Source organism: Mercenaria mercenaria, unplaced genomic scaffold (assembly GCF_021730395.1).
Source record: "Mercenaria mercenaria strain notata unplaced genomic scaffold, MADL_Memer_1 contig_2886, whole genome shotgun sequence".
In the NCBI taxonomy this organism is placed as follows: Eukaryota; Metazoa; Mollusca; class Bivalvia; order Venerida; family Veneridae; genus Mercenaria; species Mercenaria mercenaria.
In genome coordinates, this window is record NW_026460974.1 from 1 (window position 1) to 70,345 (window position 70,345).

The 70,345-nt window shown below is 33.8% G+C and overlaps 2 protein-coding genes across 2 annotated transcripts; both read right to left on the reverse strand.

Annotated features, from left to right (window-relative positions):
• Positions 1-4,208: 4,208 nt before the first annotated feature.
• LOC123542584 (mucin-like protein) lies at positions 4,209-29,723 on the reverse strand (the record flags this gene model as incomplete). Its single annotated transcript, XM_053533586.1, is given in 16 exon segments — positions 4,209-4,303; positions 4,611-4,681; positions 5,212-5,327; positions 5,512-5,643; positions 6,668-6,799; positions 8,766-8,972; positions 9,353-9,529; positions 18,397-18,570; positions 19,493-19,795; positions 20,340-20,520; positions 21,708-21,932; positions 22,507-22,588; positions 23,269-23,362; positions 24,496-24,686; positions 25,238-25,436; positions 29,475-29,723. Coding segments are annotated over 16 exon segments (2,446 nt in total), but the record flags the coding sequence as incomplete, so codon positions are not given.
• A 14,693-nt stretch (positions 29,724-44,416) lies between these two features.
• Positions 44,417-70,155, reverse strand: LOC128552541 (mucin-like protein; the record flags this gene model as incomplete). Its single annotated transcript, XM_053533585.1, is given in 13 exon segments — positions 44,417-45,032; positions 45,295-45,677; positions 46,537-46,757; positions 52,984-53,145; positions 58,189-58,283; positions 58,632-58,702; positions 59,233-59,348; positions 59,537-59,668; positions 60,824-60,946; positions 61,812-62,012; positions 63,379-63,555; positions 67,877-68,044; positions 70,142-70,155. Coding segments are annotated over 13 exon segments (2,056 nt in total), but the record flags the coding sequence as incomplete, so codon positions are not given.
• Between the last annotated feature and the right edge of the window lie 190 nt (positions 70,156-70,345).

Consider the following 70,345-nt stretch of genomic DNA (forward strand, 5'->3'; position numbering starts at 1 on the left):
TATAATATAAATTATTTTTATGTTTTATTTTGAATATCAGATATTCTTGCTTATCACGGTCACATAACGGGTTATGCGTTAGTGTTTTAAATTATTCCTGCTGCACTTTTAATGTACGAAAAAACTAGGCCCTACCTGAACAATATTTCGTATTTAAGTTTTGAAACATTCACCAATACAATGTATGCAGTTTGAAGTAGCATTAACGGATCGCCGGAAGTTTCCCATGGATTTAGTACTTGCAGTTTTGGCTGCTTTTAAGTTTTAATACCAGTAACAACTTCTTTTTTTTTATTACTGTTGCAACAACAAACATTACATTACAGAATCCATGTTACTACTGTATTCCCAATTTTGAGAGCGAATCATTGTAGCTACGTTTATTTTGGAAATAATATCTAGATAAGCATATTTTAACATAAAAATATATAAAAAATACGCAGATTATAAGGCTTACACCTGCGAAAGAATCCGAGTGAATTATCCACGCAGCGTATAACTGACTAGACTAATAATAATCGTCACCTCAAACGCAACAAAGTCGTATCTTATTATAAATTTTATAATAAGATACGACTTTGTTGCGTTGAGGTAACGTAGTATTGTTTGGATAATTAAAACATAATTCTGCTGTTTGTTATTTCGATCAATTGCAATATGTTTTTTCTTATGTAAAAACGTAGATGGAAGAATGGGGAAGTACTAGTTCACGTCTCATTTAAGGCACTAAATATTGTAGGTGGACACGTCACAGTGCAACGTGTAATTGTGCTAAAACGCTTAAAAAGCGTAGGAGTGCGTAGAATCAGTTCGTTCTATCCTGCGTATCTAGTGATCCATACACTGTGCGTAAATTAGCTTTTATGTGTAACAAGCCTTTCGTATATGAAATAGATTAAGAGTATATATAGCAGCACTCTTAACTCGCACCTGTTAAATGTAATTTCATATTAGAATCAAAACTTGATGTATTGCTTCACCAACAAATGTCAGTATGCCAGATCCCTTAATTAAAAAATGGGGCACATATTTAGTGCTCTGTTACTATACAGCATTAAAAACTTTTTTTTTTCAGAAACGTTGGTTCTTTTTAAAAAATGTTACAGTTTCAAACTGTTGGGGACATCAACCATTTCTGTCAATTCAGCATACAACGCCAACATCATATTTTTGGAACTGAATTGAATAATTATTTGTGTCTAATACCTTTTTTACAGAAAAAGACTTCTAACATAAATATGTTTAGATTGTAGTTACAGTAATTTTATGTATGATATTACATTTTTTTATAGTACGTAACTTATATTTGTCGGGAACAATGTTGTTTTTTTACCATAGTATCGCGTGGGGCGGAAACTAATGTGTCAAGGTTCCAATTTCAGTTGTTTCAGTTCCCGTGTGGTTTTCTTTTGCCGGCATTAAAAGATAGTCTCGGACTGGAGATCACATGGAGTTAATTTTGGACTAGTGATTGATTAATAACTTGAACGGGGTTAATGCACGGTGTTTGTCTTTCGTCCTGGGGTTGTAGGTTCAAGCTCTTCTAGGGTCGCCGACAACACCTTAATCTTATTTTTTCCAGGAAGTGAACAAAAAGTGTGACTCTTCATCACAGTTTAGGTAAAATAAATAGATATAAATGATATATGAATCTACTAAGCTAATGCTATTTTGTTAGAGATACGCCAGGAGATAACGATATAGCTTTCTATATTGAAAACCTGTTCTTGGAAGGGAAAACATTATGTCTTCAGTCAAAACTAGACAATGATTATCCTAAACATTTGAAAATAGCAAGTCAAAAACAGGAGAGCGTTTCCCACAAATACCAAAGTCCACCCTTGTCGGAAAAACCCGACCTTAACCAGGATGGCCACCACCCGGGGCGTGTCGGGTGTCCACCTTCTCTACAACGCCCACCCGGTGGCACCCCAGTTTCTTCTATTGTTGCGGGACTAGACCCCGACACCGAAACTCGCCATTTTACGTTCTGCCCAGATTTGACGCGCGCCCACGAACAAAATAGACCTTAACTGAGGTGGCCGCTATGCCGGGTTCGCATGCACGGACCCCTCTACAACGCCCACCCGGAGGCACACCATTTTCTTCTACGGGTACGGCTAGGCAATCAACTGCTGGGGGCCAAATGGCGTTTTCGAGCGTTCCCGGCCAAACACCAAAGTCCACCCTTGCTCGGAAACCAGCTATTAACCAGGATGGCCACCACCCGGACGTGTCGGGCGTCCACCCTCTCTACAACGCCCAACCGGTGGCACCCCGATCTCTTCTACTGTTGCGGGACTGGGCCCCGACACCGAAACTCGCCATTTTACGTTCTGCACAGATTTTGACGCGCGCCCACAAAAACAACAGACCTTAACTGAGGTGGCCGCTATGCCGGGTCCGCATGCACGGATCCACTCTGCAACGCCCACCCGGTGGCACACCAGTTTCTTTAACGGGTACGGCCAGGCAATCAACTCCTAGGGGCAAAATGGCGTTTTCGGGCGTTCCCGGCCAAACACCAAAGTCCACCCTTGCTCGGAAACCAGACCTTAACCAGGATGGCCACCACCCTGGCGTATCGAGCGTCCACCCTCTCTACAACGCCCACCCGGCGGCACCCCAGTTTCTTCTATTGTTGCGGGACTGGACCTTGACACAGAAACTCGCCATTTTACGTTCTGCCAAGACTTTGAAGCACCCCACTCATTTGGTTTCTTGTCATACATTATGTTTATCATTTTTACCTCTCCTTTGTTCAATTATATTGATAAATTACTACTTAAATATAAATGCATGTAAAATGCATATACGCCTTACATATAAAGTTAGTGACACATGCGAAACTAATATCAAAATCTTTTCAGTTTCCACTTTACTATCTGGAATTTCCTACTTTTGTTTTAGTGAAAGATAATTATAAGGGAAGGCAATTCCGAGGAATTTTTTATGATTAATTTCCCTTTTATGGACAATAACTTACAACCGGTAATACAGGTAGCTGTAAACCGCTGCAACTGCCAACGGTTGTAGCAGTTAACTGCTGTAACTGCCAGCAGTTCTGGCAGTTAACTGCTGTAACTGCCAGCAGTTGTAGCAGTTAACTGCTGTAACTGACAGCAGTTCTAACAGTTAACTGCTGTAACTGCTAGCAGTTGTAGCAGTTATCTGCTGTAACTGCTAGCTGCTAGCAGTTCTAGCAGTTAACTACTGCAACTGTTGCAACTGCTAACTGCTCACTTCACAACGATCAAGTTGGAGCCATTCTTTTTTCAATGACTTTTACAATATAATGTGCCAGGGAAGACAATGCTATGGGGCTCTAGTAAGAACTTTTCATGTACATAATCATAAAATTGTACGAATTCATTGTGGTCTTCACTTGTGCGTGTTAGAATTTATATCTTCCAAATAAAGAAAGTACACAATTTTACTGTGACAGAATAAGGGGGTATCACAACGTTTTAGATTTATATTTGTTTGCTCAAAGGTACTAACTTTGAATCATACTTTGAAAGCCCTCCGTTCTTGAACTCGGTGTCGTTCAGTTTTGCTATATTAGAATTCCGTTTAATACCCCAGTCACACATACGGCGTGGAAAGCTACGTCTAGCCACGGATAAAAATGTAGTAATCCGTATCTATCCGTATTGATACGTACCTAAAAGTAGTAGTCCGTATCAATTCGTACCAATCCGTAGGGCTCAGGTACGGATCGATACGGGTGACTACGTTTCTATCCGTAGCTAGACGTAGCTATTTGCGCCGTATGTGTGACTGTGGTATTAGCCAGAGCTTGGGGTGTGAGCGGTGTTGCACATTCCATTACCTATCAAAACGAGCCTGCTATTATATTGCTTTGTTACGTTCTACGCTTCGAAAGGATCTTCCACATATTCTGTTAACATTTCTATGTTTCATTAGAATCGCACGACTTCCTTTTAGTTTATGTATGAGACATGCATGTTGTGATTATATGGATGTACGTTAAAACCTTACGTGGGAATGTCTGTGGCCATATTTTTTTGAAATCGTTTGAATATTACGGACACTCGAGTTACTTCTTACGGATGAACGAACCAACGAACACAGTAACGTACTATCTAATCAAAGGACAGTATATACAAATTACATTCACGCTTCGAGAGCAAAAGACTCAGAGATGTACAATACTGATCATATTGAGAATTCCTGTTGAACCTTACCTATATCTTTAATGTCAATTCCATTTTTCCAGTGAACAACGTAATCTGCACGAACATCATACCGACCAGCCTGAGGTCTTGTTTGATTTCCCTGGCTGAAAGGAGAGATGTGTTATGACTCCAAATGGAGGATGAATGGTGGTATAGATTTCAGTTCTAACTTTTGAACACATTAATCGAGACTCAAACAACATATTGATTCACCAAATGAAACTCTCATCATTTAGTTAAAGATAAACGAATATGTTTTGAAGGTTTGTCATGTATCAACAGATGTACATCTATTTGTTATTTCTTTCAATTATTGCTATATATTGTCATTTTATGAATTGTTTTATAAAACGCAGTTCATTTCTTGACTTTTATTTCGTCTGAGTTTTTATATTGAACGCAGATACTCACTGAATTAACAAAGTCAATCGGAAAACTTCCACACCCAAAAACCCCTTCGTGTTATTAAATCCTGCTGCAATCTTTAAAAAAAAAGATATCTATATCAATTACAAACAATATACACATACACAGGTGGTCTATATTCATAACATAAGTGAAAATGCATTGAAAATGTTCAAAGCAGAAATGAAAGTCATGGTCGCAAGAGCTACGTTGTTACTGGTGGCCTTTAATACAGCTTTGAATATAGGAATATAAAAGATAAAACAAAATATCTGGACCGAGCCTGTACTAATCTCACCCGTGGTGCTCCATATTCTTCAAAATTTGATACATTAGACACATGTTATCAGACATAATACACTGATACAAAAGACTGATTGACAAACTGAACCACTACTACGTTAACTAGTGACAGCCTTAATATAATTTACGATATAAGTTTTCTAATATTTGGACAATAAACAGTCTAGCTGCTGAAAGTACACACGCCTACTTTGTCATAGTATCACAGTGTAGTTGATTCGAAAAACAGGAGCATACATGAAAACACTTATTTCTGTCTTTCCCAGTTTAATTGGTTATCAAAAATATGATCTTGAAATGTTACCTTGTCTTGGATGTCTTTTCTGTTTTGATAAGTATCAATAGTCTTGTTTATTCCAAAAACATGTTCAGCGTTTACCGAGATAGTAAAAGACATATGTCCAACATATGTGTAACCCCCTACAATTATGACAAAAGACGCATGGATGCAACAAAGGATAAGGTAAAGTAAAACACAAATAAGATGTAGATAAAAGGGCACCTTGTCATTATAAAATAGTTGCCGACAACTTTAATGTGCCTTAAATGTGTGCCGCATACTTTGTGTAACGATCGAAATGACTCAAGTTTGTATGTGGTTTACCTTTTTGTTCGCATGCACCATTTTTCTTGCTATATCCTGGCTTACAAATGCAACTAAAATTTCCTTCGGTATTCAGGCACACCTCATTCTCTCCTGTGCATTTTGATTGAGGTATCTTGCATTCGTCTATATCTTTATACGAGTGAGAAAGAAACAACAATAAATTAAAATGTATTCGTTTTGTGTGAATAATTTATGAAGAAATACTGTTTAAATGATTTTTTAGACAAAACTGGTACTTTTGTTCAATAAAGACCATTTCAAGAGACCGTTGAAAAATGTATTTTGAATATTTTGAACGGACAACCCATCTACATATTAATACTGAATAGTATTTTTTTTTAATTCAGATAACACAGTTATGAAAAGAAATAAACAACACGTTTAAGTATCTATCATATTAAGTAGGAATTACTATTTAAAGATGTAATTTATTGAAACATATATTAGTTTCATGGTTTTAATTTCATTTAAATCTACCTGCCCACACATGATTTTTTAAAGATGTTCATTTGCATAAAGTTTGTCATATAATTATATGGCATTAAAACAAAACAAAGTGATTTTAATAAACGTACTAAAAGTGATACAAAGCAAGGGGCTGATTTTCTCCATTGTTTTAAAAGGGTTAGATTGTCTCCTCTGTACAAAATGTAGTTGTAGTTTATCGGGAAACTTGCATATATCATATATTAATACGTTTCATACAATGATCATTTTAACGGCAATTCGGTTTTTATTTTAGAGAGAAAAGAAACAAAATCGTCTTAAAGGCGTGAACGAGGCTCGAAAAAGGTAAACTTAAGCTGAAAGAGGACAAACCTAGCACAAACCTAACAAAGCCTGTCAATAGCCTTATTACTTACAATGATGAAAAACTCGATTATTGCTAAACTTCTATGTTATTGTCTTTAAAATGTATGAAAGTGAGTTTAAAAAATATTAATCTATAATATCAAATACATTTTGAGCTAGGCGCGTCACGACCTTCGGACGGAAGTTTGTTCCACACCAATCGTGGGGGGCGGGGGTGGGGGGAGGGGGAGGGCACAAAAAAGCGTTATGTCGTTATTTCGTACCAAACTGTAAATTGTGTAGGTGTCTAAATACTCAAATTTTGTAAAGACGTTGTATAAAATTACAGAAGCAAACTTACCAATACATGTATGATTATCAGCATTTAATCTGTATCCACTTCTACAGCCACAGTTAAACGATCCAACAGAATTATTACACAGTTGCTGACATTTATCTAGACCATTGTAATCTGGAGCACACTCGTCAATATCTGAAAGAGAAAACAAAAAGATATAGCCATGACATATTCCTAGATAATTCGTAATTGTTTGAACATTCAAATGGTGATATCCAGCTCTTTCATTAAAACTAGTGTCTTTTATATGCTTCACGATGTTATAAGGAGAAAATCATGAAGATTTAACTCATCCCAATTCAATCCACGACAAACGTCAAAGCGACAAGGACGAGGAACTGTAATAATCTGTTTTACTGGGGTGCTGGGGAGGTTTTGAGGGCGGCGATTACAAGATAAAGTTTTCATCCAAAGTAATAAAAATGGATTATCACACGAACTACTGATTTTATTTCTAAGTGTAAGAACTAGCAGCTTGGAATTTAGATAATTTCATTATTACCAAAATTACAAATAGAAATTTGACCAAGTAATCAATTTAAGCATTAAATTAAAATGTCAAGACTGAACGAATGAATAACCAAAGAATAGTTAATAGTAAGTTAGAAAGGCAACTTGTACTAAATTTATGAAAGCATATGCTTTGTATAACCTGAAAATATAGGATTAAAAGACCATACGATATTAGTTATACTGCTTGTTGGTGACAGGATACGGGATATACGCTGTCGAGGAAATCCATTTCAAAAATCACCGGATTTCACGATGTCAGAAATATCTTGAAACTTAGGCTTTCATCCCGTTTCCTGTTAAGGTTTAGGAGTATATCACCACAACACAGAGACATTTTATAAACGAACAATATCATTATCAATATTTTACCTGTCCATTACATGTTCTGCCGTACTGTCCCGTACCTAAAATATTCTGAAAAAGTTGTCCCCTTTTGAAACTGAATGCCGTGTAGAGTAATATACACGCTATCATTACAAAAACTACAAAAAAAAAACAAGTGTCAGTATAGTGATATAAAGATTAACATTGAATTCCGGAAAAGGACTGCCTAAAGGGACCCAACTTCCGGACAGTCAAACACCTTTAAAAACTTACCATTTTCAAAGAACTGTTACATATGTTTGTTTTGATGGATTTGCAATAGCGTGCGAGTGCTGAAATTTCACATAACTACGTGGAACACAGTTTTCAGCAATTGTTTACTTTTATTTCTTTACAAATGCCATTCATTTTCAAAGGGAGACAACTATTTCAGAATATTTTAGGTACGGGACAGTATAAACATATAATGATGAGGTAAAGTTGTTCGTTTATCAATAACTGCTGTGTTTTTGTGATATACTCCTAAACCTTAAATCATTTATCTTTGGCACAGGTAAAGTGATCCTACAACACACTGCTGAGTAACAGATATGTCAATTCATTTGTTTTACGATGATTTACCTTAAAACAAGATTTCAACATCTGTGTTTCCCATAGAACTTACTGTGCAGAGTTATTCTGCTTTAATGACGAACTTTTGTCAAACTTCACGAGCCTAAACAAACTAGAACAAACGACGACAAAAAAACCACTAAATTTACTTTCCACAACGATATCTATCGCTGGAGGTAATTATTAATCAGACTTGATTCAAGTACGCCAGCGATGCGGCAGCCATTTTGTTATAATCAAAATTCATATCTGAAATGTACTTGCAGGAGATTGAATATATCCTTTTTCTACGTGACGTTTACTGACCAACAGAAATGCAAGAAATGTGTAGGAGGCAAGATAAAATAGAATATTGTACACGTGCGCTCTGGTATGTTTCTTCTGCAATTCTGTTGTCGAAAGTGGTTGATCAGAAACAGAGTTAAAACGAAAAGGTTTTGGTAAAGAAATCGCAGTACCGGGCTAGCACTTTCAATCTGATATAGGTTTCAATTCATGTTCATGATAAATATATAATATATTGAATAACAATCTTACACCCTGATTTGTAACTTTTGTATTCCTTTCCTCTTTCACCTTCGAGCTTGTAAATGATTATAAGCATGAGTATGTATTCGGGCACACAGAAACTAACTTATTCAGATGTACCTACCTTCACAAGTTTGTTGTTTTGGAGTCATTACTTGATCTCTTCCATTCGGACATGGAGCACATGGCCAGCTATCTGATAATCGGTTCGCCGTCGAATTGCACAAATCATTTTGGTAGCACGTAATATTTGGACATGTATCTTTTATTTTCTCGCAGTACAATCCTGTGGCATATTCTGGACAATTACACGATGCTTTTCTTACATTATCTGAAAACCAAATTCAAGTTATTCAGAACCTATATAATATGGTATTATACATTTATCTTGAATTATTGACCATATTGGTAACCTAGTGTTACAATGGCCTCTTTGAATGCGGTAGGCATTGGTTCAATCCTCGGTCACGTCATACCACAGAATGAAACATAATAGCAGTAGCACACTTGCTTGACGTATTAAAAGGGAAGCTGACTTCCCTTCTCTTATACCCCCGAAGCGATGGCTTCCATCAGAAATAAGCTCTCTGCAGTGATCAATATAAGTTGCAAAACTTGTGTCACAGTCGACTTAAAATAAATATTAACTTTATTTTTTTAACGTTGTAAACATAAATTACTACAGACTTCTGAGCAGAAAAAACACATTACCGGTGGAATTTGAATTAGACGTAAAAGAGGAGCACTGTTCCGGTTCCTCACATCCACAGTAATTGACAGTTATTCCAATTTGTGATGTGGCATTCAAACTGTCTATAACGGCGAATGAGATATATGTGTCTATATACCTTAAGCCAGTGCCAACTGTCCATGTAAATATACCATTCTCTGTAATTGAAAGGTAACTATGACGAAGCACATGTACGTGTACTAAAACCCCTTTAACCCGAATAAAATGATAAAAAATAGACAACCAATCAAAACAGACAGTATTTTAGGCTTAGATTTGATTGAGAAAGCCTTCTAATCCTTGGTAGAGCATAACTCAGTATATGCAAATGTCAAAACATAATAAAATTTATGAACATCCGCAAATGTTTCCATACAGGGGTTTGTGGAATCATCAATGATACACTAATGCGAAATTCCACAAAAAGCAGCGTATGATTCATGATAAAGATAATTGACGTGAAAAAAAATGACAGAACTAAACATACTAGAATGTATAAGGTTACGGATCTTGCAGATATCATAAACTGTAAAATGACAAAATTTTAAAGCAGGCACCATATATAAAGGGTCGCCAAACAATACTAAAATTCATGTAAACGAAAGTATTGAAACCCCTCAAGCCGAACTGTTCGGCTAAAAAGTTAAGGAGCAGAAACAACACAACATATTATAGCCCTGACTGAATGTAGTTGGAAACGGCTTCAACACGAAACAAGACTTTGCTGTGAGAATGTGGAATTAAGGTCGATCCACACCTTAGAACCAGAATGTAGAAGTTCAACGGAAAAGTATGAAATTTGGCTTAAATATAGATCAAACTCTATATTTTCAGAATGTATGAATCTTTTTCGATTTTACGTTTGTGCGTTTAGGTTAAAAGCGCCAATTAGTGGCGCCCGAATTTTTACGTCAATTGCTCGTTTTTCTGTCATAATTTCAACAATATTTTGGCAATTTCATTATGTTTTTCGTTTGTGCATTTAATTGTCTGTTCCAATGTATTTGGCAAAATTTAAATATCTTTAGTGCATTATATGTCATTTTTCTGAAAACAAATTGGCTGACGCCGAAATCATTATAAAATTTGTACGTGCAAATTTATGCATTTTGTCCTATAACTTTTTTTCCGTGCGGTCAAAGTGTTTCATTTTGGGAAAGCGTCTGTGGCAATGTTCGCCCTTTAAAATTATCAAATAAAAAAGGCATGTGCTTTCGTTGGATGTTTTGCTAAAATACGTTGAAAGTCGTAGTTAAATGTCGAAAAGAGCGACGTTTTTAAGGACATTATATCACGTCGTTACAGGACAGGCCGTTACAAGACACGACATTACAAGGTATTTAACAAGTCAAGACTATAACAATAAACGGGGTAACTACGGCTTTGTATATGTTTTTCAACTGCACACCAATCTATTTTTATCGCAAATACAGACTTTTCAAACTGATATTATTTTTGATACGCCGACATAGGGCTTTGATGTATTGCGTCATTTATTAACGCGAGTAAATTTCTTCTTTTTTTGTTGTTTTTATTCACGGCGTTTGCTTTAGGGCTATTTCTTTCCTGTTGAAAAGTTAAACCCCTGTTTTCCTAAATTTCGTTATGAATAAGACATTTTTGAAAAATTTGTTATGACTGAAGCAATAAAGTTTTATGTTCAATTTATTATCATGCAAGCACCTATTTAGAACATGGAACATAATCACCGTGATACATCATTGGAAGTTTTCGACAATTTATAACAACTTTTAACAAAAATTATGTTTTCAGGGAAGATTATCTAAAACAATAAAAAAAGTGAAAACTTCACACGTCGCCTAACACGACAAAAACGAAAATGTTGCAGTTATGTCTATGTTTCTCATCAAGGACATAGCTACAATTTACAGTATACAGTGCTCTATTTAATGTATTTCAACTTTCACATATTAATACACAAGAAAATACATGTAACTGGATATTGTTATTTAGATTATTTCAGCACGCGTCACAGTATGTAAGAGATCAGGTAAAAAAGTAAGCGTACATTATATATTTCAGTGGACCAGATTGAGTTAAAAGATGTCAAAGAAATATATAAAATTATGTTTTCTATTTTGGCGTAAAGCTTAACAGCACGTGAACTTTCTGTTGATTTAATCAGCACGAGAACTGTCTTTTAATTTTATCCGCCTTTCAGAACTTTTTAACAAGAAAATAAATAGATATATATATGTGAATTATTTTGTAAAAAACAACATGTCTCAGCCGCAACTTTGCTGTTACCATACTTTCTCTGTTTTTGTGACGACGATCTGTCTGCACGCATGGATGTACAATTTGACAGTGTTAGAACAATTGCACAACTGTTCAGATATAAATGAAAGACATTACCAAGCAGCAAAATCCATATGACATTGAAGTCTGACCTTGATTCCAATGGGTTAAACGTTTGACTTTACGAAACTGAAACGAAGTATTCATCTTCTGGGCGATGGTAAATTGATACTATAAAATCACTTAAGGTAACAAAAAAAAAAACGCCCTGCCAACCCAATAGCGTAATGATAGGAATGGGATGCACATAAAAAAATTGTGTCTTATGGAAAATCTGTTACTCATTTTTACCCTTGCGGGCAAGAATGCTCATTTCAAATGTAATACCTGAAAAAATGTGCGCATGAGTTTCGGATCAGAAATGTGTCACATGAAATTCCGTGACGCTGTTCTACCCATACTGGCGATCATTCACTATATTTCTTATTTATTTATTTATCTATCTATCTATCTATCTATTTGGGTTTTACGGCGCACCAACATAGTATAGGTTATATGGCCTAAACAGGACTACAAATTTCTGTACGAAATTTGGAACGGCGCGTGGATGTACATCAGAAATGTGTTACATGAAGAATGCGTCAAGCATTTGCTCATTAAGTTTCAGATCGTTACTTAAAGAAATCTACATGTCCATTGTTTATGTAGTTCACCACACACTCCTTTGCCATGAGGGGCCGTAAAACAGCAAAGCTTCGCAAGATTTGAGCATAGTCAAATGACTCCGAAATAAACGTCCCACAACTTCGTTGGGTTGAGGGAGGAGAAGCGGTGCGTTCAAATACTAAGCAAAGTTCATTTAGACAATGTGAAGAGCTTCGGCACTTTTTTTCAAAATATAAGCGTTCTTTTAGGTATAATGATCAAAGTTAATTACCGTATACCTGAAAAACTATTTTTAGCGGTCCCATTTTCTCTTCTTTGCCAAGCTCTGTTTTTCGATAATACTGCTTTGGGATGAGATGGTGTACTGTAAAAATGCATTTTTATCCGATATTTCTGCAATATTTTTAATATACTGCGCTTAGGTGAAACGTTTAAAAATAGCTAAAAGCTGTTATAAATACAGTAATGGATATATCTTGAATACTATCTTAATTGTATAGCAACTCATTCCCGAGCTGGAGTCACACACAGGAACGCATGTGCGTGCGCACGCATATGTAGCCACACTACTTACTACAGCACGCACGAACGCATTCGCTATTTTATGCAATCATTTTCACACATGCATACGAGCAGAGTTCTCAGAACCTTGCTAAGCATTTCTGACGGGCCTAGTATTTTATGTCAACATCAAGTAGAAAGACAGCAATTGATTTATAATTCTTTCTGAAATAAAGTTGAATACCCTTAACAAAAGTGTTGATATTTTTTTAAGGTCAGTTACTACTTTAAGAGATGAACATTCCCTCTCCGTGTCGATTTGATTGAAAACTGTATGTCTAAGATCATCCGTCCCCCACTGCTGATCCCTAAGATCCATGTGAAGAAGTTGATAGTTACTTGCGGAGAACAGGTTAGTACTGGTACAGAATCCAGGAATATTGTTTAGGTTAACTGCCCGCAGGTACATAACTAAAATACTGTTGAAAATCATGTACTAAACAAATCGAGAATTAAACATTTTTCCTATAGGATATATAACAGTGTTGGCGAGCATGTATGCATTACAACGTGAGACATACAGTTTAAACAAACAATTTCATCAAGTAAAAATAGTGGTTTGTATAATTTCATAGGAGCGTCTCAATCAACTGTCGTTATTCGGAAACTTCGCTTTTCGGCATTTATCTATGATTTACAAAGTTTTTTAGCAAAAAATCCAACGAGAACACATGCCTTTTTTATTAGTTTATTCTAAAGAGCAGACGCAGCAGCAGACTATTTCAAAAAATGAAACACTTTGACAGCACGGAAAAAAGTTATAGGACAAAATGCGTAAATTTGCACGTACAAATTTTATAACGATTTCGGCGTCAGCCAATTTGCTTTCAGAAAACTGACGGTCTTATAATGCAATAAATACATTTAGATTTCATTAAATACATTGGAACAGACAATTAAATACGCAATCGAAAAATAAATGAAATCGCCAAAATACTATTGAAATTATGACAGAAAAACGAGCAGTTGACGTGAAAAATCGGGCGCCACTAAGTGGCGCTTTTAACGTAAACACAAAAACGTAAACTCGAAAAAGAAACATACATTCTGAAAATATAGAGTTTGATCTATATCTGAGCATCGCATCATTCTTTAATTTTATATCATTTTATGTATACAAATATGCATATAACCACTGGTAACAGACGAGAAGGAAAATATAAAATATGGTTGTTTTACATGTTATACTCTATCCTATGTTTAGTATAAACCATGGCTATAAATCAGATAAATACTAACCTCAATTATCAACACATTTTTATGTTTATACGAAGACATGGACAAATGCGATATATACGTAATGAAAAATTAATCGATTATTTATCTAGAAACAGAAAAAGGTAACTTTATTTCTAAACTTTCTCTTTGCAGAGAAATTCTTCTAATTTGTGCATGTCTTTAAACGGCAGAATGGTCCCTACAAAACCTTTCCTAACCTTTTGTCACCTCAATTTGTGAGTAACGCGGTCGTATGCACATTGAAATAAATAACAATTTAAAGTGAACGATATATTTTCGGTTATCATTGTTAAAGAAAAAAACAAAGGTCAATGCTAGGCTTTTGTTTAGTCTACTCAATATAGAAAATTAATATTGCACATTCATATCGCATTAACACATTTTAGCGCACACGTGTAGTTGTAACGACTCTTAACTCACCTCTTCATATCAGCCAGTCAGAATATCTGTTGTCATCCTAACCAAGTGTTAGCAAGGGTACTTTGTGCCAGAAAAACAGCTAATCTTGACAAAAACATAACATACGGGGAATTTCTTTGCCGTAAGCAAATCTGGGAAAAAGTGACTAGTGCTCGATTCAACATATATCTGAAATAGTGTTATTGGAAAGGACTTGTTTTCCTCCATTTTGACAATGGTATGTACAAATACAGGTAAAGAGGGACAGGATATGACATAATCACAATACCATTTATTTCTCGTCTGATGAAAACATGCCAATAAATGCATACATATAGGTTGGGACAACGTTATAGAGCTAAGCAGATAAATATATCCTTATTGTTCATTATTCATTCATCACTCACTTCCACAGTTAACTAAAGGACTTCGGACACTTTCTATATGAATTTGCCTACTCCAAGAATGAAAACTAAACCACTAAGATATAAGTATTTAATTACATATACCATCAAAATACATATTTGAGATTATTTCTTAAGGTATTAGATAGAAATAGAGAACCTCCTTTCTGAAGAGTATTCAATTCCTACCATTAACCTACTTTTACTGCAATTCTTAGGGGGCGTAGGTTCAAGTCCTACTGGGACCAATTTGTTTTTCTTATTTTTCTTTTTTTTTCTAGTAAGTTTTTACTTTTTTCAAGACTTACTGATTTTTTGTACAAAAATGGAAAAAGATTAATCTTATAAGCGATTTCCTGGTGTTCAAAGTGGCTTTACTACTTAAACATAAGGGGTAGAGTTACACATCTTTAAAAATATTGAGTAACATGCGGTGAAAGTTCTCTATTTAGCTTTCACTCTTAGATTTTATATTGTGGAAGAAATTTAGGTAGGTTTTACGTCTGCCCTAAGGTTATTTTTAAATGCAGTAAGCAAAATTCAAAACAGAAACACAGCATTCGACCTTATTTTTTCAATGTTGAAGTATGAATTCTGTCGTATTAAATCCGTGTACTTGAGGCACCATATAAAAAAAATACTGACACTTTTATTTTGTGTTTTGTTATTGTTTACCAATAGTTTGATGTTTCTTTTATTAAAATTAATGGTAAAATGAGTTATCTGCAAACGTTTTGGATAGTGGCCATCACTTTGAAATTTGTCTCTACTAGAGCCTGAGGAGATACCATAAGTTATACAAAATTTATAAAAAACGGCACGGTGAAAGTTGTTTAAAAATTGCAAAATAGTGCACCAATAGTGGTGGACGGATAGCTCAGTGGTTTGCACACTTGCCTTCCAATCCTGAGGTCGGGGGTTCGATCCCCGGCAGCTACTCGGGAATTTTCAGAAATGCTTTTCAGTGTTTCCCACCCAACTAGAGGTGTACTGGTCAGGAACCCATGTATCTTTGCTATACACTGGGCACGTTAAAGAACCAGGCTGTCTATTCGTAACGAGCTAGGCTAAGTTAGCCGGACAAGCCTGTATCTGATTTCTGATCTCTCTGTCGTGGGGGCTTTGTCTCACTCTGTCCCTCTGGTCAGATCGCTCTTTGTCTGTACTAGTAGAGGATGAATTATGCGCCCTGTGTGGCTGCATTTGAACTATGTAAAGCGCCTTTGAACGTGAAATTGATCATGAAAAGGGCGCTATATAAATCTGGTATTATAATAATATAAAAACACGGTTACCTTTCAGAATATACCAAGCAAAGACCATTTTGTAAACATTACTATTAGTGATCTAATACCTTAGAGTCAAATTTTCAATATTTGTTTCATAAAACGGTGACCTTTGCTCTAAATAGAATTGCGTACCCTGTTGTATACATATAAAAGCTATTTTGCTTTTATACAACATTGTTCCCCCTAGCGCATCAAAACCATATTTGGCCAGCATATGTAGATATTAATAGTACACATTTTCTGTGACTATTGTGTTGATGCAAGGGGAGGAACAGTACTTTTAAACAAAAAATATAACTACAGGGTGTTCCCAAATTTAAAGTAACCAATACTTTTTATATTCATTTTTAATAATTTGATAGTCGCATATTTTTACATCTGTTTGTAACTCAGATACTATACAAATGTTTGAAAGGGTACACATAGGCATGTTATACATGTATAGTAGTGAGAGAAGCAAATACTGTGAATTCGTTATTATTCGTTGGGTTAAATTTTCATTGGCTTATCCTGGTTGTCTGTTGCAGTAGATTGACAAATGTGTTCTGTAAAATACTAGCAACACACCAGATAATCTTCTGCATGCCCTCCTCGCGACGCGCACGCCACTAGCGATGAGGATGCAATTTGTTTTCCATTTTGTTTTTATTATTTTTTGTATTTTTATATATTTTTCATTTCTTTATTTCTTCATCTTCTTCTTTGCGTTTATATTTATTTCTTTTAGACACATACTAAATGTCACACGCATTCATTACTTCATGTTCTTCCTTCTGTAAAAAAATGAATTGAAGATTGTTCTTTGCGGCTGACTAGGCCTAAACACCACAAAAAGAGGCAATATGTGCACAGCAGTTAACCTGATCCTGACTATAGTCTATCTAGTAGAAACAACGCTTGACACTGATATGCCTGTGATGCATAGGTAAAGAACAGTAGCTTCTTGGCAGGTCATATCTGTGACGGTTTCACATTCAGTGTGATGCCATGAAAGTGATGTTTCAAGTCGGTCTCCATGCTGATGGCATATACAAATACGGCTAGATGCGAAAACGAACTTAAAGGTTAAGCGGGGTTTTAGGTGGAATTTTTATGCAGCGACCTGCTTCTACTTTAGCCCTTCAAATGAAACATTTCGAATGTGTTTTGCCCACAACTTCAACCCTGATTTGACAACATTATGTATAGATGGGTTGGTGTCAGACTTATCCCGATTTAACTTTTTCCGATACAGCTTCTTTAGGCAAGCCCCACAAAGAACTGTCATTTCGGATACATTTTTACTACATGTTTAAGCGAATTGAGCAGTGCCATGAGAAAACCAAAATATTGGCTTTGCGACCAGCATGGATCCAGACCAGCCTGCACATCTGCACAGTCTGGTCAGGATCCATGCTATTCGCTTTCAAAGCCTATTGGAATTAGACAAATCGTTAGCGAACAGCACGATCCTGACTAGACTGCGCAGATGCGCAGATTGGTCTGGATCAATGCTGGTCGCAATTGCACCGTGTTGGTTTTCTCATGGCGCGGCTCAAATATTTTCTGTGCCACTGGTACTTATCCCAAACAAGAACCAATCCTACGGCCTTGATAAGGTTACTGCCTTTTCTTAGTATTAATGTTATACAGCACACAAATATTTGCCATCACTTATAACAGAGCTATACAGACATGTACATGTACTTAAATATGTAATAAAACTGACCGGTCACTTATACATGTATACCTATTCACACATGTAATGCATCAATAGCTTTACATTACGAACAGTTATAGATAAATCAAGTACAGGTTTTTTGCAAAAATATCGTTCTCTTTCTTAATTATTTATAGGATTTTAATCTTAAAATGTTATTGTTTTCCTTAAATAAACAGATTTTGTTACTTTTTTCGACTGGAATTCATATATTTAAAACTTCCGTAAAGTGATGACATTATATTTTTGCGGAAATTAGACTTTTTATTTTTTCAAGCAAATATACCCTGGCCCAGAAAAAATAAGAAAAACATCTTGATAGGAACAGATACAAACCAGTTTCTGCTGTAATAAGTTAACTAACACATTGGTTTATCTATGACTTGAAACGATTTGGGTATTTTTTAAATACTTAATGAGAATTTTGCATTTAAAATGATAGTGTCCGAAGTCCTTACAATATTGGTTAAATGATTATTAATTCTGCGTGAACTATATTTCTGTATTACCAATAATGTACTCTGATGTCGGCAGTTTCGTCTGAACTTCAAATGTAAGGTCTTGCTGTTTAGTATGGTCATCAGTGACGAAGTCCGTCAGATTTATCGACCAGATGGAACCTTTTTCATACTGTACAGTTATATTGTGTGGGAATCTGTCCGAAAATTCTGGAGCTATGTTGTCTGAAATAGTTGAACAAATGTTTGGTGAATCAAATTTATATCCTCCATTTATTACGAAACAGTGTAATGTGCAACATTTAACTGAAAACTTCAAATCACTGAGTAGTTTGATAAGAACACTTTAATTATGCTCTACTATCTATTAAAACTAATTTAATTGTTAAAAGAAGAAGTATCATTATAGTTAGTGGCTAAAGCACAACATGATATTTGAATATTAAACATCTTATTTGTATTTAAACTCCTTAATTTGAAATGTGTCTAAAGAACTAAGCCGTAAACAAGATGTTATAATTACCTAAAATATATGTAAAATAGAAAAAATGGAAAAAGTCGTCATATGAGTTAGTTGATTGTACGTTCGGATCAAGCATTCTTGGTACAATGTTACAAACCATGATTTTTCAAAAATATACTCGTGTGCTCGAGATTTTGCTTTACTGAGTCGTACAAAATGACCCCATTAAAGTGTTTATAGCGAGAGTCTATGGGAAGTCATAATTGTGATAACATTTCCAAATTTTCACGAATAATTTTTTTTCTACACTGTAGACTTTAAAGAAGCTTTCAACAGATGTTGATACAATATGGCCTATATTATGTTTGATCCGTGTACTCATTTGTTTTAGATATTTGCCCATGATTAAAAAAATCCGCGCATTTCAATCTATTTTTTTTTTTTTTTTAATTATTTAACGTGTCAGATGTTTTAATATTCTACATAAACATTAGAAAAACAGTAACGTTGCATTTGCAATGAATATAAACAGCGGTTGTCCTTAGTTCATAAATGATGCTCATTCCGTACGTCGATTCCAGACTATAAGTTTTCCGAATAAACGACGTTACTCCATAACTCACGGTTTATCAAACGTGCATATTTACCTATGCATAATGCAAATTATTATAAATATTTTATTACGCAGTATCTCCCACTTGTGTCGTGTTGCATTTGCTCCTTTCATTACTACTACTCCAAAACTGTAATCCCCTGTCCTTGCTATTGTGAGCAAACACTGCTCATTAGGTTCATTGTTCCAGTAATTCCTGCATGTGTTGTTGAAAAGTGTGATATTTTCTATAGTATATGCCTTGAATAATGCCGTTAGATTTCCCACCAAATCTTCAAGAAATTTTGGACGTGTATGGTATTTGTTATACGATGTAAAGTTTCCACCTGTATGCTCATATTTGAAAATACTTTCTGAATCGTTTTGTAGAGCCCCTGAAACGTCACAAAACTTTGAGTTCTCATGCTGCCAGTTTGAGAAACATATGAGAATGTTTGTACCAGAAACATACCTCATTCTAAGAAAGAGAAATTCTTAGATTAATGAATTTTTAAAATATTATAAACTAATTATTATGTGATAAAAACAATTTCGGTTTTAGTATGTGCTAAATGTGTTAATTATAAAATCCCTTCGTGGTAAAGAAAATAAATGAATATAGTTAAATATTCGTTTATGTACATGATGTCAATGTCGGTATTTTGGAATTATTTCATAAAAAATGAAAAAAAAAAAGTTTTGTTTTTTAAGTTTAAATATGTCATGTACATATAACATGCTGTTATCATCGTAATGTTACATAAAATTCGAACAGATTATAAAGACACTATACATATGTGCAAGAGTTTGTAAATCAGCCTGTTTATAGGATGGCCAAAGAGTAGTTTATGTTATTTCAAAGATATGGATACAGATATCGGCCTTGATGTTTCATAGCATCACATAAAACAGGTTTTAATCAAGTACACAAATTCTTACAAGATTCCGCAAAATCAAACAATAGGGAGGCAGATGCATTGACAGCTACTCGTGACTTATTTCTCATTATATAGAAACCGTCTTCTTGGTGTCCTGCAAGCCCTGTTACGTTTTTTATACTGAATTGTGTTGTTCGAGGGGTGATCTGTATACTCATAAAATTATCAGTTCTGAAAACAACCTGAAATGAAACAGAATTATAAATCTAAATGGTAGTTACTGCTCATTTAAATAATAGGAAATTTGAATGGTGTAGTTTACCTTTTTATGTTGTCAATTCATATAATTCACGAGGCTGCAAAACTCATGTGATGGTACTTCTCAACATCTCTTAATTAGTTTAGATGAAATGAATTTTGAATTACTTTCGAGTCCACATACTGGAAACTCTATTACTGTAATAACAAACTACGGTTTGAACGGCCAACATAGAGCAGTAGATCCTGTTCCGCTTTTATGAAGCATTTGGTTTTCATATAAAAATATTTTTATATCAATATTATATCAATCATTTTATTGTTCAACATTTGAGCACGATACATAATTATGTGATGTAGCTTTACTTTAAATCTAGAATTTAAGTGTTGATATATCTTTATAATGACCGTAGTAATAGGAATGGTAAAGATATAAAAACGTCAAACATGTACTCTCAGTTGCTCTTAAATAAACTTCACTAAATAAACTAATCATCTACATCTTAAATATGTTTAACCTCAATAAAGATTAAATAAACAATATAATACAAAGAAATTTATCCCTGGCAAAGAGATCTTCAAAATTGTATAGATACGTTCATGTACTGCGCAGCGAGAAAGAACATAGAAGCAGATATATTATCAAGCATCATGCTTCTTTTATAGAAGTGTCTTTTATGCTAAGTAAACGGTGATAAAATGCCAAGCGAGACCGGGAATTGAAACCGACGACTTGTAGACAACCCAGGTCAGCAGTTTTCTACTAAACTTCTAGCTCATAAAGTTATCCCATGTAGGAAAGCGCAGATTGATTGATAGTGGTCCTGAGAGTTCGGCCTCCGGACGAGATGTATATTTTCCATGATGATTTGATAAAAGACATTGTGCCTGAAATCATTCACTTTCTACCTTTGATTTATGTGAAAACATTGGCAGTTACCTAGTAAATAGGCTGAAATGACGCAGTCTTTACTTTAACTACTGATCTAAAACAAACAATATTCGTACCCTCTCTCAAATTATAAAAACACCTTTTCCGTCTTACCGTGACGCGCAAACGAAGCTCGTAACCAGTTTATGGTAAGAAAATAAATTCCCTTTATCATATACATTTCTTATCTTTTTTCAGTAGCAATTTGACATAAAATGCTTTCCTTCATCATTTACCCACCTGTCTTACGTAGTCACTTAAACCACGATGCTGTACTATAATTAGTCCACCGCCTGCTATAACGAAAAAGCTATATCGTTTAGGCATTTCACAAGGATATGGCCTCCCATGTCCTTTTAGAGATGATGCGTTACAAATCTCATTATACGTGCCGTTTCGGTAGAAGCGTATGTCATTTGCATCTCTATCATAATGAAGTTCTATTTGTTCACCATTCTGTTTATCCTGTGAAACACATTAAATGCTAAATATATAGAAGCAGAATATCAAATACAGTGTAGCATATTCTGAATAAACGGGTAACATGTCTTAATTTGGCATTTTCTCATATAACTGCTGGACAAACAATGCCAAAAAGACCTATGCAGTTAATAACTAGCTAATTGTTGTAACCACAGAGTCATTATGTACAACTGGCAACCTAAATGTTTGATAAGTTTGCATGCAAGTTAACATGGGAATAATAATGATAAAAACAACATTTAATAAGTATTAATTTAAAGACAATGATTTTGTTATCGTGTATAAGCTAATAGAAAACCCAAATGTGTTTACGGCCGAAGTACGAACGTGGAGCTATTTAACTTAACTAACGTAAATATAACTATATAACTTAAAATATGGTTAATAAGCTGTTTTATCTCCTATCGGACATACAATATCTGTTATATCAAATCCCTATAAGCGTACTCATAAGAGTCTACTAATTATTATAATAATCTGACAAGTAATAATTCATGACTTACTATTATTACAGATTATTGTTTCAACAAAAGGCTGTACAAGATGACTAACTTACAGACAATGCAAAAGCTGTAAACATCGTCGCATCCTTATTTCCTTTCATGACGTACCTCGTCCTAGCTTGTATTTCAAATGTACTGAAAAATAACCAAAAGACTGTAAAAATATTTTACATGACCTACGACGTCAATATGTTTTCATTAAAATGTAGACATTTAATAATATTTATACTGTGTTCAGCTATAATACAGCTTATACTATTTATCTGAATAAATGATAGTATTGTTAATAGATATAAACTGATTTTATGGTTAAAGGATTTGATCATGTGTCTGCATGGTATACCTTTGACAAGAATTATTGCGTCTATGATAAAATGTTATTAGTTTTCCAACGATAAATATGTGCTGTGTCTCGTTTTTACGCGGATAAATATTCCGCAATTTTAGAAGTGCAAGATTTCTGATGCAGAAATCTTATATATTTTAAGATACAGAGCTAATACCTTATTCATATCCATTTAAATATATATTGATGCCAATAAAATGATAATAGTAATACTTTAATAAACATGCTGTTACTGTCGATGCTGTTTTGATTTCATTTTTCGACACCAAGATGAAATATCTCATTTGCCAAATTGTGTATATTATATATTCTATTTTTGCCATATATCGATATTTAATAACTGTTACTCAAATTATTCACATTCATTTACAAAACTTAAACATCAAATGAAACAAACAGAATGTATATTGTATGCTGATATGATATGCTGATCATCGAAAGATGAAATAAACAAAAGTGCATCACTTACGTGTTATCAGTGAGAAACACGTATTCGCCGTGACCATTGAAATCATAGCTATTTCCATCTATTGTTTCGATCATAGGATCACCCGAAGATATCACTACAAATAATTAAGTATGAAATTCTAAACACTATATAACGTTTCAGTATATCAATGAATCAAAAGTTTTATCTTAATTTGAAATATTTTTCTCAACAGGTCCATTTTGTTTGTTTTGTCATGTCTATCGTCGTTAAACAAAGTGCCTTATGACATTATAGAATCTTTAGCCAGAATCCTCAGTGAGATCATTTAAATTTCATTGTTCAATTCCACACCGTTACATTATCAATTAACTGCCACTATAAAGATCATTGGGAAATGCAAGTAAATAGAGATTTTACGTTATTCGTTAAAATTATACACATTTAGATATAAACATGAAATAGAAATATGACCTCTGAGAGGGTCATTTTTTTGGCCTAAACGACACAGTCATATTGAGGTAAGGTTACCTCAACAATTCTACAGATGTAAAATTGTGTGTATGAAACTTGCAGCAGAACACTATTTCAATTGCTCAGTGTTTCTTTTTGTGTTGTTTTTTTTTTCCAAATGCTCGGTGTTTTCTTCTTTGGCTCCTTGTAAAACATTTGGGCCTCTGGTGATAGTACCTTTGGTAGAAAGCCAATCTGACTAAAGTACTTGATCTTCTAAACGAAGATCTGAGAATGACTCATTCACATTCGTCTTCTGTATATTTTGGATTTCCAATATTGCTATGATTTTTATTTTCGCAAAGCTATTTTTATTTGAACCAAGCAGACGACTTGTTCGAATGTCAAAAAGTAAGAAAAATGTGCAGTCATTCCAGGAGCCCGGGATCCCTTGCTTACAGAGCAATGGCCCACCGACTGCGCTAACCGGCTATCTGACACATTACGACATCAACTCACAATATCACAAAATACAATATCAAAAACCAAGGCTAAATATAGATTTGCAAAATGTTGTAAGTTAAGCTCTGATTGGCTAGCGAAAGGGTCGTCAGAACGAGGCTATCAATAGCTCGTTCTCAGATCCTAAGCGTAGCGTAATAGGAGATGAATTTTAGTCAGAAAGCATAACATGTGGTTATGTAATATATGAACTCAAATGGAACATACACATTGAAAAAAAATATTTTCATCATTCTTAAAGCTGAACTCATTGCATTTTTAGATTTAAGATAAATACATAACAGTTATTCTAACCTTCTGACGGTGGAAGATATGTACTGCAATTGTCAGGTGGATTGATGTCATAAAATAATTTGCATGAATGTTCATATATTGTTGAATCATTGCCACAGCAGACTTGATGAGCTTTTCCAATTGCTTCTTCTTTTGTCTCAAGAAGAAGATATCCAGCTGAAGAACCTCCAGTTATCAGGCTACCATTTTCACTTACAATGTAATTAAGATAAGTTAAAAAAAATTAATAAACGCGCATTTAACAAATTATTTTCTGCGACCTATTTAAGATTTGGTTCGGGATTAAGTTAATTCTATCAAAGGGTTTTTATATTCTACTGTTGCGGCACTAGCTGTTTAACGATTATGAGGCTACATTTTACAAACAGCATACTATAATTATAATTGCATATCACTGGTCCAATTTAATATGCATTAATCCATGAAACATATGTTTCATTGAAAATGAAATACATGTATGTTAAAAGATCCTTTGGAAGCAAAGAATGCAACCAAGAAGAATAATAGCAGACTCAGTTTGATTGAGTCTGTTCACCAGCTTAAGCAGAGTTCTATTATACATATGTTGAATAGGCTCCATGATCCCAAAGAACCTGTTTTGATCAATTTCAAAAATAAACAGTAAGAAAGAAACACTTAAGATACAAGGAAGCTTGTATTTCAGTACTATTTGTCTAACTTGCATCTAACAATTTTGCTAGCTGTATAAACGATGCAAAATAAAGGAAATAAAGTATGTTACCTATAGCAACACATTTCTTTTGCACCTTCTCGAAAGAACCACTGTTTGTAACAATTTCCAATTTTCTCACATGTATTATCGAGAATAATTTTCTGCTCAATACAAGGGCATGGCTCTGCTCCTCTGCGACCGGATGCTATAAGATTCTGCAGCTCATTATCAGAAGTAAATTGTCGACAATATTCCTGTCTTTCGGTATCTGGAAAATCTAACATAAATCGTCTAATTTTCCGATGTCTACATTTGCTAAACGAAGTTTCAATTAGCAACAAAAATGATTGTGGAATAGAAATACTAATACCTACCACTATTTGCGAATCACCCCTCGCAGATTAGCTTTTGTTTTGTTTTTGTTTTCAAAAATGTTTTAAGTTGAACTAATCTCAAGACACGCAGTCAGAAGTTGTTCTTCCTCCAGCATTTAATGTAACATTATGCTGGTATGTGAATAATATTCTTTGCGTTGATCGTATGTTTTTTTGCTTAAATGGACGGATATATTTCTCCTGTGACTAGATAAATAGGAAAATGTAACTCCGATACTGTTGCATTTTTCGTCGGATTTATATCTCTACTCGTTGCTATTGAGACAAAACAAAATATGATGAGAGAGATGATTTTTGCAAATACTGTTGTAAATGTTACTAACTTTATTCGGATTAGATTTTCGAATCCATCTATGATCTGAAAACACTAGGCATGATATGCATTGTCTTTATACATTTGTATACATATTGAAATTATAAACATGCAGCTGTAGGGATTTGTCTCACATATCTACGTTTCTAAAGCCCGACTTTTTGAACCTTTGTTCGTCTTTATACGCAAAGTATTATTAAGACGTTTTTATGCAATTTTATCAAATATACAGATCACAATCATACACTCGTACGTGTACAAATTAAGATACTAATCAAGGTTCGTAAAGAAGTTATGACTGTATAGTTGTGGCACATATGACTGGACAAAAAATAAGGTGCTAAAGTGTCATCATAGTGAAATATGTATTTATGTCATATATCGACAAACTGGTCCAGCCCGTCCTTTAATCAAGATTGAGTGATATCTTAAGGCATAAACATGAAAATATGAAGAAGCTCGAGTGTATAGCATTCTTTGACAAATCAATGGCACAGTTCACTTGATCTGTTGGTTTAACTTTAATACTTATATCAGTTATATAATTGAGGAATGAATTCCAAAATGTCTGCACCAATCCAAAAAGATCAACATTATATAGGTAACCTTTAGGAGACGAAAATGGATGCGCACAGTAAAGACCTTTCATCATCCGAAGCATATTTTAAGAACTCAATGGGGACAAACTGGGCAATAAACTATTAAGGTATCCGATCCATAAATGGCTTAAGCTATTAATACACTTTTTCTGTCTTGGTATAAGCATTGCAGAATGATTACATTTTTAACGGATCTAAAATTTACTAATTGTTCAAATGACATACAGGTCAATGAACATACATGTATGCTGGAAAAAGGTCCAAATGTAAGCTAAACACCTCTCGTACATGGTTAGCATTATAATATTGATATGTTCTCCGAAAGTAATAAAGGTAATCCTGAATCAGAGATGCACATAAGAATGAATATATAGAGGATATTTGTTTGATTTGAGTGAATATGGAATATATCTCACTGAGAAGTGAGAAAATTTCAAATAATGTGAACATTTTCTCACTTTGAGGTGAAATATATTCCATATTCACGAAGAACAAACAAATTGTCTTTTTATTTTATGCTCAATTACGTTGAGATGTGCATTTTGCAACAATTTTTAATCTCAGCGCGGGAAACATACGCGCGTAAACAGACATGACGTCAGACGTGTTGTGACGTCAGAAAGACGCACACAACATAAAGTTCCATTTATATTTTATTTCTTGCTGCATAACGTTATGAAATTCTCATTAAGTAAAATAATTTGAATCAAGAAATATATTATAAAGGACAAAGTGCGACTACAAGTAAATAATTTAAAATTCATACACAATGCATGAGGGGGCGGAGCTATATCTCTCACAGTGTGAAAAAACAGATTTCCTATTTTCACAGTTCGAGTGATGAGATATAAAAATATTTAACTTATATTTATAGGTTATTAGCTTTGTATCGGGAAATATGCACGAGTTCTTCTGTGGGAATATTGCGCGACTTTAGGAATATTGCGCGACTTTAGGAGCGCAATATTCTTCCGCTGAAGAACGAGTGCATATTTCCCGATGCAAAGATAATAACCTTTCTATTACATACGCATCTACACGTATAAATATATTGTGCGTTAATATTATAAATATGTTCAACAGCCTGAATAGGATTGACTATACTGAACTAAATAGAAAAAATAGGGCACAACACACACTGAATAACGTCACGCACCCGATATGAAATTCAAGCGTCAGTGTATGGAAAAATATTGACGTTTCCGGTACCAGTGAAACTTAACGGGGAATAGAAACGAGTATGTAATAAAATACAGTATTTCATTAGTAAGCATAAAATAAATAGAAAAAATCCCTAAACTACATGCATAATATTTCCCATTTCATATTTTGTAAATGAATGTTTTCTTTTTTTATCTTATTAACTCCGTAATCAACATCCAAAATTCATTTATCAAATATAAACTATAGATAACGCGATGAAATTGGATAATTCGAAATCTGTGAAATTGCTGTACAATGTTGTTGAAAAGAAAATAATTCCTCTTTGAAGTAAATGTTGTAAATCTTTACCTCTAAATAAATATAATAAATATAATGGACTCAAATTCAAACAGGTGTGCATTGACATGAATACATACATCTAAAAGATGTAAAATGCATTTACAGGAAAGTGTTTAATAATTTTGTAATTTATACTTAGTTTGCAATGTTTGTTTTTATGTTTAACATCGTTTTTTTCAACAGAATTTCAGTCATGAAACGGCGGGCAGTTAACACAACTAGTGTTCCTGGATTCTGTAACTGTACAAACTTGTTCTCCACAAGTAACTGCCAATTTCCCTACATGAATTATCAGAGGTGGAGGACGAAAGATTTCAGACAAAAAGTCTTTTATCAAATCGTCACGGAGAACATACGCCTCGCCCGGGGATCAAACTCGCAACCCCGCGATCCATAGACCAAAGCTCTCCCTACTGATCTAAGCGGGGGCGCTAGATTTATATTTAGTATTTTTGTCAATTAGAAAACAAATTAAGTTATATAACAGCGCTCTGATTGTCCTCCCGAATTGCTGAAAAACAAAGTGGCATGTTAATGCTCTCTTATATTAGCTTCCCGAGCAAATAGCTATTCAACTGTACGTCCGTTTGTCCGTCTGTCAGTATGCTTTTCCTATGATCTTCACCAAGGGAATTATTTTGCATTTTGAAAACCCAGTTCCTTTCATTTATATGAAATGTTTCCAGTTATATAACAAATCTTTCCAAATAATGCAAAGACTGTTTCTAACAATATTTAACTCTAAAAAAGATGTGTAGCGCTGCAACACTGTTTTTTTTTTGTAAATAACTCGATGAAAGAAACGACCTTAAATGTGGACAATTTCTGTCGATTTTTATTTTCGGTTTTGGAACATCAAACATTAACACATTTTGACTCTATAAATGTCGGGTCCTTTTAACATTTTCTGAAAATATTTATCAAAAGAAATACAGATATAAGAACATACAGATATACAGATCTCATATTAACATATATAACATATTAACGCGTCAAAAATGGAAAAAAGTAACTGGTCGTGATAATAAAATAATAAGCTTTCGTTCAATACTAAACAAATGGATATCATACGCGAATGCAGTCTTTCAACTTGATACATGTTGTATCCTGTGTATTTCTACTAGTTCTCCTCGAAATATGTGCATATTATATGCGTATGCATTCGGTCAACTTTAAACACATGCAGATATCATATGTGTATACACACGTTCACGTTAAAACATGTAGATAATAAACGTATGCCTTCATTTAACCTGAAACAGGTACACATGTAGATATTATATATGTATGTACTAGTTCTCTTTTAAACATGCGGCTATCATATACGTACGCACTCTTTCTACTAGAAACATGCGGATATCATATGCACATGCATTCTGACAACTTCAAATATGTGGATACATATGTGTATGCACTCGTTCAACTTGAAACATGTAGATATCATAAGCTCAAAATAAAATTCTCAAAGACAATAAAAAAACAAGAGTCTTTCTCACCAATGTTGCTGCCTACTGCTTCACCAAGCAACATGACATATATTAGAAATACCGTCATTCCAGTCATACTTCCTCCGAAAAGTCCAAACTTGTTTGCTTTAGTTTCTATAAATGTTATTCGGAACAAGCCGTCGATGGGACTTAAATGAATACCGAACAATGAAGGTTACATCAAAAACTTTTACATAAGATTAAAACGTCAAAATAGTTTTAAACAAATATGGATAACTATGAGATGTGATAGCTGATAATTTTGACCGTTATCGCGGACTAGTGTAATGTATGCCATTCTTTAGTCAGGTAACGATATTATGGACGATATTCTAAATTAAGAGCAATGTTGAACAAGGTACAAAAGTTTATATTATATCTGATAAATGATTTATATGGCATGTATAATTTTAACTGATGTTTAACTGACTTCAAAAAATTGCTGAACTTATACAATGAGTGAGTCTATTCAATATTTTGACTCTGACGAAGACATAAAGGTCGAAACTAGTCAAGAATGTGTTGTCTTGGTAATTTTAAATCCTTCTAATCTATTCAATAGCATAATTTGGTTTTGTTGAAATGTTATTATGTTTTTGTTAATAATATTATGTTTTATACATAAAAAATATACTTAAAATTTCAAGCAAAATTCTTTAAGTAACTTTTGAGATACTGTTAAACTAACAAAACTAATTATCATGTGTAGTAATGATGAGCTCGAAATGCAAGCCCGCCGACTAGCTAACGCGCATATATTTCCAAATAACTGTGAAATCATTTAATTTCGTGGGCATGAAATTTCGTGGTTTTTGGTCAAAACGTCATTTCGTGGGGATATGAATTCGTTGATTTCAACTTTTGAACATAAAATGCAGGGGAAATTTACTTGTTCGTTGGGATTAAATTTCGTAGATTTACTCAACCACGATATCCACGAAACTTTGCCCCCTCGCCCCCCCCCCCCCCCCCCCCCCCCCCCCCCCCCTCCCCCAAGAATATTAATGATTTCACAGTATAGCAGGAAATAGGAAGTGTATACGCCGTTGCAAGCAAAACAATTGCTAAGCATTGTAATAAAGAAAGACAGCAACTGGAAGCTAAATGCGATTAAAGCAGACGATTTGTCAGTTTCCCGACCTAAATAAGAACAACGAAACAAGTTTGCCATTGTTCATAAATTTATCAACACGAAGCAAAACTTGCATATATCTGTTGCATTTGGTCACACTTAAAATTCATATCAATGCGTATGGATACTCATGTAAAATGTTGATCCCATATTGCTCTGTTGTCAGTGGTAACTAGGCACAGTAATTTTACTATAAATGAATTAAGATTTGCTGAGTTCTCTAATTATTATTTCCTGGTTTAGTTTTATTGAAATTGCATGTGAAATAATTGCAGGTAAATAACTGTCAAAGAAGAAACAGGTACACATTACCAGAAAAACACAATGTAATGTCAGTGCTTTTTCATACTTTTACAATCGAAAATATCACGAAAATCATCTACCTAGGGATCATCGCCGGTTTTCATGCAGTTGCGCTCTTTTTATCATCGAATCATCGAAAGTTCTACTGCCTTGTGAATACATCTGTGAGTTTCTTTTATTTTTTGATACTTGTAACATGAGAAAAACTTGAGTGCTCTGTCAAACAGATGGTTTTGATCAGCAGCTTAAAACATTTGTAAATGTGGTAAGGTCAAATCATAACAGAAAATGATATTGATACAAAAATAATAATAAGTTGAATGTCACATTAAATGCTTCACCTTGGGTTGGAAGGCGCGGACATTAAGACTGCATTCCTTTTACCGTTTTCCTTGCTCAGTCAAACAAATGATTTAAATCACCAGCCCAAAAAAATGAAAAGCTTAGAAGATGGAATGAGGTCAAATCAGAAATGAAAATGATATGAAGACATAAATAATTAAAATGGAATGTCACACTAAAAAGCTAAAATCGAAATATTTATCGTAACAAAAATTAATTGAGTTAAGAGCACGTTTATCAATATTTTGTTTAGCTACATATACATTTTCCACTTACCAAAATGACCTTTAGTTTTCGAAGTAACATCATTTCTGGATTGAAATATTTTTTCTTTGTTAATACTGGTTCTTTATATTTTGATCTAAGACTTGATAATTATAAGTAAAATAGCTTTGGATACAACGAAATCTGAAATACTGGAAAACAAATCACAGTCTGTTTTGTTTTTGTTTTTGTTTTTTTATTTGTTTCTTTTTCAAATCAACCTGAATCAATACTTTCAAGAAAACAACTATTTAAAGATTAAGCAAAAAACCCACAAATGCACTTCCTTGTATAACACGGCTATTAAACGCTAGCGCCACCACCAAATTGTGGTGATAAGGGAAAGCGCTATCTACATTTCCCGTGGTGCAGCTATCGCCCGTTTCTACTTGTAAACACGTGAGTAAAATTTATATTTTATCATATATTTTTATTGATAGAACTTTTTTCGAAAATCGAAGAATGTAGTTCCGTGTAACAACACTTTTACTAGAGATTGGCTGTAATTTCATTAAAATATTATGCAAATTGTGGTGCCAGAAGCTTTTCTCCAGAACTTGACAGTGATATATTTTCATATCGGCTAGTATTCGAACACCATTCCGATGATAAGACACACTATAAGAACATACCTACGCATGCAAATCGTGTAGAATTGAATTACACGTAATCCTATACACCAAAGAATTACGAAAAACACAGTTAAAAGTTAAAACACGACTATTTTTGAAAATGGTGGCGCTATCACTCAAGTGGTGGCGCTATACAGTAGTGGTGGCCCTGTTGTATATGATTATTGGCTGATAATTCAATTTTAATATATGAAAATGTCTGACTGCAAGCCACGGAAATTTCTACATTATTTAATGTTGTCAATCTATCCCACACTACACCAAAATTACGTTACTCAACAAAATACATGCAGTAACCTCTACATGATCGCAAAATAATCAACATGTATATGGATTCAGATTGTACATCTAAGCTCTATTGATTAATGATATTTAATCGATTGAATTTGAAAATGTACTGTACTCACTTTTCAAAAAGAATTGTGAAAGTAAGGTCTTTTGCTTACAATGCATGCAAACGACGTATAAAAACAATGGCAAGTAACTTCCAGAATCTTAATATAACAAATAAATTCTACACAAAATTTTGTTTGAAATAAAAGTATTACTACTATTTTTCATGACCTGAATTTATAGTACACTTACGTTTGTATTTAGGTAGAATATTTAAAGGTTAGAAATAATTCTACATTAACATTTTAAACAAAGGAAAATATTTACTTTAACTACAGGAGTCCCAAGGGTCTGTGAGTATTTTGTTCTTTTTTTCTTGGACAGAGAATGTTCCATAAAGGTAAATAAACTATGGTCGTGTTTTTCTTTCTTTAATAACATAATTCACTGCAGGAAAAGTATCAGTTAGAGAATGTTGGTGTTTGTTTTGTTTCGGATGCGTCAGCAGTTCGTATTACTAAATGCCGTAACAGCGCCACCACTACTGTATAGCGCCATCACTAGAGTTATAGCGCCACCACTTTTAAATATCCTGGAAAATTTCTTCTAACCCGAGATTCTATTATTCATGGTGTGTGCGTATATAGTTATTTATCATTTCTACACCATTTGCATGCGCAGGTATGTTCTTACAGTGAGTCCATTCATCGGAATGGTGTTCGAATACGGGTCGAAAATGTGTGCCACTGTCAGATTCGGGAGAAAAGCTCCTGACACCACAATTTGCATATTATTCTAATGAAATCACAGCCAACCGCTAGTAAAAGTGTTGTTACACGGAACTACATTCTCCGATTTTTGAAAAAAGTTCTATCAATAAAAGTATAAGATAAACTATAAATTTTACTCACGTGTTTACAAGTAGAAACGGGCGATAGCTGCACCACGATAGCTCTTTCCCTTATCACCACAATTTGGTAGCGGCGCTAGCGTTTAGTAGCCGTGTATAACAGTTTCTGTTCACATGTTGGCATATGTATGAAGAGTCTCGTATACATGATCATCGCGGATTGTTTCATATTGATAGTCGTCACGTGTAAAATGTGAAATGTTGAAATCTGTCAAATCTTCTCTTTGTCCATATGAGTAACTATAGGATTGTAAGCCCCTGCCATTTTCCGCGTTTCTTTTATTTATCCCACCTCTTTTAGGGACACTTTCAGATCTACCAACTTCTTGGCGCTGTCGTTGATTAGATAGAGTGATGTCTGTGATATTGCTTGCTGTATTAGAAAAGGTTTGTCTTGCCGAGCTGTTTCTTGATGACATATTCTTTTGCGAAAAGCAGCCGTTTTCTGAAAACAATTGTAGAAATGAACCCATTACATATGCTTTATCATATTTGAAACAGATACATGACCAAAGTGTTACGTTCATAAATGTAGCATCAAATATTTGTCGAGATCACGATATTTGCTAATAATAACATTATAAAAAAGACGGAATGTCACAATATAAACTGAAAGTGACGTCTAATTGAACAATAAAATAACTTCTGCTTCATTTTCGTATTTACCTCTTTGAACTTACATATATTATCTTATTTTTTGTATCAGCACACTGGGTTAATTGATGGTTTTATGCAGTAATGCTCCGCCGAATAATACTGTTCGTACAAGAGGGGAGGCAGAAAACTATTGAAAATTGCACCAGTCAGTATGGGTTACATATACAACAATGCCTTTACACTGTCACACTTAAAATAGAGTTAAATAAGCCTCTGTAGAGAAATCGTAAACTTCACTCATCTTTGCTTGAAAACAAAAGTGAAATGAAAACTTGTCCATGAAATTACCTGCATACCCCGATAATTATGCATATACAAATTAATGCTATACCCCCTAGTGTTCCGCATATTACATAAAATGTTGTTATAAATTCTGAAAAAATGGAAAATAATAAAAAGAAACATTTCTGTAAAAAATCATTTATGCGCACATGCTATTCTAAACTGAGATCATATTAGTATTTACGGTAATGCTGTATAATGATCATATTATGTTTTTACCTATGACCAGATGAACAATTGTAAATTGAATCCAGTGTAGGTATGTCGCTGCGAGGTTCACCAAATATATCAATCGCTCTTTAGGGCAAATAGTGTTAAAAACATAATATTAATATATCATATATTGACAATGAAGATTTAGAACCATACAATACGTTAAACAATTGCATAAGATTTGCAAATATAAGGTCCTGCAAGTACAAAGATAATTTACAGTTCCCTTATTGCCTTTTGATATCTAAATGTTATTAAAGTTTTACCGAGAACTACGAGCGGGTTTAATAAAGAGAATATGTTTGAACGTAAATTATGATACCTTTTCCAATTTCCATTCAGTTGTGTAATTTAACGAAACTTTGTGATCTGTTGTTTTCTCAAAATGTTATATAATTTCAAAAACAAATCAAAACGCTTCTTCAGAATAGCTGTGAACGTCTTGATATAACAACTTGGTATAATAATATACATATTATAATTGTCAGCGTCAGTGATACAGTTTTCAATTTTAAATCCGGTGTAGCGTGATTATCACACGGTCGTGACCAGGTCCACGGTTTATATATGTTTTTCAAAACCTGCCCAAATGCTGAATTTAAGTAGAAATTAAAGAAGCCTTCAGTTGCATTTTTAATAGATAAAAAAGCAATATGGACAGAAGGATTTTATATATATATTAAAAATACACAATTCCCCTAGTGTTGTCTAAATAACATTTCTTTTATGTATAATAAAATCCAGCAATAAAGATATATCATTGTTCAAAATACACATAATTTTTATGCAATGTTTCCTTCATTGTACTTTCACAAGTATTTTTTAAAGTATTTTTACCTCGTTTTTTTTTTAATTTCTCATTTTTTGTATATGTTTATGTTACTTTTATTCACCGTTCATTTTACTATATTACAAATTTCATACATATAAATTACAACAAGCTAAATTCATCATTCAGTTCCGCTCGCGGTGTCCGTACTGCTGTCATCGGAGTCTTATAAATCATATAAACAATTAAAAATGAAAAATAAAAATGTTTTACCCCAGCTATCTCCAGCATCAGAGTCATGTGCTGTAACAACTGAGCTACAGATACGAACGACAAGTACGTGTTTCACTTACAATACTAATGATGAAATGTAGACACCTAACCAAAAATTCTTTGCGCGTAATGTATGCACATTTGACAGGTTAAAAAATAGCACAATACGTATCCTATTACACTACGCTTGGGATCTGAACACGAGCTATTGATAACCTTGTTCTGACGAACCTTCCGCTAGCCAATCAAAAGCTAACTTACAACATTCTGCACGCTTAAGGTATTAGGCCCCTAATAGCAATGTTTAAAAAATGGCATTTGCTTGGTATATTCTTACAGTTGACCGTACTTCGCACTTTGTTGCAAATTTTTAAAAACTTTTACCGAGCCTTTTTTATAAATTGTATGTAATTTATGGTATTTCCTCAAGCTCAAGTAAAGGCATATTTCAAGGTGGCGACCTGTATCCAAAATGTTTGCAGAGATTTCATGTTACAATTATTTTTCATGAAAGAATCATCAAACTATTGGTAAACAATTATAAAACTAAAAAATATATGTGTCAGTATAATTTTTTCCAGGGTTCCTCAAGTAAACGGATTTAATGAGACAGAATTCTATCTCCAACATTGAAAAACTAAGGTCGAATCCCGTGGGTCTGTTTTCAGTTTTGCTCACTTCATTAAAAATAACTGCGGGGCAGAAGTAAAACTTACCTAAATTTCTTCCACAATATGTAATCTAAAGAATGAAGGCAAAATAGAGAACTTTTACCGCACGTAACTCAGTATTTTTAAAGATGTCTAACTCTACCCCTTCCATTTCAGAGGTAAATTCACTTTGAACAGCAAGAAATTACTTATCAAATGAATATTTTCCATTTTTATACAATAAACCAATGATAAGTCTTGAAAGAAGTAAAAACTTACTAGAAAAAAAAGAAAAATAAGGAAAAAAAAATGGTCTCAGTGGGGCTTGAACCTACGCACCCCTGAAAATCGCAGTCAAAGTAGGTTTATGGCAGAAATTGAATACTCTTCAAAGAGGAGATACTCTATTATGGGCCTAATACCTTAAAAGCCTTGGTTTTTGATATCTACAATTCTTATGTCGTAAGGGGTCAGATTAAGAGGTCAGATAGCCGGTTAGCTCAGTCAGTAGGGCACTTGCTCTGTTAGTGAGGGGTCCCGGGTTCGGACCTTGGACTAGACTAGCCACTAGACTGATAATAACTATATTTCTATATTTTTCCCTTTTTTGACAAATTCAATTTCATAGAGACAAAAGCCAGTCTATTTTAGAGATTTTCACACAGGACTGATATTGAAATTATCAGTCTAGTGCAATCCGAAATGCTCTCACAGAGATGATTGGCACCTATGGTTATTAGATTACCCATGGATAATTTGGTACATCATGCTAGTGGTCAAGTGTTGTGCTGCTGATCATAAATTTGTTTACCTAACTGATCTTTAATGGTGATAGTTGAAGATCCATTCTCATCTAGAATAAACCATTTTGCTACTTTTGAAATCTTGATGGGTCATCTTGCAAATATATTTATTAACAATAATATGTTTATTATATTTAAAAGGATTCTTCTAATCATTAAAACTCTGAAACTGAAGAACGGATTTTAAAAGTTTATTACAGCATGTCTTTGTCAAATGCACATTTTAAAAAATATGTAGAGTTCAAGTTTATTCAAACGATTATATAAAGAAACTGCTTTGTATAATATGTGTCAAAAAAGAAGAATTTGATTGCTACCATATAAAACTTTTCAAAGACTTGTTGTCCCATTGGAAAGCCAGTAGATATAGATAAATTTATGAGAAAGCTGTACCAAAATTAAAAGAAATACAAGTGTCAGCATAAAATGATTTCTATTCAGTGACCAGGCACCGTACTGCAGTCACTGCAGCACCAAACAAAAAAAGACGTTTTATTTTCTTAACAAAGATTGATAAATAACAAAACTATTGAAGGTCGATGCATATATGGAAGGCTGGTGCACCATTCTTATTGCCAGATATCTAATGCTAATCGCTAAATACAACATTCTTACCCTCATAATAAATGCGAAAATTTCAAATATCTAATGTTTACAATGCTGAAAGATAATGCTAATTGTCCATTGATTTAATGAAATAAAGATCTGCATCATGTTTTATGAGTCTGATTTGAAGCATCTTCTACCATGTCATGCCAGCATCGGACAATGCATGTTAGCATTCAGCTTTGTATGGAGGGTCTGTGCGCCATGCTAATTGCCGAATGTCAATTTTAATGCTAAATGCCAATAACTTTATGCTAAATACATAATAAAATTATTATTTAATGCTAAATGCCATTTTTTATTTAACTATATGTCATTTAGCACTTTGCAATTAGCATGGCTCACCGTCCTTCCACAGTATTGTTTTGCCATCGCATTTGACAATTATGACTCAATGTTTAAGATTTAGCATTTGGCATTAAATATTTTGCATTTGGCATGTGGCATTTTTCAAATGAAAGGGCGGAGTTATAATGTTAACTCCTAATGCTATATATTTTATGCGAAATATCAAATGCTTACTTGTATTTAGAGTATTAAACATTTTTAACGTTAAAATGAAGTATATTTGGTAAATCGAACAAGCCTTCCATGAATTAAACTGTACTATTATAAACTAAATAGCAAATAAAGTGGTCTAATAAGATGTGATAACCAGCGCTTAAAATTTCAAATAATGTTACTTTATAGTATACATAAGATTTTCAACCATCTCCAGTCCTCTCTACACTGGCGATTAATTGAACAAATGCATGTACCTTATAAGAGATATGTAACTAAATGTTAATATGTAGAGTTACATTTACAACACCAAAACACTTTGAAACCATATGTCTCTATTTAACATCATATTTTTCACAAATCAATTAATTTTTATTTCAAAACATTTGGCTCTGCTAATTTATACTAAAGATTATATATGGGGTTTTCTTGACTTGTATAGTAGTAGTTAACTAACTGGAGTTAACTTAAGAATATTATATAACTTAAGTATACAACATGCGAAATTTGCACAAATAAGAAACACAAAAATTATAAGCTTAAATGTATATCTAACTTTGAGATGTTTCTATCTTCTACAGAAATACCAATTTTGATGTAAAAAAATGTGCTTTCATGTATTTACATATAGATTTTTAAAGCTAAAAATTCCTCAGAAAAGTCATTGACCTTCTAACTAAGAGAATACAGGATAACAAGAAATGAAAGCATTCTGTCCGAATATTCTCAGAGCAAGATGCAGATTTATGTTTCACTGTCCTTCAAATACAACACTTCAATATGCATTATTCAGCCCCTGAACCTGGAAATTCATTAATGTACCAAGAGGTGATACCACTATATTATATGTGCATTCCGTCTATTAACGTTCAAGGTTTTAACACAAATATCGCAAAAGCTAACTTTTTCCGCTACCAGTTCAGGGAAAAACACATCTGTTCTACTCCTTTATTGTTCAATTACAGTTTAATTCCTTATGTCCATTTTATGACAAGCCATAGGAATGTGTATCTTTCAGATTTTCCAATCTAACTGCAAGTACCAATACTGAGAAAGGAAAATTCATTTCTGATAAAATTTCAACTCAGCTGACCCCTGCAGTTGTAAATCCCAGCTACCAGATGGTCTCAATAAATTGCATAAACATGTGGCAGTAAACCACTGATCTCTACCAGTTAGGCTGTGGTCAGTTCTTGACACTGATTGATAACAAACCTAAAAAGAGGTTTGTGAATTTTCGGATTGTACTAGACTATGATATTGGACATAGAATATAGACTGGCTCAGTTCACTACATTCAATCATAAAAATGTAAAAAGATATATCATAGTCTAGGAGCTAGTCTAACCTTGGACTAACTGTAAATTTTTCTTACTCTTTGACATTCGAAAAAGTCTTCTGATTGGTTCAAATAAAAATAGATTTGCGCAAATAAAAAAAAGCAATATTGGAAATCTGGCTTTTTTTCAATAGGAACCGAGATCTTATTGTGAATGTAGCTAAAGTCGAAAGTAAAATGTCACTGCTATCATGTTCATAAGGTGAACATTTTGGCTCATTCGGGGATTAAAATCTGTTGAAAATGAGTTCTCTATCGTGTTCAAAAGAAATTGTGGACGGACGACCGACGGACAGACGACTGACGGACGACTGACGAAGGGCAATCAAATAATCTCATCTTGTCACTAAGATTCTGTGGTAAACGTCTAAAACGTCTAAAAATAAAAGGATACTGTCGCAGAAGAGGTAAATTAGCCTACTTGTAAAAAGTCTTAACTCCAGTAACACAGCTGCTCAATGGCATTTTGTTAAGGTATGCAACATATTAGTAATTGTATTGCACTTTAGTTGAGTTAGTTTATCATACGATGTAAAAGTCACATGTGATAAAATCAGAAAATTAATATTGTCACTTGATATTATGTATTTACGGATGTGCAAATTAATGTTTATTCTATACAGTTTCTGTCGCTATCTAATGTCAAAGTGATTTATCGCTCTACCAAAATTCTGGGAAAATGCATTTTACTCCAATAAAAATAAGTCAATAACGAACATTAAAGAAACAAGATCCACCGTAATGCGTTGCACATGTATCCACCGCACACTGCGTTGGGATGATTTTTGGTTGATTATTTTGTATGTTTGCAATAAAAAATCTCCGATTACGGAGAAAAAAAGTTTTTGCTTGACAGTGTCAGACTTACATTTTGATGCAAACGTGGTCAGAGGTCGTTTTGTACAAGATTTTAGTATTTCTGATAGAAATTCTACAAAAACGGCAGTCCCTCGTCAAACTGTACAGAAGTGTTTACATTAATGACAAAGAACTGCACTGAACAAGTGCCTGCGGCTGGAAGAATACACATGTGGGCTCCTGTCTCACTGATTGCTTTCAGTCAAACGTGAAACACTCGTTAGAAAATGTACTGATGAGAGCGTAAATATAGTCAGTCGGCCATATTTCTCCACCGCTTCTGCGACGAATCCTCCACCGCCGCTGCATTGGAACCACCGCTTCTGCGAAAGCTATGGCCAGTGTGTTATTTTTCATTTAAAGGAACACATGCTGTTGAATAAGCATGTGTTTGTTGTGAAAAATTTTTTATGAATAGTAAACTAATAATGCATGAATATTATACTGATTTTCAGTATGTGTCCTCTGTGCATCTGCAATATAACTCAATTTTGAGTTGAACATTTTAGAAATTAAGATTATTGGACATTCTTGAAATTCGGCATGTTTTAAACATTCAAAATTGAGGAAAATATAGGTTTTACAATGATATGTTAACTAATTTTCATTAAGCAACAAATTTTCTTGGTAAAATTTTATTTTCATGTCAGATTTGTGCAGAAGGACTGATTTTAAACATTTGATTGAATAAGTTTCAAACCATACACATCACACCTATTACTTATCATATATGTTGAAAATATAACTGCTTATAAATTTCCTTATCATAAAACACTCCAAAATTTATCACCCATCATACTGCAATTGAAATTCACTGAACTTTCAAATTAAAGGCTGAACTATTTTCTGATAGTTTTTTCTCATCAACACTTTCCCAAAGTTATTTCCTTGAAATTTGAAGTATTTGCTATCATATAAAATAGGTGACCACCATAAGAAATAGGTTTTCAACTCTATGTCCCACTTTTTCTTCATTATTTTGAAAACCACCCAAATATAGAACAATCTGAATGTCAATTATTTTGACTAAGTTGGAATAGGTAAAGGTATTTTTTATTTACCTTTTCTTTGTGAAACAATTAACATAAGCTCCATAGAGCTTTTTAGCGGCCCTTTTCAAGAAAAGTTAAATGCACAGAGCTAACTTAATTCTGTTTTACTGTTACAGCAAATAATAATTAACCCTTAGCCTGCTGGTGGCAAGTGATTCTGCCTTTGCGACCAGTGAAGACCAAGATCAGCCTGCACATCCGTGCAGTTTGATCATGGTCCTCACTGTTCTTCATCCAGTCAGTATCTTTTTTTGGTAACCACCCCTTTTAACAGTTAAATGTACTGTCCAAAGTCGAAGATGGACCAGTTCATTATAGAAATTTAGCAGGGTAAGTGTTAAAAACACTGATTCTGGTGTGCCTCGGTATGTGGCCTATGGTGATGATAAGGTATGATATTGGCGGTAAGGGCCAATACACAAGTCTGGACCATTGATAGACTTGCTTCGGTTTATCATAATAAGCTACTGTATAGCTACTGTGCAGTAAATAAATTGCAGGTGATATTTCTCATCTAATAGCAAATCAGTTCTCACCTTTATAACTAGTTTAGAAACCTTGATTGATTTAGGGCTAATTAAATACACAAAGTGATAAGATAAAACAGTGTTTTTATCATATTTTTGATTTACATCTCATCATTGCTGTTTTTTTGTTTTTTTTTTATCAAAAAATGTAAAAATGCATTCAGGTACTTAGCTTTTAAAAGTAATAAATTATGTGTATTTTGAACAATGATATATCTTTATTGCTGGATTTTATTATACATAAAAGAAATGTTATTTAGACAACACTAGGGGAATTATGTATTTTTAATATATATATAAAATCCTTCTGTCCATATTGCTTTTTTATCTATTAAAAATGCAACTGAAGGCTTCTTTAATTTCTACTTAAATTCAGCAATTATCATTTTTTTCTGGTTTTATTTTGTTACTTTTGATAAAAAGATCATTATCATTGAATAAACAAACTTGTAATTTCTCTTAAATAATTATTTTATTGCTAAGGAGTGAGAATTGCTTTGCTATAAGAGTTATAATTTAACTGGCCAGGACATTACTCAACATGACTGAGCAATCAATAGTAGTATATTATCAGTTAAAATAATTTTGTGTACATTCTGAAAAGAAAAAAGAAAAAAAAACAGCAATGCAAAACACAGGAAATAACCAATTTATCTGTAGGCAATAAAGTTTATGATTCTTTGACAATAATTAGGCTACATGTCAAGTCTACAGAGGTTTTATGGGCCCTAATCAGACTGGACCAGAAAGGAACTTGTATATTAGGGAAGTTCTGTTTTTAAAGCCATTCATTCTATATTCAAACAGACAAAGAACCTGATCAAATAGGAAATATGAATGAGTCAGAGTTATAAAGGGAGATAATATTTGCACTTGCATTATACATTTTGTAACAGTATTTTTTTTTTATTTCAGAACATTTTTTTTTAAATCTGTTTTGGTTTTCCAATGATGACGGATTAAAGGGATATGACAAAACTTAAAGCTACGATTTTTTTTTCTCAATCATTGACAAACTTTATTGAAGAACTTTCAATGTTTCTGAAAATTTGAATCAGACATTATTATTGATTTCACACGTATCTTTGAAAGAGTTTATTTCAGATATATAGAAATGTGATCGTCTGTAAAGAATACTTAATATCTGTAGAAGTCTGACATCATTAAATAATTCATCAGTTGACAAATGTATATAATTTTTAAGCTGAAACACGTTTTTGTATGTGATGTTGACGCTAATGAGGACTTTCGCGTGTTGATTTCACACAGGCTCACCTATATCGCAGTCTACCCGGTATATATCAGGTGACTCCACTATTTCCAAATAACTGACTGTTAATTTGTCTTATGACGTTAAAACGATTCAACAATATATTTTTGAAAACGCCTACTTCGATACCAAATAAATGGCAAAAACGATTCTAATAAAATACTTACACGTTTCAATACTTGGGCAATTTTAAGAACTTTTACATTGACGTACATTTGATTTCTGTAAATACAGACATTGGATTCTGTATGTACATGAATTACAACCCTAGCTCCTTGTGTACATGTCTCAAAAGACATGCTTTGAGAATCACAAAGGAAACCACCATATAAGGTCGGATTTAATGAAAAACAATACATTTATACCAAAATACTTGCATACATTTGCAAGAACAAAATATTTTGCATGACTGAATTTTGATGAGTGTATTTGATCAGTCATGAAAGTTTTAATTTTTAAATGTAATAACAAGTAAAAATTTGAACGTTGAATTCGCCAATAATATATATACGGGGCCTAAAAGGTTGTGTCTCTTGCCGAATTAAAAAAGCAACAACACAAAAAAAAAAACAACAATTATTATTGTGAAAAGCATTGGGAAGTGTTATTCCACTAATTAGAAGTGATAGTGATCTCCTTTCTACATGAAATTGTGACAATTCTCAAAATAATGCGAGTCCACACTTGACTTTATCGTTTCAGTTGTCAAAACGTCCGTCATCTTGGATTTGTATAAATGTCGGTAGTCTGAGAAGCAGGGTATGTTTAACGCGGAAAGCAACCTTAGTGTTACACAGTCGCTAACCCATGTCTACAAATATCTATGGAGCAAACGATCTTTGGTTGTACATCATTTACAAAGAGGATAATGGTTCAGATCTATTACCTGTTGTTGCAAAACACTTTCACGGCCTCAAAATGTTACAGTTTTGGGAAACTCTCTGGATGCAGAAATTTCCACTCTCTGTGTAACAACGAAATATGAAAGATTCAACGAGGATCGCACCCTCATCGGTGAGGTACAAGTAATTCAAAGTCAGCGATCTTTACTTTTTGAAGTGAACAAAAGATATTATGTTTAAGTATTAATGTGCGAAATTCTTACTCAATCCGACCAAAACACTAATTTTCTCTGTCTTATCCCAAATTAGTGCAGGATATATAGCATAGAACAGTTAGTGCGTATGTTAAATGATAACTATGAAAATGAAATACAATAATGATAAAAACATTCCTCAGGTTATGCTACTAAGAAATATTTATTATAAACAACGATACGTACATTGAAACCTTTCCACTGTCAAAACAACTCGTTTGCTATGGAACTAGTCAGAAACAACATGTGCACAATGAATTTCATGATTTTCTGACGAGCTACGTCTAGTTGTATTTAGGCAAATACAAAGGCATGTTCATAAAGTATTATCAGCAGTCATCGTATTTAGTAGCCACTTGCCATAAGGAGACAGTCAGCTAACATCCCAAATTGAGTTTTGAGTTTTTGTGCTAATTTCTGTCTTAAGCAGTCATCTAACTGTAAAACACAAGTTTGACAGTACTTAAATCTGCTTTAGTTTTCAATAAATTAAATTTCAATTTATTATTAACAATAAATGTTTTCCTTAACTGGATAAATTTAACCACATCGCAAATACGTCTTAACCGACAAACGTTGGAGTTTGACTACATGTTTGTACACAGGCAGCAGAATAATCCTTAGAATCACAGAATGTTGCATTACAGAATATATATAACCCTTCGTCATTTGAGACATATTCGAAATCCTGAAACACGAATTTTGTCTCATGAGTTGACTGGGAAATTATATGGGTACTGCTTTCAACTTCACATCTGAAATAAAAATGGACAATCGCGTGAGGTAAACGTATATAAGTTGAAGTAAGAAAATGAAATATGGATGCATATTTATAAGTATATTCTATAAATCATTTACATCTTCAGAGTAATGCTATGTCCTGAATCATGGAAATAATATATGCATGATAATTAACAAACGAAGACTTTAAATGGTATTCTTAAATATGCCCGAAGATGACATAATTGTAGGATTATTCAAATCTCACTATTAACAATGAATGACATTCTTACATACCCATCACTGATCAGCATAACATCTTTATCTTGAGCAACATTGTTAAAGGGTTTTGTATAACAGGTGTGTAGCCGCATTTTAATGTTCCAATCCGCCAACGTCGTAGACACCTTTACGTATATGTCGTCGCCAACCCCAAAAGTGTGCTCAGGCTGCATGAAGTTTTGGTCACTGAAAAGCTCTACACTTACATTGTATTGTTCAACAGCTGTAGCTTTATGGGTTTCAATACTGTGGTGCAGATGAGATGATCCTAAGCCACTCCGCATAACATCACATTCAACAGCAAATGTCCAAATATGCTGCCGAATCAAAAACGGATTAATGGGGTCTAAAATGGCATAGAATAACTTGTTGTTGTAGGTGACAATTTTGTTGGAAGTCTGAAATATATAATACATGTTGATGTAATTGAAAAATAACAGACCATATTTTTCATATTTCGAAAAATCCAAGTATATATCAATACGATCTCAGGTTCTTGTTTATATTTGAGCATTTTAAGGTAGTCAGTAAAATGGTTTTAACATTGAAGACATGGCTTGTATTGTTAACAATGCCTACTTGCGCGCATTAACCAAATCGCGTCCAAATTGTATATGTGCTTTATCTGTCGTCTCTACTTTATAATATATTCCCCGCATCCAAATTCCAAATGGCCAAATGCTAGCAATGTTCAACAGTATCATATTCGCTAATCGTGCACCATATACTTTAATATGCCTGAACATAACCTTTCGACCAGATAAAACTCAATTTGATACATTCTGGTACGTTAATTTATATTTGATGTTTTTTCTTCAATATTCACAGTGGTCATTTAAACAAACCTAATACCTTTGGACCCCTTCTTTGGTTTTAACGTCATCCAAGAATCAACCTTGACCTTACCTTAAATCTAGTTGTCTGCTGTCCACACTACGTAATATACAACAAAATCTGTTAAAAGATACTTTGGAAGCATAGAAAACAACCAAGCAAACTCAGTTTGATCAAGTGTATACATGGGTGGTAATGAGATTTGCAACACCTCTCATGCCTCCACCCCTCGCACCTACTTAAGCGGACTGCTATTGCAGTAATATCGAATACGCTCAATGATCACGAAGGACCATAATTTATAACAACACTGAATTCAAGTACGGGGATATTTAAACAACCGCCACACTTTCGGATTATCTAATTGTCATATTTATTGGAGCATATTTTACTTGTGAAGTAAGTTTTATTTGCCGTACCTACCTTTTCTGTGGTCATACACATACGTAGACTTTGTTTGAACCTCAACATGGTATTTTCCAGTGTACCTTGACAATTGGTTTGTCCAAAGAAAATTTCTTGGGGTCGAATCCCAGGATATAACAACTGTAATTTGTCCATACTAACGCTAATATTCCATTGAGAACCAGAGCAGGAAACACGAATTACATCCTCTAGCTGCATATGATCTTTGGTGGTATCACCTGTACTTGAAGATTTTAATAGTGTATTACACGGATATTGCCAGTTATAAATATAATTCAAGATAATATCTTTGATGTAGACATTTTCAGTACAAACAGAGCGTTACACGAACATTTGTTTTTCAAAACGCATTTTTTTAAAAACAAGTTCAATAAAAAGTAACATGCGGGGCTCTATCTTTATTACAAACGTACTAGTGACTACATATACTTAAAACGTAATATCCAGCTAACGTGATTTGCCTTGCTTTATGGCTGTTGTGTTTGCAATAAGAACAATATAGTTGTTAGTTTCTTTTGTCATTTAAATATGAATTTATAGAAACGTTTCGTATCTTACTGATCCGATAGCCTGCAATTACAAATATACTGTTTGTTGTAGTTTTGTTAAATGCATTTTGCCGCTTATTTATGTAACGTTGTTTAGCGCGTTAGTGTTATTTTGCATGATGACGTTACGTCAGTTCCGCGATTTATGTATTAACCTGATGAAGTTTTGACGTTCATTTGGTATTAACAGTAAACGGAAAGGCGCTGAAGTTTCGTCAAAGCTGCTTTGTGCAGTTGCTTTGACAACGCCCGCGTATAGTCAAGGACAACTTTCCTTAGATGACGTTTCAGTTGTTCCGTCTGGTGAATGTTTGTGTGGCCAAACACTAGGTTGTATGGAGATATATGATATTGAACAGTCTTGTACTTTTGTTAGGCTGGTCGAACAATTTCAAAATTATTTTTTTTAAATAATTTCAAACGTCTGTTTGGCCAGCCTATCATGATTTTTGATATGATAGGTGATGTTGAACAGTCTCTTGTGTTTTTGTTAGGCTGGCCAAACATTTTTGAAACCCTTTTTTTCAAATCATTTCGAACATTGTTCGGCCGGCCTAACACAAAGTTGTACAGATATATGTGATATTAAAATCTTTCTTGTATTTTTGTTAGGCTGGCAGAACAGTTTCGAAACTTAATGATTTCAGATCATTTCGAAAATTTGTTCCTGTGTCCTAACACACGGCTGTATGCAGATATGTGATATTGAGCAGTCTTTCTTGTATTTTTGTAACGCTAGCTGGTCGAACAATTTCAAAACTCATTTTTTTTTTTTCAAATTATTTCAAAAGTCTGTTCTGTCCGCCTATCATAATATTTGTATGAGATGTGTGATATTGAACAGTCTCTTATATTTTGTTTATTTGTTAGGCTGGCCGAACAATTTTGAAACTTACTGTTTCAAATCATTTCGAACGTATGTTAGGCCAGTCTAGCTGTGGTATTTGTATAAGATATGTCATATTGAGTCTCTCTTGTATTTGATAATTTCTGTTAGGTTGACCGAACAATTTTGAAACTTACTGTTTCAGGCCATTTCGAAAGTTTGTTTCGCTAGCCTATCATAATATTTGTATGAAATATGTGATATTGAACAATCTCTCTTGTATTTTTGTGAGGCTGGTCGAACAATTTTAAAATTCATTTGTCAAATGATTTCAAAAGTGTTCGGCTGGCCTAACACAAAGTTTTCTGGAGATGTGTGATATTGAAAGTCTTTCTTGTATTTTTGTTAGGCTGGTCAAACAGTTTCAATTTTTTTTGAAATTATTTCAAAAGCCTGTTCGGCTGGCCTATTTTATTTTTGTTAGGCTGGCCGAACAATGTAGAAACTCAGTTTTTCAAACCATTTCGAAAGTGTGTTTGGCTGTTGTAGCGAAAAGTTGTATGTAGATATGTGATATCAAATACTTTCTTGTATTTTTGTTAGGCTGGCCTAACAGTTTTGAAACATTTTTGTTAATAATTTCAAAAGTCTGTTCGGCCGGCCTAACACAATACTTATATGTGATATTGAACAGTCTCTCTTGTATTTTTGTTACACTGGCCAAACAATTTGAAACCTATTTTTTTTCCAAATAATTTCAAAAGTCTGTTCGGCCAACCTAACACAAAGTTGTATAGAAGTATGACTGATCTTGAACAGTCTTTCATGTATTTTTGTTGGGCCGGCCGAACAGTTTTGAAACTCATTATTTCAAATCATTTTGAAATTTTGTAAGGCCGGCCTAAATGGTCTGTATATGAATTGTTAGGCTGACCGAACGGTTTTAAATTGTTTTTCAGACTGTTCAAAATTTTGTTCGGTCAGCCTAACACAGTGTTTCTTCTGTGAAGATCTATTTCATTTATGTTTTATCAAATATTCAGCTTTCATATTTATGTATTTATTTGTTAGGCTGGCCGAACAGTTAATCTCCTTTTTTCAAATCATTTTGAAATTTTGTAATGCCGGCCTAAATGGTCTGTATATGAATTGTTAGGCTGACCGAACAGTTTTAACTTGTTTTTCAGACTGTTCAAAATTTTGTTCGGTCAGCCTAACACAGTGTTTCTTCTGTGAAGATCTATATCATTTATGTTTTATCAAATATTCAGCTTTCATATTTATGTATTTATTTGTTAGGCTGGCCGAACAGTTAATCTCCTTTTTTCAAAACATTTTGAAATTTTGTAAGGCGGCCTAAATGGTCTGTATATGAATTGTTAGGCTGACCGAACGGTTTTAAATTGTTTTTCAGACTGTTCAAAATTTTGTTCGGTCAGCCTAACACAGTGTTTCTTCTTTTATGTTTTATCAAATATTCAGCTTTCATATTTATGTATTTATTTGTTAGGCTGGCCTAACAGGCATATATTTGATGCATTTTATGTTCATTTGAAATAAAAACCATGAAACACATCTTGTTTTTGTGAAGTTTTGTTCAACATGTATGAAAATATGGGTACATATTTACATGGTAATTTTGAGGAAAATGGTCATTTATTTGGGAATTTGTGTACTTTCCCTTTTGATAATGTACTCTGTTAACCCTTATTTTAATCATTTTTTTTTGTGTAAAATTGGTTAAACTGTTAATCAAAAGAGGATACGATGCGAAATTAGTGAAACACAGTGCATGTTTAGTGATTGACCCCTCTACAGTTAATTGCTACGCTTTCCTATTTGATGCTGCGATGACTAATAAAGTGTAGGACTCCATGTTGCTTTTCTCCTAAATCCTACATACAACGGACGGAGGGAGTTGGTTTTTGTCTCACAGTTGTCTTAGTCGTGCCCCTAAAAGTTAGGCTCTTGTTGCTCTGACTTCAGACATGTTTTGAGTACATTGGTGTAATTGTACCTTAGATTTATTTTAATATTTTGTTTTGCTTTATTTATCTGTTACTTTTGCACTAATGTTAGAGGCTTTCTCAGCGGAGATTTTATTTACATTGTGTTGTTCAACTTGTTGAAGATAAGTGCGAGGTTGGCATGTCCTAAACGTGTTTAAACCCCCAGTTTCCTTTACTTAGGTTACTGACCGTTCAAAGGTGGTGCCCCTATTTTCAATAGGTTGTTTTGTCTGTCTTGTATTGTGTGTTGCGTATGTTTTCTTGTTTGTGTAAGCGTTTTTCCTCCGCCTCACTCCCCCTTTTGCCCTCTCATTTCCCTTGCATTTACGCTACTTTTTGCATTTCATCCCCTTTACTTTAGTAATTTTTCCGGGACTCCTTTTTATTTTGGCAGCCGAATACCAAGACCTTACTTGATTGTTTTTTTCCTACTTGTGTGGGTGCGTTTGTAAGCTTGTGAGTCTATAACGGTGCCCTACTGTTTTCTTATGTGTTCCTTGTTCGTTTTTTCTGTGTAATTCAAGTGATCGTCTGTGTATTTGTCTTTGGTAGATGAGTGTCTGCGCTATTGTGGTTTACGTTGCAGTGCGACTGTTTTTAAAGAACATGGCATTCCCTTGTATATTTGTCCGTGTTCAACTTTCCTCTTCGGTTTCATCCCCCGCCCCCGGACCATTTCGCCTCTCGCAGTTTCCTTCCCCTTTATCAATATTTAGCTTATATTAATATGTACTTGCTGGATGTTTGAAGCAACCTGTCTGAAATATTTTTCCATTACAGCTTCTTTTTGTTGTGGGCCTACTATGTAAATGCGTGGCTCTTGGGCTGTGTTTTGGTGCTCTGTGCTCCCGAGAAATCTACCGTGGCTTAAATCGTGTAAAACGTAATTTTGACAAAAAAAAACAACGAAATTGATTACATGACCAAATTCTGTATATTTACAACGCTGATGCTTTAGTCTATTTTAACGGGTTTCCTTGTATAAAAGCATATACAATTGTTTTAATCCATTATCCGAAGCGTTACATATCCTCGAAAGAAGAGCGGTTGAAAGTGACAAGCACTTGTTTACACATGTATAATTCATATAAAATGAGTGAGATAAGACGTATACGAGGGATGATCGAAATGAATTGCTTATTTCCATCTGGAGACTTCAAATTTCAAGTTAGCCCAAAAGGGCCCATTTCATGCCCTCGAAGTACTCCCCGTGGCTAGAAATGCAAAGTTTCAGCCGATGTATCACTTCTTTAAGGCGTCACGGTACGCTGATTTGGGCACAGTAATAAGGTACTGATGAATGGCAGATCCAAGTGCCTGTCGGGACTGGTATTTCCGCCCAGCAAGGAATGATTTCAATTTCGGAAACAAAAAGAAATCACATGGGGCAAGGTCTGGGGAATACGGGGGGTGAGGCAAAATAGTTACTTTTTCTTTCTTCAAAAACGCCGTAACTATTGCGGAGGTATGAGCGGGGGCATTGTCATGTAGAAGACGGACATGTTTAAAACCAGTGGCAGGGCGTCGTTTCTGATAATACTTTTTTCAGTTTCTTCAGTACTACGTCTTTGTAGTACTTTCCGGTGACGCTTTTGCCCTTTTTCACCGGCACTTTTATTGCGACTCCTTCACCAGAGAAGAAGATTGCATACAAAACCTTCTTTGCACTCAAAGAACGTTTGACAATTATTGGGCGTTTGCTGTGTTTAGTGGCCCAGATCTTATTGCTAACCTTTCTGACGGGCTCAGAATAATGGACCCAGGTTTCATCACCTGTGACGACATTGGCAAACTGCTTTTTGTCATATTTTGGAAACATTTAAGCAGCTTTTTGGCCACTTTAACCCGTTGCCTCTTTTGCTCATCAGTCAACAGATGTGGCACCCATCTAGCAGAAATCTTTCTGACTTTCAAATGCTTCTTCAAAATAAGGTGAACCGTTGATAGTGATATGCCTACCTTTCGTCCAATATCACGAACTGTAAATCTGGCATCTCCTTCAATGATTTCCTTTATTTTGGAAACGATTTCTTTACGAGATGCAGATTTTGGCCTACCTGATTTCGGTGCATTTTTGATGGACACTACACCAGACTCAAATTTCTTTTTCCACCGCCGAACTGTGTCATAAGACACACAAGAAGGTCCATAAGCAGTAGAAAGTTCAGTCATCAGCTTCTTCAAAGAACAACCAAGTTTTGAGCGAGCTTTGATGTAAGCCCGTATTTCATCTTTCTTGTCGACGCTTCTACCAACTATTTTTACTACAGTGGTCAATGATTGCGTGTATTCAAATGGCAAATTTTTTGTCTTACACTTAGTCTAACATGTACATTTATACACCGTTGTGTAGGTATTGAATAACCCTATACAGGTAGGTATTGGTTGTTATCGTGCCGCACGTGGATATCGAGCTAGAGGACAATAAGCAATTCATATCGAACACTCCTCGTAGAGTGTTTGTGAAAATTCCGGCCAAAATGTGGATGTAAAAGAATCAGTAAAATTGAAATGAAGGAATTAGTTATTTTAAAATACAAGTTTTACATACAGATCTAGATACCATGACCAAGTTTTAAATAAAACTCAAGAAAATGATTCATGCAGCACGTGTCCCATGAACTGAAATTAGCCTGACTGACTTCTTCCAAATTAGCAAAATAAAAAACAATTAACACAGGTCATGTAAGAAAGTAGTCTTCTTATCCATACAAGAATAAGTTATCGAAAGCTAAAAGTCTAACAAAATATTGTCCCTTAAATAGATTAAACTCATACTGAAAAAAAGAAATACTAGTAAAAGGAAAATATCATTAACCTGACAATCATTGTCCATTAAAAAAATTGTACTCAAACTATATGGTTACGAGCTATTGGCTTTAAATTCGATGGATCTATTCTAGTGATGGCAAAGGCATGTTCAATTATGTAACATAGGTCACCTCAATGTATCCTGTGTTAACCGGAAATGGAAAATATAAGTTTCGATGAACAAGCCATATTTTGCAAAGTTCAGGTTTAGTTGCGGAAGAACATCAGCATTAGATATTGACTTACATACCTTGACATCGGTAGACTGGATATGTTGCATTTCCAACGTCTTGCCATTGTCTGCCAGCTGGACAACTACAATTCCAAGATTCTACACTGTTATAACAGAAACCATGTATACATCGCTCTCCAATTGTACCATTCTTTTTAAAGGCGTCGCATTCGTTTAGATCTGTTGGCAAAGACTTTCACAAATAAATAAGTCGGAAATGTATATGTTGAAGCATATATTTTCATCTTGACACAAAAATGCTGATAAATGTTATACTTATTTCAATTACATGAAAAACGTTGACGTTTCTGTAAGTGTTTGAATCACCATATCTGTTTCTTCCTTTCCTTAAATATTCTACTCTACCCAGTTACCCGATCGTGTTGAAATAATGCACGGAGGGACACCTGGGGTCTACCTCCACCATCAAAGTTGAAAAGTCACCATATGACTATAATTGTGTCGGTGTGACGTTAAAACCAACAACATTAAATATTGTACTGTAAGGAATCATTTAGAATAGGGATGACGTTTTTAAACGCTTTTAGGACTTAAAGGATACTCGGGTAGGTTTTTATTTGTACTTAATTACTCAGCCAATTACAGGAAACAAAAAGAAGTTGTTTTTAAACTAAATTGCTATGACAGTAAATATGTTACTACATGTAAGGTCGAAAAGACATGTGACAAATTTCAAATCTGTAATTTGAACATGAAAAATATGCATGTTACCGTTTCAAAATAAATACGACTAACATTTAAAGGTTAAATGAACTACGCAATTTTTCATGCGTTTTAGTTAACAGGCAAATGCGGGTGTGATTTGATTTGATTTAATGATTTAATTTGCGCACTTATATCGTCAACGTAAGAAATATTTGAAATATGCACGTAGGATATTATACACATCAATTAATAACAAGCCAGCTGGACAGCCAACTGCTATGTGAGAACTCTTGTACTCCAGCATCACAGTTCAGGATGGTTATATGAACATAACGTAGTACATGTAAGGAGCGTTATTCGATTTTAGAAAAGACCAACTGACTCAAAAGAAATTAGATACTTTTCATATATATTTTAATTGTGATAAAACAGTGTACGAGTAGAGTTACTCCAATGTACAAGTAATGTTGAAAATTCATAAACCAACACAGTTGTGTCAAAACATGTCTCGCTTTAATAAGCTTCTTCAGTTGACAATAAAATACACAATGGTGTATTCCAATGTACAAGGAAAGTCAGCACAGAACTATTCGATATGGAACCGTTTATTTGACGTTTTATATTTGGAACCCAGCAGTTCATAAGACAAAGGATGATTTATTTTATTATGTTGTATTGTATTACATAAAATGAAAATATTCAGTCGAAGTCTTTAAGGATTGTCGATGTTAAAACAGAAGTTGTTGAATTTTTTGTGAGTGCTGTTTTGGGAAATGCATACTAAATAAATGTAGAACGGCAACATATAATACATAATGTGAGGTACAGATTTTTCCGCATGTTAACAATTATTTGTAAAATAAAGTAGTATTTTTGACAGAATTTGTATACGTATGTAATTGAATTGAACGCTGCACTCATTTTTCTCTTCAAATGAACAATTGACATACTCTTCTAGTTTGTGTCATATACTCCGAACTGCACGTTTCAGAACTTTGTATATTTTCTTCCATTCTGCCATTCACTACATGATTAAAGGTGTTTCTTCATGCATTTCAGCCTGTGAAAGACAGTTATGGTTCATCCCTCGTAACAGCGTAGTGAAAATTATTTCCCCATTGTCCGAAAAGTTTAGGGAAGGTACGCATGTCAGATCCTTGTATTAAGTAAGTTTTCGATATTTATGTATAACTCTCACGTTAACTTATGTTTTCATTTTGAATATCAGATATTCTTGCTTATAATGGACACATAACAGGTAAATGCTTCTAGTGTTTTAAATTATTCCTGCTGCACTAATGTACGGAAAAACTAGTGCCCTACCTGAACAATATTTCGTAGTTAAGTAGGCTGGTTCATATCCACTTTTATACTAGAACTCGTACTTGCCAGGCTCTTTATCAATACAGTTTGTACTGCCGCGATCACAATCTATTTGGTCAAGAACAAAATATGCTCCACCCTAAGTCGTCCAGTTTAATACACGAAATGCATATAAAATGTAATTAGGTTATACTTCTACCCAAAAGTTATTTTTGAATGAAGTGAGCAAAATTCGAAACAGTCCCGCAGGACTCAACCTTAATTTTGCAATGTTGGACTTAAAAATCTGTATCATGTAGTCCTTTTACTTGAGGAACCACTGACAAAAATGATTTTCACAGTTTTATTTTGTTTTTAATGTTCCTTTTATCAAAATCAATGGCAAAATGAATTCTCTACATGGTTTAGACAATGGCCATCACTTAGAATTTTGTCTCTGCTTGAGCTTGAGGAAATATCCTGAATTGTACTCAATTTATAGAAACGGCACGGTAAAAGCTGTTTAAATTTTGCATGCAAGTGTCTCAATGAATACCGTATATTGCTGTATCATTGTTCTGAAGTTTTAAAACATTCACCATTATGTGGGTCATACATATAATCGCGTTGCGAAATGGCCACTGCTTTCTTCCTTAAGCTTGTTGTGGTTACCAATAATTAACTGTCAATATCTTTGCATTTAATATTAGATTTAATAATTTTATCTTTCTGCACATTCCTATGATTCTTTTCTGTTCATTTACGGTCGACTGTCGATAGTGCTAGAAAACATGTTGTTGTTGTTGTTGTTATTATTATTATAAAACAATTTTTTAGGGTAATGATCTTAAGTTTATGTCATGTAATTTGATAATGTGAAGAAATGAAATACTCCAAAAAAAAAAACAAAATAAAATAATGCAGTCAATTTGTAGTAATAATCGTTCTTAATATAATAAGTCGACTAAATAAATGAGTTTTACTGGTCTTTCTAAACAAACTACTTACGATTTTAATGTTTTCTGCATTTATACGGGTATAAAACACATTGAGACTGTGCAAAACCACGAATCGCACAAGGAAATGTGATATATACTCGTATAAACGCACAAAAATCGTATTCAATTTTCATATTAACATTTTTTACAGTAGCTTGCTACAAAAATATATGGTTTGCTTTCCTGGGGTATCACAATATCAGGATATCGATTTCCTTAACAGCTAAGTATAACATCCAAAACGCCCGTTCGACTGTAATTCACCTTCTGATAAAAATAAAAATCCTGTTTTTCTTTCTTCCAACCCATTAAAAATATACAGTTGAGTCGATTCTTAATTTGATCTTTATAGTCACAAAAAAATAGATTTATCTCTATCTCAATGTTTTTTGGTCTTTTTTAAATTTTGTTGTCCAATTTTAAAGAGAGGTTTTGTTCATGCTATTATTTGTGAATGACGTCATATTGCGCGAACAATCTCTAGCAAAGGTCATCCATGATATCATTATACTAATGTTGTTTACACGAAAATAAACGGGTTTTTTTTTCGGAAAATACATGATAAATGTAAATATATGGATATAAAAACAATGTTAAGCATTGAGAATAGACCTATATATTTTCGGAAACTGCATGAAAATTGTTATCACCTCAACAGAAAATCATTATTATCTGATCCTGTTTATCGAACCAAAAAAGATTTTTGTTTATAAAATAAGGTCGTATCTGTTACTTACGACCAACATTTGGTCAGTCTTAGAAATATCTACTGAAGGAAAAGGTCATTTTTGCCACTTACAACCTTTTAAGACTGTACATTATGTGATTTAGGACTCGACAGTTATTTAGTAACTAGGTCATAGGTACATATACCAGACACGACAATTCATTGTTGGGGACTGTACAACGGCACGTATACAATTTCTTAAATGTCATCATCTCGATAAATACATGGCGCTCGGCACTGTAATACTTTAAAAGCATTAGCTATGAGGTTGAAACACAAATATGAATAATTGTAGTGAAAAGTCTATAAATCAAGATATTTAATTTTTGTTCAGTTTTTGTCAAAGTACTGTTTTTGACTTACAACTTTTATTTCTGCGGCGTAAAAATGTCACCGAAATATTATTACGCAAGTGATATACGCACTTTGCACTCTAACACCGACATATTGGATGTCATTTTGATTTTGAGGATTTAGCCCTCAGATGCCTGGATCAAATTATATCGATTTGTAAAATAGGGACTCTAAAATTTTCTTGCATAGAATATATTTTTATAGACCACTAATTCATAGTATAGAGACATTTTTGTTCTGTCACACCATACGATTTGTTCGACTCCATCAACTCTATCACATTTTACCATTCAGTGTAAAGTTAAACAAATACAATGAGACAATGAATACAAAACTCTATTATGTTTCTTTTGAAACGTCTTTTTAAGTATTATGGACAAGTAATGACTGCATAATTTTCGAGCATATTTACACAACAAACAAACAGAAATAACAAAGGTTTAATTAAGTCAGCAATTAAGCAAGTTGGAGCCATCCTTTTTTCAATGACTTTAACAGTATAATGTGAAGAGGGAGACAATGCTAGGGGACTCTAGTAGAAACTTTTCATGTACAGACTTGTAAAAGTGTACGAATTCATTCTGGTCTTCACTTGTACGTGTTAGAATATATATCTTCCAAACAAAGAAAATACACAAGCACACAATTTTACTCGGACAGAATAAGAACTTATATGTGTTTGCTCAAAGGTACTAACTTTGAATCATACTTTAAAAGCCCTCCGTTCTTGAACTCGGTGTCATTCAGTTTTGTTATAATAGAATTCCGTTTTGGCCAGAGCTTGAGGTGAGAGCGGTGTTGCACATTCCATTACCTCTCATGAACAGACTTTAACAAACCGAGTCTGCTATTATATCGCTTTGTTACGTTCTATGCTTCGAAAGGATCTTCCCACATATTTTGTTAACATGTTTCATCGGAATCGCATTACTTCATTTTAGTTTATATGTGACTATATGGATGTACGTTGAAACTTTACGTGGAAATGTCTGTGACCATATTTCCTGAAATCGTTTGAATATTACAGAGACTCGAATTACGATAAACGAACTAACGAACACAGTAACGTACTATCTTAACAAAGGACAGTATATAACGATTACATTCACGCTTCAAGAGCAAACTACTCAGAGATGTACAATGCTGATCATATTGAGAATTCCTGTTGAACCTTACCTATATTTTTAATGTCAGTTCCATTTTTCCAGTGAACAACGTAATCTGCACGAACATCATACCGACCAGCCCGAGGTCTTATTTGATTTCCCTGGCTGAAAGGAGAAAAACGACTGTCTAGTTATTTGTTATGACTCCAAATGGAGGATTAATGGTGGTATTGATTTCAGTTCTAACTTTTTAAACTGAACACATTAATCGGATACTATTATTCTACAAGACTCAAACAACATATTGATTCACCAAATGCAACTTTCATCATTTAGTTAAAGATAAATGAATATGTTTTGAAGGTTTGACATGTAACAACAGATGTACATCCATTTATTATTTCTTTCAACTATTGCTATATATTATCATTTTGTGGATTGTTTTATAAAACGCAGTTGCTTCGTCTTGACTTTTATTTCGTCTGTGTTTTCATATTGAATGCGGATACTCACTTGATTATCAAACTCAGTCGAAAAACTTCCAAACTCAAAAACCCCTTCGTGTTATTAAATCTTGCTGCAAGCTTTAAAAAAGATATCTATATCAAATACAAAAACAAATACACACACAGGTGGTCTATATTCATAACATAAGTGAAAATGCATTGAAAATGTTCAAAGCAGAAATGAAACTCATGGTCGTAAGAGCTACGTTATTGCCGGTGGCCTTTAGTACTACTTCGCTTGTAGGAAATATTAAAGATAAAACAAAATATTTGGACCGAACCTGTACTTATCTCACCCGTGTTCTTCAATATTTTTCAAAATTTTATACATTAGACACATGTTATGAGATATAATACACTGATACAAACGACTGATTGACAAACTGTACCATTACTAGTTTAACTAGTGACATCCTTCAATAACTTACGATATAAGTTTTCTAATATTTGGACCTAAAGAGCCTAGGTGCTGAAAGTGCACACGCCTACTGCGTCATAGTACCACAGTGGTAGTGTGTTGATTTGAAAAACAGGAGCAAACATCAAAACATTTATTTCTGTCTTTCCCAGTTTAATTGGTTATCAAAAATATGATCTTGAAATGTTACCTTGTCTTGGACATCTTTTCTGTTTTCATAAGTATCAATAGTCCTGTTTATTTCAGAAACATGTTGAGCTGCCGCCAAGATAGTAAAAGACACATGTCCAACATATGCGGAACCCCCTACAATTATGACAAAAAACGCATGGATGCAACAAAGGATAAGGTGAAGAAAAAAACAAACACATAAAATGTAGATATAGGGTCACTTTGACATTATAAAATAGTTGCTGACAACTTTATTGTTCCTTAAATGTATGCCGCAGACTTTATGTAACGATCGAAAATATTCAAGTGTGAATGTGTTTTACCTGTTTGTTTGCAGACACCATTTTTCTTGCTATATCCTGGCACACAAATGCAACTAAAATTGCCTTCGGTATTCAGACACACCTCATTCTCTCCTGTGCATTTTGGTGACGGTAACACGCATTCGTCTATATCTTTAAAATAGTGAGAAAAAAGCAATAAATTAGAATTATATATGTTTCATCTGAATCATTGATTTAGAAACAACGCTTTAAATACATTCGTTAATAAAACGGATACTTCTATATACTACAGAACATTCCAATGTACTATTTAAAAAAATGTATTTTGATTATTTTGAACGGACACTCCATCTACATATTAAGACTGAATAGTACTTTTTAATTCAAATAGATAACACAGTTATGTAAAGGAAAAGCAAAGCGTGTAAGCATCTGTCATATATAGTATGAATTATATATCTAAAATATAATTTATTGATACATGTATTAGTTTCATTAAATGCTGCTTGTACACACTTGATTGATTTTTTAGATGTTCATTTCCAAAAAAAATTGCATAGAACTATATGGCATTGAAAAATGACAAAGGGCCTCAGTGGCTGAGTGGTTAAGGTCGCTGACTTCAAATCACTTGCCCCTCATCGATGTGGGTTCGAGCCTCACTCGGGGCGTTGAATTCTTCATGTGAGGAAGCCATCCAGCTGGCTTACGGAAGGTCGGTGGTTCTACCCAGGTGCCCGCTCGTGATGAAATAATGCACGGAGGGGCACCTGGGATCTTCCTCCATCATCAAAGCTGGAACGCCGCCATATGACCTATAATTGTGTCGGTGCGACGTTAAACCCAACAAAATAAATAAAATGAAAAATGACAAAATAAAGAATATACGTGTTAGATATTGGAAATTATGATCTTTTCCATTATTTTCTCCCTTTTGCATAATCTATTTGTAACTTAATTAGGATATCTTGCATAAAATATATATCAATACGTTTGTTACATTGATAATTTAACGGCATTCACACGTTTTTCGTTTTTGTTTGTTTGTTTTTTGTTGCTGTTTTTTGTTGGTTGTTTTTTTTTTGAGAGAAAGAAATCCCCTTTCAGGTGTGAACGAGTCTCTAGAAATGTTAACTTAAGTTGCTTAAGTGCAAACCAAGTACACACCTAACACATCCTATAAATGGCCGTATTACTTACGGTGATGAAAAGAAAGTCGGTTATTGATAAACTTTTATCTTAATGTCTATAACAATTGATGTAGATATGAATGCGAGTTTAAAATAGTCTTAAAATTTATTACATGCAATACAAAAAAATACGTACCGTCACATTTATGACTATCTATATTTAACGTGAAGCCTTCTTCACAAAAACATTTGTATGATCCTTCCGTGTCATTACAAATTTGTCCGCAAGGGTTAGGGGCAACTGCACACTCGTTTATATCTGCATGTGAGACAATTTCCAGTTTACTAGATTTTCTAATGTGATATTCCGTTTCAAGTAAACGTTTATCCTTATCACCTTACAAGTATATTTATTTAGAAATTAACTAAGTAAAGTTTATTTGCTTAATGTACATGGCGCATTGTTCAATTTATCTCACATACTTAAGTTTTTAAATAGAAAATTAAGCTAGGTAGGTTGTCGTTGATTCAGTCCAGAAAACAAACAGGAAAGCACAAGTAGATTTAAACTATGAACTGATTTCAGTATTTAAGACAACTTCAGTAGATAGTCGTTGTCATAAGCGTAATATAATGTGAAAGCTTCGGTGTATGTCGTAATTATACGAAATGTTTTAATACGAAACTTTTAAAGAATTTACTCCCGGTTTAGTAGTTTCAACTTAGGCATAATATAAATGAGCGTGTTTAAGTGTATGGAGGTTGAAGGAATCTATGCATACTTTAAACACAATATTGCAATTTTAAACCTGTTAAACCGCGATTTATATCTTATATTAACAATTTCGTTTTCTTCTTCTGTCTTTCGTATTGTTTCAATGATCAGATGATGCATACCTTGAAAGTTATAGAAACAATACAATCGTCAACAAGCAGCAAACATTTGAATAGCAAACGTTTGAATATCCCAAAACATGATTTTCTTCGGCAATACTTGGAACAACACACGTATCTTATACGACAATATGGGGCATGAGAACACTGGTTGTGTTTTCACCTCTAGAATGTCTCGCGTTTTTGAGATCTAAAGATTTATGGGATTAGAGCAACAGCTTTAAAAAGCAAATAATTTGAACTGATATTATTAGGCAAATATTATGTTCTTACGTGGTAAAATTACTTACTTTCACAAGTTTGATTGTAGGAGGCGATCAGACTTCTTCGTCCTGCTGGACAATCTGCACACGGCCACACTTGACTACTGCGATTAAAAGATCCGTTGCAGGTATCGTAACATGTGTAATCTTTACACGGATCTAAACGTATTTCACAGTAAAAGCCTACGTAATATGCAGGACACTTGCAGGATGCCTTCATTGTATTCGCTTTCGTAAGATACAAAATGTTTCTCAGTAAAGTGCATTTTGAGCGTTGAATTTTTAACAATGCGCTCTGCGATTTTCTCTTGCTACAGTAATTGTATTGATGCATTACTTATATATCAGTAAATGTTTTTTTTTACATATAACGATATACATTATCATTGTCAGCATCTTAAGATCATCTTCACATAAAACCTTTTAAAAGTTAGGCAAATCCAATATACAATGCTTGTAAGTTGCGGATAATGAAATGTTACGGCTGAAAAAGAGATTCCATCCAGATTTAAGACTTTCTTTAAACTGAGGCTTTGATTTCCCTATTTCTAAAACTCAGCAGGTGTTGAAAACTTATTTCTGAGTCTTGTATGTATAGGGTAATCTAGTTACCGCACAAACAAGAGCTTTGAGCTCAATTTGTGACCTTTACCTTACACCTACAGACCATGTTCATGTGCTCTGCCTATCGTCTCACCACCACCTATCTACAGTCTAAGTTTGAAGTCAATACAATGGTTATATAGTTATGCTTGGGCACGAAATATGATGGCCAATTTCGACCTTTTAGCTCAATGTGTGACCTTGACATTTGACCTACAGTGTCGGTTTAAGCGCTCTGCACATTGTCTAATTGACATCTACTTAAATTGCAAGTAAACTGTCGATGTCTTTAATGGTTATAAAATAATGTCCCGGACACGAATTATGAAGAGCGGACAGACAGACATGTAGAAGCACGCGTCATTACATAATACGCCCCGTTTTTCCAAAATGGGCGTATAAAAACCTCATGAAGTGTACATAAATATGGCTGGGTTGCCCAAAATCTATGGTTTAATCACATTTTTAATAATAGATTAGTTCATATCCATATCTAAGGATTGCATATTTCAGTCATACAATAATGCCATAGAAATAGGTTTATGTTGGACAATCAGAATTCTCTGTCTAATAGGTAGGGAAAAAATCATCGCAATGTTAGCAACGTCAGTCGGTCGTGGATTTCGTAATCGGATCAGTCCTCGAAATTAATTCAAAAGAACAGATAAAATTCATATTCGTTATATATATACAACATTTGAAATGCACGAAATCATTTTCATAAGTAATAAGTGTTTTCAGCAAAACTTAGTAAAATATATAAAGTTACATAATTTTACAGTATGTTATCTACCAAAACTAGAAAATAGATTAATTGTTTAAAAACCTATCATATACATTTTATCCTATGGCTTAATTTATGACGGTGTTATGTTGATTTGTTACGTAGAGCCAAAAAACAACCGGGTTAAAATATGATTGGTTAGGAAATCAACATGGTTTTGGTACCATTTGAATATTATAATTCTTAACTATTATTGTTCATGTGTACCTGAAGAATTTCCATTAAACGAACCAAAATCACACTGTGACGGGCTTTCACATCCGCAATAATGAATTGTCATTTGCCTTGCCGCTGAAAATCCCAGCGTGTCATTCACAGAAAATGTCAAACTTGCGTCGCTGTACCTTAAATTTGTTCCAATCATCCAGCTAAAACGGCCGTTTTCTGCAAATAAGATAATGATATATTAGGAGCAGTAAAATCAAATATTCTTCTTTGACTCTGTTAATCCAATATTTTGCTTTTACCCTAACTTTTTTTAAACTATATTTATAAACACAACATAGGACCATTTGTTATAGTAACTTTCACATCTTCGGTTATCATTTTCTAGCGCCGGCAGAAGGTAGTTTATTGACAAATAATGTGTTCTTTGATTTTATGATAGAGAAATTTGCAAGGTTTAGCTCTTTTTTACGTTAATGTGAGCTTAAAAGCATCATTCGTTTACCATTAACAGATCATAATGTCTAAAAATATTTATATATAGACCTGTATTTTTTTTACAATTTCGACGTCGTATATTTGCATGTGGCATTTCGCATTTAAGCATTTAAGAGACCGGAGGTTCGATTCACGACTTTCTTTAACCAGATTTTATTTCTTTATTGTATTATTAAATTTTGCAATTATATTTATCGTAACAGAAATTATTCTCGCGTTAGTTCATCCAGTGTATTTTGTAATGTCAGGTTTTTGTGTTTTAGTTAGGCTTATTGGGATTACTTATTTTATGATCTGACATTTGATAGTTGCAATCCCGCTGTGATGGTACAACGACAGTCAAAAGTGTACTGCGTGCCATTACGGAATAAAGATTTTGGGGTTCAAACCCCTCCCATCCACAGTCTTTCGCATATATTTCAACTATCTCAGGGATAAATCTAAAAGAATCATTGACCAGAATTTAACACAGGAAAATGTTGTTTCCCTCTAAAATTTAGAATACGATACAAAAGGTTCTTATCACCATCGCCTTTAGAAATTAAGTTGCCATTCGAGATAAAAGGGTCCTAGGGTCTTACGGAAATCGGTGAATATGGGTTTTCTGTAGGTGTCACTGTCTTTTGCGCAATCTTGTCAATAACTGTTTTAAGAATCGGTGTAGATGACTTCAAGCGACTTTATAAATTTTCGGACTTTGTTTTCATATATCAAGGTATGTATTTCCAATATCTTGGAAACAGCGTCTGTAGCACTTGATTTGCATTTCTTTCGTATTTAAAATGAAAATTGTCCTGATACGTAATTGGTTCCGTCCTTTGATTTCTCGGTTTCTTCTTCAGCTTAAGAAATATGCGTAAGGAACCAGCTCATTTTCCTTATTCGGAATTTCAGTCTCACGTGTTTATCTTAAAGCAGCACGCCTCTAGATTTGGCTAAAAGTAATCTTTCTTTCAAATTGAAGTTTCGTCATATTATGAAAATTAGAACATGAATTTTTGTTTCGAAAATATTTTGAAAGTTTCAAATCAAGAAAAATATATTACCGCGCCGGGGATCGAACCCCGGACCGCTGCGGCAATAAAGATATTTTCCCGTCGTCGTAAGCAATAGCGCTATAGCTAAAGTAGTGAATAATGACTTCAAACTATAGATATTTATAATCGTGACAAACGCTTTTCGATTTTCGTCGAAAAAAAGAAGTAAAACTAGCAAATTCTCATGTGTTTCCGTAACATAAAGTTTGTCGGTAATTAAGTTTTAAAGCCTTCTAAATATAGCATTTATTTCAATATAAAAAAAAATATCTAAAAAAATATATATCTATTGTTTTTGTCGAACGATCTAGAGGCATGTTGCTTTAAGCTCTTACATATTTATGATAAGCCGTGAAAGTTTTTAAATGAGAGTAAGGGTAAATTTATTTGGTTGCTTTTGTAAGTAGTTTCGAAACAGAAATAACGAATAAGGAATTAGTTCCAACGCTATAATATGAAACTAACACCATGGCATAACGAAACACAGTACGCCAAAGAATCGAATATTTCATTTCAGTTTGGCGACTTGCTTCGTTGTTTCGCGTTTGCGACCGCCCGATTAACAAAGATTTCATTTTGGTGTGTTCCTGTCTGCTAAGATGAAATACAATGTTATGTAGGTCTGCGCGCCAGAATGTTTGTTTGTTTGATCGATTTGGGTTTGACACCGTTTTTCAACAGTATTTCAGTTATGTAAAGTTAGGCTGACCGGGTTCGAACAACGTACCTTTCAGTTACTACGAAAGCGGTATCCTCTGGACTACTACAGGTTAAGAAAATAATGATAATCTAATGGAATATAAGATTAACGCAATGTGACTTTACCGTCAGGTTTCCCTAGTCAGATAGTATAATTATTGTTGATCTTTCACGCTATTTATAAATTATAGAATCTTTTCGTAGTATTATTCCGAAAAAAATCCGAAGATGCGCAACGGTTCCGTAAGCAATCGGGAAAATACTTTTGGTCTGAAACAGGCGAAACTTTATTTGTTGGTTATTTTTTAACATATTCAAGACTATTTGGTCAGATCCGATGCAGAGGATTATATTTTCAGTAAATATGAAGTCATAGGTACAAACTCTGATTTTCATTTAATACTCATCAGGGTGTTTTATAATTAATTAGTGCAACTTACATAAAACTGTTTCCGTTAATTAACCATTCTTTCTTTTTTATTTGAGGAATTAATCTTTCTTTCTTGAACCCATTGTTATACAAAACATTTTACTGTATACGGTAAACATAATTATACACGTATAGAAAAAAGGTAAACAAACAGCACTTCCATGCTAGTCAGATAACTGAGAACTGGAAGAAAAAACTCAATCTTTACCCAGTAAAAGCAGTAAAAGATGCATTTTATGTTTTACGTTCCTAGCATTTACAAGGATATTTGTTGCATTTATAGAAATGTAAACAAACTTATTGTACGTGCGATAACGCCCATGATTTCAGTTTTGTAGATGTTCTATAGTGTTCTGCTGTAAGACAAATAATATGTTTGAGAAGATACATGATCACTGTTTTTCTTGATGTTTTGCCCACATTTATTAACTTAAGTTAAGTAACATCGTTCCTGTCTTTGTGTGACAGGTCTAAAACTATTTTTCATTCCGTATGGATATGGAAAATATAGATTTGTGTGATCTGTATGTCCTTCCTACAGAGAATTGAAGAGCTACATTCAGCAGTCTTAATAGCTTCCGAAAGGCTAAAAGAAAAAGTGCGTATTTGTGTGTGTATGCATCTATTGGGGGATGGGAGTGGTTGGTACATGTAACATGTGCGAGCTTTGGGCAGAAGGTGACAGGATACTGAGAAGAAAGATCAAGAAACAAGGTACTAAAACACGTTGGGTGGGTAGGTGCTAAGGTGACGGGATCCTTAGTGTCAATATAAAATACAATAAACTTAAAGTAAAACGAAAACACATGTCACATTGTCCTGTGTTAAATTCATCGTTCTATCAAACCTTGATTAAGTTATAATTTTTGAAAGCAGTATGATGCATTTAAATCCATAAACATGTTTTGAACTTAAATATTTGGAATGTAGAATTGTGTTGTTGAACTTTAGCTTTAAATGGAATCAGAGAAAAATTGTGTCAAGGAAAGTGGACGGATGGACGGACAGACGGCGTTTGATCACAATATCTATCTTCGTGCTTAAGTAAGCTAAAAATTAAACTAAACGTTTTACATGCGATAATGCCATTTCTAAGCTGTAGAGTAAATGCCTTTATGCAATATATGCAATGATTTTTGCCATATATCGCGCAATGCACTGTGTATTCATTTTGGACTACGACTGAATAACGGCATTTTATGATTATGTTACCATTAACTTAACATTTAGGATTTTCGAAATATATTATAAATGATAATATATTCCTAAATGTTGTAAGGGGCCTCTGACTTCAAATAGCATACCCCTCACTGATGTGGATTCGAGCCTCACTCGAGGCGTTAAATTCATCATGTGAGGAAGCCATCCAGCTGGCTTACGGAAGGTCGGTGGTTCTACCCAGGTGCCCGCTCGTGATGAAATAATGCACGGGAGTGGGGTTTCGGTGAAGCAACTGGGGTCTTCCTCCACAATCAAATCTTAAAAGTCGCCATATGACCTATGATTGTGTCAAAAATCTAAACTGTTGTTTGAAATAAATGCAATTGAGGATACTGCAGAGAGCAGAGAAACATAATCATTGTGGAATTATCCCGACTTTCTTACAAAAATATGGCAAAAAGAAGTGAAATAAAATATACACATGTAACACTATGTAAATATTTGAGTAATAATGTAATTTCAGGAAAGTCAGATTATATTTCTAATAGCTACTACAGTACTTTTATCTGATAATGTTTTTGAAAATTGTGTATCATTTCGTATGGTTCATAAAATTGCTAGAATATCCACGTCCAGATGTTTGAAGAGTCATGTCTGATGAATGTTACAATATGTTAGAAACATTGTGCGGTGCATTTTGTAATTGCATACGTACCTAATGTATAATTTTTTATGTCTGTTTTTACGCTGTATTTCATACTTCCTGGTTTATCGAAGTCATCAGCTACGTACTGCTTCAAGTCAAGTTCTACAGAACTATTAACTCCGTATGTCACATTCAGAAAAGGCGGAGTATTATTCTTAAAATGAGGAGGCTTGTTATCTGTAAACAAAAACATAAAAGGTTATAAATATTGTTTATGTATTTCAAATAGATTCAATTATTATATTTGACTTCACAAAATGATATGGTTAACATACTGTTATAATTTGCATAAAATTTACATTTCATTGCATATAATATATCACGTTGTGAACGCAAACATGATATTACAACGTCCATATTCAGTCCAAAAATGTCTAATAGACGATGAATTGAATATGTTGATTTATTACATATTTTAGATCAGCAGACAATAACAGGTCTTCGATATCCATGTTATCAGTTGAGTCTGATGTGGCTGGAATAGGGTTTAGCAAAGTATACCAAAAATAGAGTAGCCTGTTATTATATTTATTACATTACCAATTAAAGTTCGGAGGTGTAAATATTTCTGTTGCTCATCTTTTTAAAAGTCTCATTGATGCGAAAATAATTCATTCACTTTTCGCTTACTTGTAAATTGTCCTGCTGCTGCTTTCTTCAAAGTTGTACACGATTTCTTTCAAGTGACATTTTTAAGATACCTTAACTTCACACAAACATTTTATCATTGCTTGGAAAAGATGAAAGCTACGGAAGCCTATTAGGGATATTTTGTCTAAGTTTTTATGCATTACCTCTTATGTGCGATGTATTATGCGTTACGTATTATTTATTACCTTTTAGAGTTTACACGTAAGGTAGAGGTAAAGCTGGAAACATGAACTGAATCCTTTGTCGATATGTGGAGTGTTTAAAGATTTCTTTCACAAAGCTCGACCGAATAGCTTTTAACTGCAATCTTCAATCCGCATGGAAAGCCTGGTCTAATGTACTTTGTTACCAAATTATTTGATCGGTATGATTTTGGCAAGAAAGTACGCTAAGAAGATGTCAATATACGCTGTGAAATGTGTCGTTACTGTAGGAAGGTATATAGTCAAGACTCAGAATGTGTAGTAAGAGTGCTCTAACCTAGAGAGTTCAAAATTCCATACAAGTACAAGATGCTATATAGAGAGCATCAACACTTGTTGAAGAAAAGTTTGATTTAATCACTTATTAACATAATGAAAAGATCTTTCAGTTTTCATTGCGTCTGTGAAAGTAAAGATATTATTGGATACGATACATATTTGGTTAGGGGACACTTCTACGACGTTTGAACCAATTCCTTTACCTCAGGGAAGTTTCATGTAAATTTAACTTGGGTTTATAAATTAAGTACGCAGAAAGTTGATTTGTAGCAAGTATCGCACGTATGCTTTGAGAATATTTTCATCGAAATTTTAGCTGAAAAGGGGACACTAAACAGCAGAAGTGATATATGTTTTGTTGTTAAATGTTGGTGTAAGGTGTTAAATGGCTTTTAATTCTTGTGATGTTATAAATGCGCTAGAAGAACCATTGTACATTTAATATATAATTATAATGTTTAAAGGTTTAAAGACTACAAACAAAAAGAATTTCAATAAAAATGTTAGAAGCAAATTTCAGACAGAATTAACGATTTATGACAAGGTGGACACTTGTTTACTACATTTCAATTTTAACCGGATGTTATTGATAGTTTTACGGAACAGTGATATTTCATTATTTAAGGGTTTTGCACATTTTACACAGTCGGTGTTTCTCATAAATATTTAACTTTTGAACTATTTCGGGTCTTATTGCTGAGAAGTTATACGCTTTAACATTCATAACATTTATACTTTGAAGTAATGAAAAAATTGATAACATACTTCTCGACAATTCTACTTGATCCTGATATAAATCATAGTTTGAATCGGTCACATGCCAAAAGGGTAAAATTTTGCTTCCTACTATAATTTGTTTGATGTTCCTGATGTATGAAATAAGGATAGATAAATTTTGCGAAATATTAGCCAGTTTACGTTTATGGTGTACCACTTAAATCACTAAATTAAAACCATGTTCCTGTTGCAAAAATATCTTTAATGCGATCCTGATTTAGCCGATGAAAATTTCGTTTTTTTTTAATTTTAAGACGGATCTGTAAACAACCATTACACTTTCGTGAAAATATTAGTTGTCTGCCTTTGCAGTTAAAAATAGACGGATGTAATAAGTATGCTTAACATATGTTTACGTACTTACGCAATATTACATATGTGTGGTGTTCTTTTTCCACAGTGTCCATAATAGCTTCACCTATTGTTTCATTCTTTGTTCTTGCAATTGTGGCTAGGCAATGGGCATTAGTCTGATTGTTCCAAGAATTTTTGCATGTTCTGTTGAATAAAGTTATATCTCCGTCCGTAAAGCCTGCGTACAGTTTTTTCAGGTCACCTTTCATTGCAA